This window comes from Pinus tabuliformis, chromosome 6 (genome assembly GCF_031772625.1).
Source record: "Pinus tabuliformis cultivar Carrire ecotype Pingquan chromosome 6, CPIR1, whole genome shotgun sequence".
NCBI classification, from domain to species: domain Eukaryota; kingdom Viridiplantae; phylum Streptophyta; class Pinopsida; order Pinales; family Pinaceae; genus Pinus; species Pinus tabuliformis.
The window spans coordinates 1,405,778,785-1,405,850,873 of NC_142292.1; positions in this window are offsets into that span (position 1 = coordinate 1,405,778,785).

Below are 72,089 nucleotides of genomic sequence, written 5' to 3' on the forward strand. Positions count from 1 at the left end.
AGGAGATAACCTTTCATTGGGATCAGGTTGCGCAAGCTTCCTTTGATACTCTTAAAGATACCCTGGTTAGAGCTTCATTAATGTATTCTCCAAATTACCAAAACGACTATTACCTGTATCTCGCCGCTGCAGGTACAACCATTGGCATGGTTTTAGTCCAGGAAGAAAATTGGATTGAACATCCTATTTATTACTTGAGCCGTAATCTCAACGATACAAAAAGTAAGTACACTTATGTCGAAAAATTAGCTTTGGTAGTTGTGCAATTTGTTCAAAGATTTTGCCATTATATCCTGTTATGGAAAACAACTGTCATTTCCAATTGCAACCCTATGACATACATTTTCTCATGCTAATTGTTGGGGGGAAAATACTCAAAATGGATAGTTATTTTACAGGAATTTGATTTAGAATTCATCACGTCTAAGTCAAAGAAATCTCTAGTTTTCACTTAGTTACTATGTGACCTTCCCTCGAACACCATTGATTCAACATCCAAACCATCAATTTTGGATGAGTCTATGTTTCTAATTTCATCATCTGATGCCTGGTATCGATATATACTGATTTATCTCCAAACCCAAACTTTCCGACAAGATACCTCTCACTCATAACAGTGTTGTATTTGTTACCAAGCCAAATATTATCTGATCATTGGCGACACACTTTATCGTCGTGGTATCGATACGGTTTTACGGAGGTGCCTCATGCATGAGGAGGCAGAGAAAGCAGAATGACTACCATTCAGGTGCCTGTGGTGGACACTTATCTGGATATGCAACCGCACAAAGGATTCTTCGTGCTGGTTACTTCTGACCAACTATACTTAAAGATTGTATTATTGTTGTCAAAAGTTGTCATGCATGCCAAATATATGACCAAAAAACTAGATTACCACCTACATCATTGCATCCAGTCATTGTTTTTGGCCCATTCACCAAATGGGGCATTGACATTATGACATGTAACCCCACCTCAACCAGGGGACATGGGTATATTATAATCGCCGTTGACTATTTACCCAGGATATGATGGAATTACGATATCAAGAGTACTAAATCATATGTACAATGGTTTTACATTGATAGTCATTCCGATCATGGGTCTATATCTGTAGACGACTGTTTATGTACATGTAATGAAAGTTTATAAGCTGAGCATGGGTATGCTTTCCCTCAGCAATTCATGTAAAATCAAATATCATGATATATGTATTGAAATTGATGCAGGTCACCTTCCACTTCGATACCTCCTCATCACATTGTAAAGCATTTCATTCGACATTCGCATTTTTCTGACTTCATGCTTTAGGGGGCAACTGTTATAGATGCATTTGGGCACATCAAATACCAACATTCAGATTAGCAATTTAGGACTCATCAAACCCTAAAATCAGTTGTTTCGTGCCCTAAAAAAGTCAACCCTTTGAATGCCTCCTTCCCAGACATTTTCATGACTTCAAGACATCCAAAAATTGCCTCTAGAGGGTCCAGCGCAGGTAAGCCCTTGTGAAGGTGTGTTGCAGAGTAGTTGAGTCCACTGCCAGGGTGCTTTGCAGAGCACTTAGGCTTCCTTTCACCTGTGTTGGGTGAGAATGAGTGAAATTCACATAGGGTTTGGGGAATATTCTTATCTTTTGGATTCATCTAGAATTTTCCCTGTCTTATCAACTCCTATGAGCTCAAAAATGGATGAGGAATGAGTTAAGGATCATCCTATCCTCTTATTCCTTCCTCCATGGAACTAATTCTAAGTATGGAAGGCCATTCAATTTCACCATTAACGACAAAACCTCCTTCATCTTCCTATAAATTGACCACTCATCTAAGTGATCAGGAGCTGGATTATGTTGAATTGTAAGGAGATAATGCTGCTATGAGACTTGACATTGGAGCAAATGATGTGATGCCGCAAGCTTGTCTTGTTTTTGATGTGATGTGGATGGGATCCAAGCTGGAGGAATGACTTCAAATCAGACACTAATGGTTGTAGTTCCTTCTTCTATCTAATAAATTTTTTGAACCTTTTTCCATATGATTTGTTCTTTCATAATGCTTATATGTATGAATTGCTTCTGATTCCTTTCATTTATATTCAATGGATCGTATGCGTTGATCATTTTTCATCTTCTGTTGTTTTCAAGTGGATTAAGTATAGGAAGGAGCGACAGGATCGATACAAAGGAGACGAGAGGAAATTGAAACTACAGGTAGGCCTTCTATCCTATATTCTTATCTATTGCTTATAGGGAAAGTCTAAAACATTTTAAACTGTTGTTCTAGGCACAGCTACTTGTCTAGTGAATTAGTATTTATCCGTAGATGATAAATTCTCCAAAACACTTTCTATGAAACAGGAGCCCATATGGATATTCACTTTTCTGTTGTTCTTTAGATGGAACCGTGGCTACTTTCCATTTTGAGAACAAAGAATTGGGGAAAATACTTTAGATGTTGAGTTAGATGAATTTAAAAGGAGTTGATATGGGGATGTGAGAGGTCATCAAACAAACTTGGTTGAAAGTCCTGCCCAGATTCTTGAAGCAATAACATCAAAGCAATTTGGTAGCAGAAAGGCCATTATAAGTTCCCAATGTGATAATTTATTTGGGAAGCCATATACACATTCTCGGAACTCAATTGGGGGACAAATACTAACAAAGAGTTTTGATATTCAGATATTATAAGTTAGCAAAATGACCAGTGGTTCATTTTTGGGTGGTTTAAATAAAACTTCTTCATTAATGGAAACAAGTCTTATGAAACGAAGAAAGTATAGGAGACTAGATGGTCATAACAGGATTATTCCAGAAGTAGGTGGAGTTCTTGTGCAACAAGACATCCCTAATGGAGCACATGGGGCCATGTTGGATTTAAAATCTCCAAATCTTGGTTAAAGAAAGAATGATCAAGTAGTAGCATCAAGGGATGGTACAACTATGGAAGTGGGTTAGAAATGATCTCTCCTTGATGGAGCCAAGGAATACACCAATAAGCATTGCCATTGTGGACCAAAAGATCCTGTTGGGATTTCTGCAAGGGCTAATTCCTAAAGGTTGAAGGTTGAATACTAAGTTCCTAAAGGATAACCTCTGAGAACTGATTTGAATGGAATATACCCATGGTATTGTAGGTGACATCCATCCATGGTATTCATCCACCCAAGGTATTTATCGACCCATGGAATATACTCATTGTATTATAAGTGGTATCCACCCATGGTGTTCATTCACCCATGGTATTCATTCACCCATGGTAGTGTAAGTGAGATCCACCCATGGTATTCAATTGCCCATGGTATCTATCCACCCATCGAATTTACCTGTGGTATTATAACTAAAAAAAGACTATAAGTAACAAGTCGCATTTTGTAAAAGGACATATTGTCCACCACAATGTAGCTTTTACAATTATTCTTTGTTAATAAAAAAATGGTATTTTTGTTTAATGTGTGTTCTCCTATTTTCTTCTAGAATTTCAATTTTTCAGATCTTCGGGGCCTCCCCCCCCAAGATCCATTTCAATTTTTTAGATCGTGGGGGTCTCCCCCCCTAAGATCCATTTCAATTTTTTAGATCTTGGGGGCCTCCCCCCGAGATCTAGATCAGTTCTATATTTTAATAAAAAATTTCCTGATAGTTTTGTTTAATGTGTCTTCTCGTATTTTCTTCTATCATTTCAATTTTTCAAATCTTGGGGGCTTCCCCCCCAAGATCCATTTCAATTTTTTAGATCTTCGGGGCCTCCCCCCAAGATATGGATCAGTGCTATCAGATTCAGGTTACGACTTCATGGGAATGAGGTTTTGACTCATATTTCAGTTTCAAATTTTTTCAGAAATATTCAACAAACTTCATGCATGTGCCATGACCTCCACAGAGCACTTTCTTGGGAAAAATCGAAAGAATTTCTTTTTTCATTTCATTTTTTTTTTTTCAGAATTTTTTTTTGGGTGGCAAGTTTGCATAGAGTTTCTGAAACTTCTAGTGAAAATTTTATAAAAAAATAATATATCATGATTCTTTTCTAAAAAATATCCAAATTCAAAAAAAAAATCGACTGAATTGGAATTTAGATGAGGGAGATATCGTGGATTTAAAATCAGCTACATTGCAAAAACATTTCTGATGACAATTCGTGGACAATGGATTTCCTATCATTTTATGCCTTTTTTGTGAATAATTTTAGAAAAAATATTGGATATCTAAGATTCTCTTGAAAAAAAACCTAATTTAAAAAAAACCTGTTTGAATGGGAGTTTGGATGAGGGAGATATCCCTGATTTAAAATCACCTATCTTTTCAGAAATTTTGTGATGCCGAGACAGTTGCAGTGCCAATCTAAGTTTCCAAAGTGTCAAAATAGAGATTTCAATCACATGGGAAGAAGAATAATGGTCATTGTATTTCCAAAAACAAGTTATAATAAATATTCTGAGTTATATTGACATATTTATGCCAATTTTAAATTAGTTTTTATATCTTGGGTAGCATTGAGGTAGGTTCCCTTTGGGGGCGTGCCCTCCCACTTTGCTTTAGTAGGAACCTACTTCACATTCATCAGTTTCAGCATAGAAGCATCTGTCTTGGGTTCTTTGGATACATTCCCTCCCACCCCAAGCTATGTAGGCACATCCTACTTCATCAACAATCAGCATCACTGTTATAGGTCAACCACACAAAATTCTTGTCATCGAAGTACATTTTCTAGGTCACACATTGTTAGTATCACAGTTGGTCAGAATAATTACAGGGTATCTCTATCTTTCAATACTTTTCTTTCATAGTTATGGGTCATCCACAAGCCCACACTTCATCGAAGTCCATTTGTTAGGTCACACACTGTTAGTGTCACAGTTGGTCACAAGCATTACAGGGTATCTCTATCCACGGATCTTTGCTCATCATAGTAATGGGTTAACCACAAAAAACCCTTCTCTTTAGTGGCTCTTCATATTCAACAAATGCTTCTTAGGATATGTTATCACCGAGAATTGCAGTCACATGTATATAAGTTTTGTCCAAAGTTTCATTGTCAAAAATGAGTGTCAAATGGTTGTTATCATATGTTTACCACTTAGGGGTTATGTTTTTCAATGATATTAATGAGAATCATTTTCAAAACCGTTAGTCTTCCTTCATCTTGATTGAATAAGACATCTCTTATCTCGTATATGTCATGTGTCCTTTTCGCATTTTCGCAGCGCAGTTTGATTGGTTGATTTTGCAGCGCAATGATGTTTTAGCCTTTTCGTAGCGTCAGCCATTTCGCAGCGCATGTCGCTAAATTATAACTGTCTGCGCTACGAAATCGTTGATTCGGGGATTTTCGCAGCAGATTCGTAAAATGTCATGTCCAGGGATGAGTCATTGTGTCCATTCGGTTGTTGTCAGTTGGTGTACCCTCCAAGCACTTACGAGCCATCATTCCACCAATAGGTTCATAGTCATGCACATTAAGTTCATTTAAACGGTTTTGTCATATATGGTTGTGTCATGATGTTTGTTAATATTGCATGGAGTGGCCAGCTTATATGATAAGACATCTGAATTGAAAATGAACCCGAGTTTCTTCTTCAAGAGAGCCTGGTTGCAAGCGAGCTTGCGTTCTAAAATTTTAATTTGCTTTTCGAGTTGAGGCTGGTGGTGTCTTGCTGTGCGAAAGATTTCAAAGCATAATGGAAAAGAAGGAGCATCGGTCTGGAAGGTGTCAAAGGGCAGAACCTGAAGGATTGGACCTTGCATTGAAGGATGAAGGTGTTAAAAGGGCCTTCAAGGACGCTGGTTGCTGGAGTTTCTGTGAAAAGCTGAAGGGAGGACACACTCAGGTAACAAAAGAGTTTGACTTGAATTTTACAGGCTTAAATTCCAAGGTATCTATGTTAGAATTCCCAGTATCTCCAGAGGCTATTGCTAGTGTGACTGAGATTCCCAGAGGGGGGCAGGAGTGGTTTAAAAATTTCAAATTTGATATGAGCCCCTGTAAAGAATTCTTGAAGGAAGCCTATGTGAATGAAGATTTAACCAAGGCTGTGCCTAGAAGTTATGTTAAAGAACACTATGCTATGCTTCTTACCTGTATTCAAAAGTATTTAACTTGTGAGGGCAGATATAACAAAGTTTATTCCTATCATTTTAAGTTGTTGCTGCATTTTACGGGTAAAACATCTGTAGACATCCCATTTTACCTGTTTCGAAGCCTCAGCAAGATGTGTGACAAGGTTCAATTGAGAAAGGATGATTGTGAGACCTCACTATTTCATCATAGTCTAGTAAAACTGTTAGTGCTGGATGCTCTGCAAAAAATTGGTAGGGATTGGAATTCTTTCATCTATATGGCCGGTTTCCAGAATAAGACAGGCCTCACCCCACAGCCTGTTAGGGAAAGAGAAGAATCAATGGAAGAACCTACAATAGCTGATCTTAGGAAGGAGGCTAGGGAGAAAAAGAAAGTTAAATCTTAGTTAAACAAACCAGTCAAGCCCTTGGTTATTAAAGAGCCACCTCAGTCATCATCAAAGGAAAAGGTCAAGCACAAGAAAGATGTACATGGATCAGCTGTGTCCGAAAGAGCATCAAGAGTTAAAACAAGGGGTCAATTAAGCAAGGAGAAAGGTAAATGAGTAGCTGTTGAGGAAAGTCCAATTTTGAAAGCCAGCTTAAGTGATTTACTTGAGGAAATTGAATTTGAGCAGGAAGAACCAGTTCATCTTGAACCCATGCATATTGACTTAACCCAATCTTCTCCTGAGAGCACTAAGAAATCAAAAGCTTCAAAGAGATTAAGGTTTGATGAGCCTAGTGAGGAGTTTATGTTCAAGCCAAGAAGACCAGTTACAAGGAAACAAATTAGAGAAGCTGAGAAAGTGCATAAAGAGGGAGAAGTTGTAAAGGAGAAAGTGCATAAAGGAGAGAAAGCTGTAAAGTCACCCAGAACAGAGGTAATTGAAGTATTGACCAAAACAGTGGAGGCAGTCAAACATAAAGACAAGAACAGAAAGGTTATCATCACCCAAGGAGGAAATGTGATTGCCATAAAGAATCAAGTAGGAGCAGCCAAAGAGGAAATTGTCAAAACAAAGAATGTGATTAAGGAGCGTGCAGTTAGGTATGCCAACTATAGAAAAGTTGTGTTAAAGGGTAGCAGAAGCCTAGTGAGTCATGTAGATTCAGTGGCTAATGTATATACCTGGACAGTTCCAGCCCTCAAACAAGCTAAACATATCAGGAAAATGAACATGACCCTGAGAGCTAAAAACAAAGCTTTGAAGAAGGAGATTGCAAATTTGAAGACACAGCTAGGTCAACTAGCTAACTGATTTGAGGAAAAGGTGATATTCTTAGTTTTGGTCAATTTTGTTTAAGTTCCACTATTTTGAGATTACCTAAGTCTTTGACACCTGTAGAAGAAGTTTGAAAAGGCATAAGTTCAAACAAAAGACGCTTTAGTGCAAATGTACTCTGTTTTAGCAAAAACAACAGTTTCGTAGCGCGCTACGAAACTGCTGTAGGTGTTGTTTTATAGGAAAAACAAAGAGTTTAATGATGAGGTCAGCAAATTTTTGAAGGAAATGCCTCAAGAACATAATGGAGACCATAAAAGACTCTCCTAGCTATTCAGAGAATGACAGATGTACATTTTGGGAAAGGTGAAATATTTTGTTTTTAGCTAAAGCTTCGTTAAAGGTACTTTATGACCGAATTGTTAGGGTTCTGGTTAAGATTACCGGAGATTTTGGTTTGTACACCTGTTCAGTCCACAAGGCTTCCAGCTCATTGGGGAGTATGGTGATATGCGTTGTTTTTGAAGAATTAAAGAGAGGGGAACATGTTCTTTAAGTAGTGAAGAATGATGGGAGACAAGGACCGTGAAAACAGGGCACTTATCTTGATTGATTAATGAGCCATCTACGCAGCCAGTATCCAAAGCCAGCTCATTCAGTGTATTCTCCCCCAACATATCTCGGCCAAAACAGAAAATATACAGGTGTCAATGATCAGAAAGTCATCATACTATGAGGAGGACAGATTTGAGTTTTGAATTAAGTAGGATCTTTTGTAATTACAGTTCAGCACTTATGTAATTAATAAATTAGTTAAACAGCAGATAGGGATAGTTAATAGCAGCCTTCGATGCTCCCCTCATGCTGGAGGAGGAAGCTTGAGGTGGTTAAGCATGTATTCCTATATATGGATCAGACTTGGATGTAATTAGGGTTGGATGTTTTTGAAGAAACAGAGTTTATATTGGCTTATGTAAAGACTTGTTACAGTGATATAAAAGACTACTTTTTCTTCTCAGGATTCATACTTTGTTCAGATGCTCAAGATGTATGTGGCTTTGTTTTATCCTTTATGTTTTACAGCTTTATAGATACACAATCACTCTGAATTCACCTAGCTGCTCAGATTTCCTGTGTGTATTTATGAGTTGAGGTTCATTTGAGAAATGTTTTGAGTGTTTAAACATTACATGCCCTGACTTCCATGAATGAGTAGTTTTATGGTTTACTGAAATGGTGTTTGACTCCATGAGCCCAATGGAAGAAATCTTATGTTGTCTGTCCAACCAGCATGTTTATTAAGTCTTCATTTCAAGAGTTAGCCCTCTTAGTGTTAATCATAATCAATAGTTTGTTTTGAGAGAGCCCTCTCAGACTAGGGAGGCTAATCCTTAGTCAAGAGTCTGGTCTGAAATAGTTACATAGAGTCTAACTGATAGCAGCCATCAGTACATGATTTTGTGATAACATTTTGGTGCGTCTGCCGGGAGCCTGAAGATTACTCATTCCCGTAGTTATAAGATTGAATTTCTGAAGGTAGCAGGAGTTCAAAAAGGTTTTCGAGGCTGCGTTCTACCTTGGTGACTCCATGAATTTTAAAGTTTTAAAGATGGCTTCGAAGGGAAGATATACAAGGAGTAATCCTGACCCCAAACCCACCTAGTCCTGTGGAAAATCCTAATATCATCTCAAGGAGTAAACAAAGATTCTCTGATATACCAGGTACTTCAAATATTTCTAAATCCTTGTTTCCTGAGTTTGCTAGAAGTCCTGAGGATAAAATTGTTGATGATAAAATCCAAGAAGTGTTGTTGAGGTCTGAAAATGAAGAAGAGATTATTGGTATCATATTAGATTTACAAAAGAAAGGCATTGATACTTCATCTTTAGTGTCACAAAAAGATAAAGAAGAGTTTTGGGAAATTGTTACTTCTGAATTGTTATTAGAGGAAGAGGATTTGAAACAGCTCAAGGAGCTTGACCCTTTTGAAGTTTTGCTTAAATAAAACACTGGTCTACCTCTCCCAAATTGGAGTTCTTTTGTCAGTGGCTTACAAAGTCCCAATAGTCCTTTCCGTACTCATACTTTATCTTCTGCCTCTGCTAGTCCAAATACTCCTCAGTCAACATCTCATACTAGTTCTGGTCCTCCTAGTCACACAGTACCTGTTATCCCTGCTCCTCCTTTCATTATGGCTGTACCTGCTAGGTATGCTCCCCTAGCTCTTCCTGCCGTTTTACATGATCTTCCTAATAAATATGCTGCTAGGATTCCAACATGGGGAGGGGATGAAGATATTACAGCAGAGGAACATGTGGATAGATTCAATGATTTTATTGATAGGTATGAGGTGGATGATGAAGATGTAAAACTGAGGTTGTTTGCTCAGACTTTCATTGGGGAAGTCAGAAAATGGTTTAAAGCCCTAACAGCTGGTAGCATTCATAGTTGGGCTGAGTTTGAAGATAGTTTTCTGAGGAAATGGGGAAATAGAACCAATCTTGTTCAAGCCCTCACTGAATACAATAGCCTAAGAAGAGCCCCAGATGAAACTGTCCAAAACTTTTCTAAGAGGTTTAATAAGGTATATAATTCTATTCCAGCACACTTGAAACCTCCTGGAGCTTTGGCACAGTTAAGGTATGCTGAGTCATTTGATTCAGATTTCTCTCTTTTACTCAGAGAAAGAGAGTCTGCTACTCTTGCTGATATGCAGAATGATGCAGTTAAGGTTGAGGTAAATATGCTAGCTGCTAAGAATTCAAAGATGGCAAAGGCTAAGATAAAGGAAGAGGAGAAACCTTCTACCTTTGCTCAAGAAGAAAAGTTTGAAACCATGATGAAAACCATGGAGAAATTGATGGATCAATTAGCACTTGGGAATACTGCTGCTCCCCAAGCACAACAAGAGCCTAGGTTCAGGAATCCTCAATTTAGAAGACCTCAAAATCAGCAAAGACCAAGAGACAATAGAAACCAGCAAGCAGATCCTCCAGTGAGACCCCCTTTCCAGCAAAACATGGTAGATGAAGAGGAAGAACCTGAGGTACCTGAGGAGTCTATTCATTGCTTGGGTGAAGAAGACTCAGAAATTTTCTTAACAAAAGAAGAGCATGATGAGTCTAGTTTGGTAAAGGCAGGAGAGGAGCCTTCAGACTTCTTGAAGGGTTATCAGCATGCCATATTTGAAATTCAGAAACAGTACAACCTCAGAAATCGAGATGTCCCTATCACAGCAAATAAAGCACAGCCCAAGAAGAATGTTTCAAAGGCAGTTGAAGATAAGAAGGAAAAGACAAAGCAGACTGAGGGTAAAGGTGATTCCTCTGGTGAGAAGAAGGATATTCAAAACCCTGCACCTCCTAAGGAACTTGAAAAGTCTACTTCTGTTTTTAACATAGAAAATGAGATTGCCAAGATTAAAATATCAGTCCCATTTAATGAAATTCTGAAGGTTGACAAATATAGAAGCAAGATTGTGGAAATGCTTAATTCTCCACCAGGAGGGGCTGACATTTTAAGTGTGCAAGAGGATAATCCAATCATCTGTTTAGGACCAAGACTTGAAGATGAGCAAAGTGATGAGTTTCCTCCTTTTTATATAAGCATCAATATCCATGATATGACTCTGCATAATGCTATGCTGGATTCAGGGGCGTCACATAATCTCATGCCCAAGGTAATTATGGAAAGGATGGGATTAGAAGTAACTAGACCATACAAGGATTTATTTTCTTTTGATTCAAAAAGAGTTCATTGCATTGGGTTGATTAAGGATGTTGTTGTGGCTCTAACACAAATCCCAGCAAAAACAACTGTCATGGACATTGTTGTTGCAGACATTCCACCTAAGTTTGGGATGCTCCTTTCAAGGTCATGGGCTGCAAAGATCAAGGGTACCATGCAGATGGATTTGACATATGCTACTATCCCAGTGTTTGGCGAACAGAGAAGGTTATATCGTGAAACAAGGATGGCATACATGGTAAGCAGCAAGGACAAGCCTCAAAATTTTCCTATTTACTCATGTGATACAGTTCTGGGGTCAGCTATCTTGTTTCATGAGTTAGCTGGTAAAGAATCACAAAATGAGCAGGCAGAAAATTAGTGTCAGGAGGAGCAGCAAGGAAATGAATGAAATATTAATGGTTGTTGGACCTTATATTTTGATGGAGCAGCAGGAAAAGATGGCGCAGGAGCTGGAATTTGGATTATTAGCCCAACAGAAGAAAGTAAGTTTCTATCATATAAACTTAACTTTGATTGTACCAATAACATGGCTGAGTACGAGTCTCTGGTGTTAGGCTTAGAAACCTTGATAGAGTTGAAGGCAAAGAACATTCTTGTTTGTGGAGACTCTGAATTAATTGTTAAGCAAGTACAGGGTACATATCAAACAAAAGATGTCAGGATGAGAGCCTATAGAAACTTAGTGTTGGAGCTGTTGGAAAAGTTTCAATCCTATTCCTTCACCATAAAAAGTAGAGAGCAGAATTCTATTGCAGATTCTCTTGCTGTAGCAGCCAGTCTTTTTGTTATTCCCAAACATTCTTCTGATAGCTATGAAGTGAAAGTTCGCCATAGACCAGTCATCCCAGATAATATCATTAATTGGCAAGTATTTGAAGATGATCAGCAGGTAAGAAATTTTCTTGAGTTGAAAGAGGAGTTTGAGCATAATCAAATAGATCATCTGAACATGTTAGCTAAGACAAAGGAAAAGTCTGAAGTGTTGCAGTTGCAGAATAACTTAATCCCTAAAGGCCTCATTCCTCTTGAAAAGTTATTTGATCAGAATGATGTGTTTAAAGCACCAAGGTTGCAAGCCAATGAAGAAGAAATAGAAAGCTGTAATTTAGGTGACTCAGTTGTGCCTAAATTAGTCAAGATTTCAAAGTTCTTATCAGCTGATATGAAGGTCAAATATGTCGAAATGATGAAGAAGTTTATTGATGTTTTTGCATGGAGCTATGCTGATTTGAAGCAGTATGATTCTTCAATCATACAACACACCATCCCAATTAAGCCAAATGAGAGGCCCTTTAAGCAGAAATTAAGGAGAATTAATCCCCTTCTGATGCCACTGATTGAAAAGGAGGTGAAAAAGCTTTTTGATGCAAAAATTATTGTTCCAATCAGATTCTCAAATTGGCTTGCTAACTTGGTACCTGTCAGAAAAAAGAATGGGGAGATTAGAATTTGCATAGATTTCAGGAACTTAAACAAGGCTTCACTGAAAGATAATTACCCTCTTCCTAAAATGGATCTTATTTTGCAAAATATTGTTGGTTCCCAAAGAATGTCTATGCTGGATGGTTTCTCAGGGTATAATCAGATCCTTGTTCATCCAGAGGATCAGGAGAAGACAACTTTCACTACACCATGGGGAACATTTATGTATGCAAAGATGCCCTTTGGTCTCATGAATGCAGGGGCGACTTTCCAGAGGGCTATGGACATTGCTTTTGCTGAAGAAAAGGATAAAACAGTGGTGGTATATCTTGATGATATCATAGTCTTTTCAAAAAGGGAAGAAGACCACTTAAAGCACCTTGAAAGGATCTTGTTAAAGTGTAGGAGGTTTGGTATTTCCTTAAACCCAACCAAAAGTATCTTTGCTTTAACCTCTGGTAAGTTACTTGGGCATATTATTTCTGAAGAGGGTATTAGGATTGATTCTAATAGAGTTAGTGCCATTCAAAGGCTAGATTTGCCAAGGAGCAAGAAAGAAGTTCAATCTTTTCTTGGAAAGGTTAATTTTGTTAGAAGATTCATTCCTAACTTTGCTGAAGTGGTCAAACATATAACCAAGATGTTAAGGAAAGGATCAGATTTCAAGTGGACAGCTGAAGCAAAGAAGTCATTTGAATAAATTAAAAAGGCCCTCACTCAAGCGCCAGTCCTCATCAGCCCAGATTTTACCAAGGAGTTCCTGATATTCACATTTGCTTCTGAAGATACAATCGCTGGAGTTTTGCTGCAAAAAGGAAGTCAAGGTACTGAACAGCCCATTTCTTTCTTTAGTAAGACATTGGCTAATGCTGAGTTGAAATATAACATTTTAGAAAAGCAAGCATATGCATTGGTGAAGGCCATTAAGGATTTCAGAATTTATGTGTTGCACTCTCATATTGTTGCATACGTGCCAAGTGCTGTTATAAAAGATATTCTTACACAAGCAGACCCGGATGGAAAAAGAGGAAAGTGGATAGCCAAGCTGTTAGAATATGATATTGAGATCAGGCCTACCAAGTTGGTGAAGGGTCAAGGCTTGGCAAAGTTGCTAACTCAGTCAAATCTGGACTGCCTTGGTATCAATTTTAGCACAGAAATTTCACAAATTTCTGAGAATGAGGAAGAGTTGGTCCAAATCAATGAAAATTTTTTGACATCAGAATGGTATAGGGATGTGGCATTTGTGTTGCAGCACAATAGAGCCCCTGATAACCTTTCCAAATCCAAAGCTCGGTTCACCAAGCTAAAATCCCTTAGATATTTTGTGTATGAGCAGAATTTGTTTTGGAAGGATGCAGGAGGGATTTTATTAAATTGTCTCATTGAAGAAGAGGCTGATAAGGTCATTGATGAATTTCATAAGGGAGATTGTGGAGGCCATCACTATTGGAAGGCCACTACAAATAAGGTTTTGAGGGCTGGATATTTTTGGCCGACTATGTTCAGAGACATTTATAAAAAGATAACAGCATGCCATGAATGTCAAGTATTTGAAGGAAGGAGAAAACTCATGCCTTTGCCATTGGTTCCTATTTATGTTGAAGCGCCCTTCCAGCAGTGGGGATTAGATTTTATAGGGAAAATCCATCCTCCTTCATCAGGACAGCATCGCTAGATCCTCACAGCCACTAATTATTTTACAAAGTGGATAGAGGCGATACCTACCAGGCAGGCCAATGACTCAGTGATAATATCCTTTCTGGAAAATAACATTTTATCAAGGTTTGGTTGTCCAATCAAGATTATCACAGACAATGCCCAGGCTTTTAAGTCTAAAAGAATGATAAATTTTTGTCATCAATACCACATTTCCCTGGGTCATTCCACTTCTTATTACCCACAGGGAAATGGCTTGGCTGAAAGTTCAAACAAGAGTCTTGTGAGGATTATTAAGAAGCTGCTGCAGGATAATAAGAAGGCTTGGCATTTGAAACTGAAGTATGCCTTGTGGGCTGACCGAATTTGCACAAAGAGGTCCATTGGAACATCACCATATGAACTTTTGTATGGAGCAGAATCAATTTTCCCAACATCTCTTGGGGTACCGGTTATGAAGCTAATTCAGGGATTAGAAGAGGAGCCAAATGCCATACAGCGAAGAATTAATCAATTGATAGCTTTGCAGGAGAAAAGGAATGAGGTGTTCGAAGATCATCAACAAAGTCAGAATAGAGTCAAGAGAGCATTTGACAAGAAGGTCAAAGAGGTCACATTTCAAATTAATGATAAAGTCCTAAAATGGGAAGCCAGAATTGAAGAGAAAGGTAAACATGGCAAATTTGAGAATTTATGGAAAGGGCCATTTCAGATTTCTGCTTTCCATGGGAACAACACTTACATTCTGCAGGAAGTTGATGGAACACCATATGCTGGAGGACCTGTTAATGGCAGGTTCTTAAAGCATTACAATCAGTAAAAGTCTGCCAAGTATCTCATAAGCATTGTATATATCCGTTTTCTGGTTTTTCTTGTTGAAAATAAATGACAAGCTGAACAGAAAAAGTTTTAGCCCGAGGAGAAGGCCCACAAAGCTTGAAAGGGATGCTTGCCAGTTGTGTGTATGTTTTTAAATGGACAAGGCACTGGTTCTACGAGTTCTTAGTGTACTACAGGAGCACACTATCCCAAGTGGAGCCACTGTTATCACCGAGAATTGCAGTCACATGTATATAAGTTTTGTCCAAAGTTTCATTGTCAAAAATGAGTGTCAAATGGTTGTTATCCTATGTTTACCACTTAGGGGTTATGTTTTTCAATGATATTAATGAGAATCATTTTCAAAACCGTTAGTCTTCCTTCATCGTGATTGAATAAGACATCTCTTATCTCGTATATGTCATGTGTCCTTTTCGCATTTTCGCAGCGCAGTTTGATTGGTTGATTTTGCAGCGCAATGATGTTTTAGCCTTTTCGTAGCGTCAGCCATTTCGCAGCGCATGTCGCTAAATTATAACTGTCTGCGCTACGAAATCCCAGATTCGGGGATTTTCGCAGCGCAGATTCGTAAAATGTCATGTCCAGGGATGAGTCATTGTGTCCGTTCGGTTGTTGTCAGTTGGTGTACCCTCCAAGCACTTACGAGCCATCATTCCACCAATAGGTTCATAGTCATGCACATTAAGTTCATTTAAACGGTTTTGTCATATATGGTTGTGTCATGATGTTTGTTAATATTGCATGGAGTGGCCAGCTTATATGATAAGACATCTGAATTGAAAATGAACCCGAGTTTCTTCTTCAAGAGAGCCTGGTTGCAAGCGAGCTTGCGTTCGAAAATTTGAATTTGCTTTTCGAGTTGAGGCTGGTGGTGTCTTGCTGTGCGAAAGATTTCAAAGCATAATGGAAAAGAAGGAGCATCGGTCTGGAAGGTGTCAAAGGGCAGATGCTGAAGGATTGGACCTTGCATTGAAGGATGAAGGTGTTAAAAGGGCCTTCAAGGACGCTGGTTGCTGGAGTTTCTGTGAAAAGCTGAAGGGAGGACACACTCAGGTAACAAAAGAGTTTGCCTTGAATTTTACAGGCTTAAATTCCAAGGTATCTATGTTAGAATTCCCAGTATCTCCAGAGGCTATTGCTAGTGTGACTGAGATTCCCAGAGGGGGGCAGGAGTGGTTTAAAAATTTCAAATTTGATATGAGCCCCTGTAAAGAATTCTTGAAGGAAGCCTATGCGAATGAAGATTTAACCAAGGCTGTGCCTAGAAGTTATGTTAAAGAACACTATGTTATGCTTCTTACCTGTATTCAAAAGTATTTAACTTGTGAGGGCAGATATAACAAAGTTTATTCCTATCTTTTTAAGTTGTTGCTGCATTTTACGGGTAAAACATCTGTAGACATCCCATTTTACCTGTTTCGAAGCCTCAGCAAGATGTGTGACAAGGTTCAATTGAGAAAGGATGATTGTGAGACCTCACTATTTCATCATGGTCTAGTCAAACTGTTAGTGCTGGATGCTCTGCAAAAAATTGGTAGGGATTGGAATTCTTTCATCTATATGGCCGGTTTCCAGAATAAGACAGGCCTCACCCCACAGCCTGTTAGGGAAAGAGAAGAATCAATGGAAGAACCTACAATAGCTGATCTTAGGAAGGAGGCTAGGGAGAAAAAGAAAGTTAAATCTCAGTTAAACAAACCAGTCAAGCCCTTGGTTATTAAAGAGCCACCTCAGCCACCTCAGTCATCATCAAAGGAAAAGGTCAAGCACAAGAAAGATGTACATGGATCAGCTGTGTCCGAAAGAGCATCAAGAGTTAAAACAAGGGGTCAATTAAGCAAGGAGAAAGGTAAATCAGTAGCTGTTGAGGAAAGTCCAATTTCGAAAGCCAGCTTAAGTGATTTACTTGAGGCAATTGAATTTGAGCAGGAAGAACCAGTTCATCTTGAACCCATGCATATTGACTTGACCCAATCTTCTCCTGGGAGCACTAAGAAATCAAAAGCTTCAAAGAGATTAAGGTTTGATGAGCCTAGTGAGGAGTTTATGTTCAAGCCAAGAAGACCAGTTACAAGGAAACAAATTAGAGAAGCTGAGAAAGTGCATAAAGAGGGAGAAGTTGTAAAGGAGAAAGTGCATAAAGGAGAGAAAGTTGTAAAGTCACCCAGAACAAAGGTAATTGAAGTATTGACCAAAACAGTGGAGGCAGTCAAACATAAAGACAAGAACAGAAAGGTTATCATCACCCAAGGAGGAAATGTGATTGCCATAAAGAATCAAGTAGGAGAAGCCAAAGAGGAAATTGTCAAAACAAAGAATGTGATTAAGGAGCGTGCAGTTAGGTATGCCAACTATAGAAAAGCTGTGTTAAAGGGTAGCAGAAGCCTAGTGAGTCATGTAGATTCAGTGGCTAATGTATATACCTGGACGGTTCCAGCCCTCAAACAAGCTAAACATATCAGGAAAATGAACATGACCCTGAGAGCTAAAAACAAAGCTTTGAAGAAGGAGATTGCAAATTTGAAGACACAGCTAGGTCAACTAGCTCACTGATTTGAGGAAAAGGTGATATTCTTAGTTTTGGTCAATTTTGTTTAAGTTCCACTATTTTGAGATTACCTAAGTCTTTGACACCTGTAGAAGAATTTTGAAAAGTCATAAGTTCAAACAAAAGACGCTTTAGTGCAAATGTACTCTGTTTTAGCAAAAACAGCAGTTTCGTAGCGCGCTACGAAACTGCTGTAGGTGTTGTTTTATAAGAAAAACAAAGAGTTTAATGATGAGGTCAGCAAATTTTTGAAGGAAATGCCTCAAGAACATAATGGAGACCATAAAAGACTCTCCTAGCTATTCAGAGAATGACAGATGTACATTTTGGGAAAGGTGAAATATTTTGTTTTTAGCTAAAGCTTCGTTAAAGGTACTTTATGACCGAATTGTTAGGGTTCTGGTTAAGATTACCGGAGATTTTGGTTTGTACACCTGTTCAGTCCACAAGGCTTCCAGCTCATTGGGGAGTATGGTGATATGCGTTGTTTTTGAAGAATTAAAGAGAGGGGAACATGTTCTTTAAGTAGTGAAGAATGATGGGAGACAAGGACCGTGAAAACAGGGCACTTATCTTGATTGATTAATGAGCCATCTACGCAGCCAGTATCCAAAGCCAGCTCGTTCAGTGTATTCTCCCCCAACATATCTCGGCCAAAACAGAAAATATACAGGTGTCAAGGATCAGAAAGTCATCATACTACGAGGAGGACAGATTTGAGTTTTGAATTAAGTAGGATCTTTTGTAATTACAGTTCAGCACTTATGTAATTAATAAATTAGTTAAACAGCAGATAGGGATAGTTAATAGCAGCCTTCGATGCTCCCCTCATGCTGGAGGAGGAAGCTCGAGGTGGTTAAGCATGTATTCCTATATATGGATCAGACTTGGATGTAATTAGGGTTGGATGTTTTTGAAGAAACAGAGTTTATATTGGCTTATGTAAAGACTTGTTACAGTGATATAAAAGACTACTTTTTCTTCTCAGGATTCATACTTTGTTCAGATGCTCAAGATGTATGTGGCTTTGTTTTATCCTTTATGTTTTACAGCTTTATAGATACACAATCACTCTGAATTCACCTAGCTGCTCAGATTTCCTATGTGTATTTATGAGTTGAGGTTCATTTGAGAAATGTTTTGAGTGTTTAAACATTACATGCCCTGACTTCCATGAATGAGTAGTTTTATGGTTTACTGAAATGGTGTTTGACTCCATGAGCCCAATGGAAGAAATCTTATGTTGTCTGTCCAACCAGCATGTTTATTAAGTCTTCATTTCAAGAGTTAGCCCTCTTAGTGTTAATCATAATCAATAGTTTGTTTTGAGAGAGCCCTCTCAGACTAGGGAGGCTAATCCTTAGTCAAGAGTCTGGTCTGAAATAGTTACATAGAGTCTAACTGATAGCAGCCATCAGTACATGATTTTGTGATAACAGGATAAAACTTCACGCAATGGGAACCATTTCTTTTTAAGGAGGGAGGAATTATATGAATGGAAATTGACATCCACTCATGGTATTCATCGACACATGCTATTTATCCACTCATGGAATATAGCTATGGTATTGTAAGTGGCATCCACCCATGGTATTCATCCACCCAAGGTATTTATCCACCTATAGATTTTACCCATTGTATTGTAAGTGACATCCACCCATGGTATTCATTCACCCTGGGTATTTATCCATGGTATTGTAAGTGAGATCCACCCATAGTATTCAATCACCCATGGTATCTACCCACCCATAGAATTTACCTGTGGTATTATAAATAAAAAAATACTATAAGTAACAAGTCGCATTTTGTAAAAGGACATATTTTCCACCACAATGTAGATTTTACAATTATTCTCTATTTTAATAAAAAAAATCTTGGTAGTACGTGTTGCCATTGTGGAACAAAAGATCCTCTTGGGATTTCTGCAAGGGCTAGTTCCTAAAGGTTAAAGGTTGAATACTAAGTTCCTAAAGGATAACATATCATAAATCACTCACGGGCCACTATGATTTTCTCACATTCTTGTGGGGTCTATTTTGTAATTTCCTCCCATTGCAGTGAAAAATCCTCTCCTTTTTGTCATTAGGCTGCAAAATTTGAGGGCCCTTATTATCCTCATCATGTTAATGTTTTTTTCTTAATATAATCCTCATTATCTATATGTTGGTCGTGAATATAGGAGTGGCTTTTGAGGCCACTATCCATAACACTGGTAAAGAACAATGCTTGCTAACATGAAGGACTGATTAGCTTAGTTACTTGGATTAATTTATGTATGCCCTTCAAATTGGGGCTTTTTTAAGAGATTTTTAAAGACCTATCAGAAATCATGACTATATGTTTTTATTTCATTCAATGAATGGAATGTAAAGACTAGTATTATCGCTAGTGATGACATCCCCTAAGTGGATAAGCTCCCATCCGCATGTACATATGTTGATAATTGTGGACTTTGTAAGACATGCTAGCCAAGCCAACAAGGTTTCCTTTGTTGTGATAATACTAGTAAGAGTAACTTGCTAACAATAAGGATTAATTAGCTTAGCTAGTTGGAATATTTTATGTATGTTTTTATTTAATGGTATTTTTTCCGTAGATTTTTAAAGATCTATGAGGAATCTTGAATTTGGTCTTTTTCCACTGATTTTTAAAGATCTATTAGGAATCATTAATTTATGATTTTGTCTTCATTCAATGAATGAAATGTAGAGACAAGTACTATTGTTGTGGATGATAAGCTTCCATCCTCATGCCAATATGGCTGGAATGTAGAGAAAAATATGGCAAATACTACCAGACATGACAATGTGCATGTAGGGTATAAGCTCCCATCCCAATTCCAATATGTTGATGATTATGGACTCTATTTGGCATGTTCTCCTAGCAAACAAGGTTTCCTTTGTTGTGATTAAATGCAATTGCAAGCATTTTAAAGCGGGTACTAGGATGTAATTTTGAATTTGGATTGTTCTATGATTGTACAATGATTTTTTTTGTAAAATAATTTTAAGATACACAGTTGTGACGATTTTTTTTAATGGTTGAGTGCAAGTTATTGATGTTTTTTCATGACACTTTAATAACATGTTAATTGGAAAAGATATTTGGAAAAATCACTAGAGGTGTCTTTATAATGGATGAATTTGAGAATATATATATATATATATATATATATATATATACTTTAAAGGATTTTGTATGACTAAAATTTAAGCTTTTCAATCTTGATATTTTTTTACATGCAAAATGTAATGTAGGTTGAATACTAAGTTCCTAAGGTGTTTTTTTCTATAGTGACGTTTTATTTTCTTTGTTTATACAAGTCTTCTGGCCACATAGTGGTCACTATCGCCCCACTGAAGAAAACTTGTTCGAGTTTCTTGCTTTTATGTGGAAAAAATGACATTGACATTGTTGATGTTGAGGTATATGTCATATAAATATTTTATAGTCTACTTTAGTTTATATTCCAATTTTAATCGTCTTTCATGTCTTATACTCTGTATTATATCTTCTTTTGTTTTTAAAGGAACTAAGTATTGATGACAATATCTCATATTGGAGGCTTTCATGATTCATTTTTTAAGCAAAGATCTTCCAGAGAAATCACATAGATATTTTAGGGTTGACGCATTTTGAACCCCTATTGAGGTTCATCGTCAAGACAAAGTTGATGGTAAGAAGTAGGTATTGAAGAGAACAATAACATTGGAGCAACAAATGCAAAAAGAGAGAGAGAATAGAACTGGTCTAGTGATACCCTTAGATGCAATACCCCGCATAAGACACACACATAGAGACCGATGGTCAAGTATTTAGAGTTTTGAATTCACTTTCAATGCCTTGGAAACACAATGATAATGTTTGAAGTGATGAAACAATATTTTATGTAAATTGTAGTGCAACCAATATTAAGTTGGAAACCCATATTATAAGACATGACATTTTATATAATATAATTTATGTGGTTGAAATTATCTATAATTGCACTTGATATTATTTAGTATTTTAATTAACACATGTAACTTTGTATTTTCATATTAGATTAGCATGCACATTGTATGCCATTTTTTTAATTTAATATCAAAATCATACTAATTAATTTATGTTGATTATAATGAACACATAAGATCAATCTAAAACTACTAAATTAGGCATTTATATTGATTAATATGAATACAAATAAAATGAATATACAACTAAATTAGTTGTTTATAATGATTATTAATGAAAATAAATGAAATGAATATAAACTACTAAATCAGTCATTTATATAAAGAATATGAAACTACCAAAAAAGATAAATAACTACTGCAAATGATAAATTTGTGATTACAAATGATGACTAAATTTTGCATATATACAACTATTAGTAGCTAATTTACAGTATCTTATAACACGACCGAAATTTAGTCATATTTCTTTGGTCATTAATTGGCTTCAAACGATGACTAAAATTTGCATATATATGACTATTAGTAGCTGATTTACAATCTTTTATAACACGAGCAACATTTTGGTCATATTTCTTTGGTAATTAATTGGTTTTCTCGAGTGAAAAAATAGTAAAATAATTTTTTGTATATTTGTCATTAATTGTGGCAATTAACGACTAAATCAATGAATAAATGAATGACCAAATTTATGACTAAATATACTACTAGATGATTAAATTGAGACAATTAATTATTGACTAAGCCTAAAAACGAATAAAAGTTGGTCGCGTTATAAGATACTATAAATTAGTTACTATTGGTCGCCGACTGAAAAATGGCCGTTTATATGAATATTTTAGTCGTTTTTTAGTAACTAATTAGCCATTTTGTACTAGTGACATGAAGAAACATGATTGCAATCACTTTTTTTTGTTTATTAGTGCTTGTGTGCAGGGATTTGGATCAAGGTGGCTAAGAGAAGGATTTTCATGTAGAAGCAAGGACTCTAGCAACATATTCAAGTTCCACAATCTTTAATAACCTATGAGGGATCAATTATGCATTTGATTACTCATTAGTTGAATGCTTATGTATATGTTTTCATTATATCTAGGAAATTCATACACTTTAAGAGCATGGTCTTCTTCATTGTTGTTCTTCTCTGATGAACCAATAGTCTTCTCCCCCTTTGACATCAATGGCAAAGGATTCTCTTGAAAAATCCCCTAAACCAATGCAGCCTACTCTTCAATTTATCCCACATGTTGAGTAGATGCCAACACACATTATATAAATTGAGTCATTTGGGAGGAAGAGTCACAACCCCTATCTGCTGCTTAAGACACTCAAAGGGTTCTCTTGCTAGTGGCTTAGTAAATATGTCTGCAAGTTGGTCTTTAGTGGCCACATATTCAGGTCAAATAACACTAGCTGCAACCTTCTCTCTTAAGAAATGGAACTTGATAGGGATGTGCTTGGTCTTTGAGTGCATCACAGGATTCTTAGAGATACTGATTGCACCAGTATTTTCACACATGATTGGAATGGGATCAGTCAACTCTACGTTAATGTCCTTCAAGATTTGCTTCATCCATAGAATTTGCAAGCAACAAGTGGCAGCTGCAATATACTCTGCTTCAGCAGTTGATAAAGAAATGGAGTCTTGTTTCTTGTTGACCCAGGACACTAAGAAGTTTCCCAAAAATAATGTTACACCAGAGGTTCTCTTCCTATCATAAATATTTCCTTCCTAATCAACATCAATATAGGCCTTCAACTTAAACTCTCTACGTTTAGCATACCACAATCCATAATCAATTGTTCCTTGAAGATATTTGAAACTCCTTTTGACAATGATGACATGACTTTCATGAGGAAAAGCTTAAAATTTTGCCACAACACCCACTCCTTGCATGATGTCTGGTATCAAAGATGTGAGATACAACCAGATTCCTATCATTGATATGTACTCAGTCTTATTTACTAGCAGTGTCTCATCTTCTTTGCACAATTTGAATCTTGTAACCATAGGTGGGCTAAGTGGCTTGTAATCTTCTAGCCCAAACTTATTCAGAGTTTCTCGTAGGTACCTGGAATGGGAGATAAATACCCCATTTTTCAACTGAGAAAATTGTAATCCTAAGAAGAAGGAAAATTCTTAGGTCATGGGCATCTCGAAATTTGTCAACATACAGTTTGTGAATTGATGTCCCAATTGTTCCAGGTCGCTGCCAAAGATTATGTCATCCACATACACTACTACAACTAGTAGATGATTATCTTCAGACTTTATTTATAGATTGTTGTCTATAGTACCTTTCCTAAAGCCTCGCTGCTAAAGGTATTGAACTAGTCTTGCATTCTAGGATTTATGAGTTTGTTTGAGTCCATATAAGGTCTTTGTCAGTTTGCCCACAAACACTTCATTTTAGGTGAGCATGAATCCTTTTGGATGCTCAATATAAACGTGTTCTTCCAAATCTCCATTGTTAAATGGATACTTCACATCCATCTAATACACCGTGATGTTTTTATGACTAGAAAAGGCAAGAAACATTCCAATAGCTTCCAGTCTAGCTACTAATGCAAAGGTTTCCTCAAAATCTACCCCCTTTATCTGGGCATACCGTTAGACCAAACAAGCTTTGTTCCTAATTACTTGACCCTGCTCATTTAGATTTTTTTAAAGACCAATTTTGTTCCTATGACATTTTTCTCTTTGGGTCTTAGAAGAAGCTCCCAAGTGTCATTATTCTCTATTTTGTCAAGTTATTCATTCATAGCTTTCACCTAGGACTTGTACTCACTTTCCAGATTTGCACAGCTTCAACTTGCCAAATTTGCACAACTTCAATTGTCAACAAATTTCCTCCTGGTCTGAATACCAAGTCTTTGATCTCCAAGAATTTGACTCTCAGGATGTTTTTTATGTACATACCTTGAAGGTATTTTGGGCCTTGGAGTTGTGCTCATTTTTACATCTTCATTATCTGGCTATGTTTCTTCATGATCTAAGGACCTGATGGTTAAACTGTCTTCTCCATATGAGTTCATGTTTCCTTTGGAGTCTCAGGTTTTGGAGTTATTTCATTTACTACTACATCAATTCAATCCTCAACCATCTTTGTCCTTTCGTGTAACACTTGTATCCTTTACTTTGAGTAGAATAACCAAGTAACATACCCTCATCAGCGTGTAAATCAAACTTTACGATATTTTTATCATTACTTTTGATAAATAATTTTCTCCCAAACACCTTGTAATGTTTCATTGATGCGGATATTCCCTTCCATAACTCATAGGGAGTTTCATCACTATTAGGCCTGAGTTGTGTTTTTTTTATAGGTACACTATTACTTATGATGCTTCTCCCCAAAAGATGTGAGGTACATCTACTTCATTCACCATAGCTCTGTCCATTTTCTAGATTTTTCTATTCTTTCTCTCAAATCTCCATTTTTTTGTGGAGTTCTAGCCACAGAATATTGCCTCATGGTGCCATGCTCTTCACAGAATTCTTCAAACTCCCTTGAAGTGTATTCTTCTCATTTGTCTAATATTAAGCATTTGATATTTAGATCTTTCTCATTGAGCTTTGAATTTTTTTAAATGTTTAAATGTTTCTTTCTTTTAGGAGCACGATCCAAGTGGCCCTAGTAAAATCATTAATGAGAAGCATAAAATACCTTTCTCCTCTTGGGCTTCTTACTCTAGTTGGGCCACAGATATCTGTGTGAATAAGCTCCAATGGTCTAGATGAAGAGAACTTTTTTGTCCTTAAATGATTCCTAGTATGCTTACCAAATTGACATGACTTGCAAATTGAGTTACTAGGCCTTAACAGTCTTGGAAAACCTCTCACAACTCCCAACTTATTGACTCTTATCAAACTGTCAAAATTCATATGACTATCAAAATTCATATGACCAAGTCTCCAAGAGTATGAGAGAGAGATAATAGAGAGAACTCCAAAACTGAACTAAGAAAAATCTATGTACTGATCCTCAGAAGCCTTTTTATTAACGAGGCCTTTATTTTCTTTATTTTCCATTATTTTCCTCCTCACATGCAACCTGTGACCTTTCACCTCCCTTTTCTCCTAATTTCCATTATTTTCATAAATAAATGTGCCAAAATGCCATTTTTTCTTTCCAAAGCCTTTGTCATTTCCTTTGCCAATTTCCTTAGCCATTAATCAATCACTAGTGATCTCCATCACTATGCTTTTTCCCAACATTCATCTTGGAATGTGTGTCCCATCAATCGTGGTTATTTTTTTCCTTTCTTAACTTTTATTACATGGAATTTTCACCAGGGTGGTTACAGACTCCGAAAATAAATAGATTGTACATGGAAGTGCAATCCGTAGTAGTGTTGTCTAAAGCATAATTTTTCAATGATATCATTATCATATACTTTACATGCATGGAGCGTCTCCAATATACCAAAAGGTATGTGGAGAGCGATCCTATACACTCATGTATTTGGAACGCAGTTTCCCCCTTGAATACAACACTAGAAAACAACGACAGTTCCTACGTTTAATGACGTAAGAACACGTCTCCACCTAGACCTATAAATGGTTGAGTTAATGTTCCAAATGCTCCTTAGGTTGATTCAATAAATTTTATTGTTTATCTTCAATTAATTCAGTTTTGGGGCTCACCTTGAATGTCACCTGAATATCCAAAAATGTAAACTAGCATGAGGAAATGGAATCTTTCTCATTCAATGAAAATCTATCGAAGGGAAGAGACAAAGAGTATGCAACAAACAATGTGCAAAATGAAATTCCATTTTCAATGCACACAAAAAACCTTAAATTCCAATGTAAAGATTTTTCTTTTCAAGTCACTTAATTTTTGAAAATGAAGAAAACTAAGATGCAAAGTCTAATAATTGATTCGAACAAGCTTTCAAAATGATGACTAGAACTCCAATTCATCTAAGCACTCAATTATCAAACAAAATCAGCTTGCAAAAAAACTAATGATAAGAACAAAGGAAAATCTTTCAATAAATCCTTACCAAAGGTATTAAAACAAAAGTAAACCAAATGGAGGCTTCAGAGGGACTACAAGACACTTAAAGTCTCAAGGAAGAGAAATTGGAATCAAGGTTGGTTCAAAGAGAAAATCAAGGAAAATATAAACTTGTGCATGAACAGGGGCCAACGTAGATGCAAAGGAGGTACCAGTGTTATGCAACATAGGCACAGAGAAGTCTCAGCTTAGGTGTAATGCTCTGTCAGAAGACCAGAGGATGCATTGGTCTAGGGATGCAAAGTCCAGACACAAGGATTGCAATTGACACTCAATGAAAGGTCTTCCTAGGTATATTCTTCACTGGATAAGATAGTAAAGGTTTCAAGAAGAGGTAAGATAAACACAATGGAAAAATAAACCATCGGGGGAATGCATCGTTCCTCAGTATGGTCGCCAATTTGTTATGCGGAATCTATGACTATGGACAAAAGTATCTTCCCTGGGCCTGGTGGATTAACCTATAACAACAAAAAGACAAAGGGACTAATGTTTTCCTTAAAGTAAATAGATAATGGGATGAAGCCTACCTGTAATATGTTATATGCTTTGCTCCTTCCTTGGATTGAATGCTCCAATCCTAGCTTTAATCACTATTATTAGAACCTACACAGTCAGATAACACAAGCCAACAATCCACAAAATCTATGTAGCATCATCTAATCACTTTATTTAATAGATCAACATGGTATTGAAATATATGAAACCATAACATCATATATAGGAAAACAAATAACTCTTTGAATTAATAGAAATGGAGTGAGTTACAACCAAAAATAGGTGTTGATCATGTAAAAGAGCTCCTCCAAGTTGACTTGTACTTTCTTTGTCACAAAGTGCACCTCCAATCACATTAATGCATGGAAATATATCTCTCTCATCAGTAGCATAAGGGTATAATCACTCTTCAAAATCCAACCCCTTACCTATGGATGGTAGTAAATATATAGGTGAAGTAGTTAGTTCATGAATTTTTATCCTTTTACCAATTAGGACTTGATATCCACTCTTGATGGAAGGATGAGATCAAGGGATAAGGGATGAAAACTCCAAAATAGGATAGGATAGGATTTGAGACTTTTATTTGAGGTAAATGGTTACAATAGAACCTGGAAGCTTCTGGAAGAGAGGCTTCGATATTCTCTCTCTTTTTCCTGAATTTCTAGAACCAATGTAGGTGCATAATGGAGCAACCTCTAGGTGATCAACATATTCCATAGTGTAGCAACTTCTAGTTGATCAACATATGCCATAGTGGAGCAACCTGGTAGTCAATGTTGTCCAATAGGAGGCTAGGGAGCATTGGTCCTTAGAATGAATTAAAAAATGTGTTTCCAAGTAGAAACTCAGGGATTAAAATGAGTCATGATTAGGGATTTGTTCAAGGATGATGAGAAGGAGGTCAAAGGATGTTGATTGATCTAGTTAAAGGCATATCGACCAGATGTGACAAAATTTCCTAGATTGTTTTGTTCTTTCTCTTAACTACTCCATTTTTTTGTGGAGTTCTATCCACATGATACTGCCTCCAGATGCCATGCTCTTCACATAATTCTTCAAAATATCTTGAAGTTTATTCTCCTCCTTTGTCTAATCTTAATCATTTGATATTTATATCTTTCTCATTTTCTACTTGAGTTTTAAATTTTTTTAAATGTTTAAATGCTTCTAATTTTTCTTTTAAGAGCACGATCTAAGCGACCCTGGTAAAATCATCAACGAGCGGCATAAAATACCTTTATCCTCTTGGGATTCTCTCTCTAGTTGAGATGCAAATATCTGTGTGAATAAGCTCTAGTGGCTTAGATGAAGAGAAAATGTTTGTCTTGAAATGAGTCCTAGTCCTCTTACCAAATTGACATGACTTGCAGATTGAATTATTAGGCCTTGAAAATCTTTCCAAACCTCTCACAACTCCCAGCTTGCTGACTCTTATTAGACTATCAAAATTCATATGACCAAGTCTCCTATGCCATAACCATGCTTCATTCGTCTTACTCAAATAGAAATTTACTCTGGAGTAATCAAACACATATACAATATTGTGAGTTCTAACTACGTTTCCCACCAACTTTCCACTTTTCTCATTTCGGATCTCACAGTCTTTGGAACAACATGTCACATTATAGCCATTATCAGCATCTGTCTTACACTAAGAATGTTTTTCTTGAGACCTTCCACATACAACACATTTTTGGCTTTCGTCTTTTGATCAAAGTTGACTATGTCCTTACACTTAATTATTGTTGGGGCATTTCTTTTGAAAGCGACATTGTTTCCTCTGTATTTTTCTTTTAGCAACATAAATTTTCTCTTATCCCCATTCATATTCTTGGAACAACCATTATCCACATACCATTTGTTCTCTTGATTATGTTTTGATAGAGAAATTCCACATTTCATGCTATTTTCATTTTTTCATTTCCAATTCTCCTTATCCTTTTGAAAAGTTCGCTGCCAAGTGTTGTGGGACTTAGATGTGTACTCAAAACTACTTCTGCACTCACTTGAATTGTGGCCACAATTATTACATTTGAAACATTCAACATCACTTATTAAGGGAGAGAAAGATTTTCAATCTCAGAGAGGAGTGTTTTTAGATCTAAAATTCTAATACTTATTGTATATGAGATTTTCATCTCTTTCAACTTTGATCCTTCTACAATCAACAACCTTATGTCCAAAGATGTGACATTTATAGAAATAACCATAAAATAATTAAGTATACCTATTGTTGGAAGGTTCAAGACTTTATGCATGAAGGTATGTAATGATCCTCAATAGGAATACAAGTGATATAAAGCAAACAATCTGTGTAGCAGAATATAAAAACGAAATATACATTAAACACCCATAGAAATGCTGCAAATAAGGAACTATTGAGCAATTTTATTACTTTTCTAAAGGAAAAATACAATGGATTATAAGATGGTGCACCTGGGCTTGTCTCAATGGACAAGCATGACCAAACCCATGTGAGAAAATGATTGAACTAAAGGTTGTCCAACTACTGCACCAATTTGCATTGCACTACCCAGAAAACTTCCTTTCTACTGAAGTTCGAATGGTTGAAAGGTCCAATTCCTATGCCCAGAACATTATATGCTTTTAACCTCGAACTCCTTGGCCTAAACCTAGAAAAACACACGAAGGATTTTGGTTGGTTTAGACTTCTAAAATTCGACCTCCTTGGAGCCCAACTTTAGTTGTAACTGTAAAACTTGGCCTGCTGGAAACTGCATGTAAATCCTCTTGGAAATGGTCCCAAAGTACTGGGCTGACCCCTACTATCAAATCCCTAGCTTCCCGAATGGGATTTTAGCCTATGGCACTGATGAGCCTCATTATTGGGTAACTATATGGGCCTTAATTCACCTCCTAGCTTAGTCAAACCAACTATTCTCACAACTTATTACATATTTTTGATTATATTTTGTTTATGAGATGAGTTATAGTTGGATATTTTTCCTTGTGATCTAATGTGAATTTAATGCAAGATTAAAGGATAAAAGCAAGGAATTTTGGCAAAGACCTTGGTCAAAACTCAAATGGGACAAGGGAGAGGAATTATAGGAGGTAAATTCTCCTCATTTACTACCCCTCCATTCGAATATTCCTCCATCAGCTCAGAGTCAAAACAGCCAAATCATGAGGACTAGAAGGTAGCCGAGCAAGTGAAAGTCAAAGCACCAGTTTATCTTGAGTTTGGGAGCCGAGCCTTCCTAATTTTAAGGAAGTCGTTGGAGACTTTAGTCGTATAAGTAGAGAAGCCTAGGACCTCAATAGGATCCAGACTTTTTTTTTATTGTAAAACTCTACTTTATTTTAGAGTTGCAAGACTTGTGACAGTTTTTGATGTAATCCATTGTTTTGATAATAAGAATGAGTTTTGTTTTGAGCCAACACTGAGTTAACTCAAGCGCTGAATCTCTTGGGTTAGTGCCCAACCCTAACAGCTAAGGCTCCTCTTTATTTTACATGTATGTTAGCATAGATTCATGGTTTAATCATTCATTTGCTTAAGTAGTTGCATTTCCATTACATCAGTGTAGCTTATAGATTCATGGTTTAATCATTCATTTGCTTAAGTAGCTGCATTTCCATTACAGTTGTGTAGTGTAGATTGGTTGTGTTTTAGTTTGATTCCATTTGTGCCTTCTTTCAATTAACAGCTTAGCAAGGAGAAAAAGATCACCATAAGGTTGTCAACAGGTGTCTCAGCCTCACCTTCTCCCTTTGGGACCATGACTTAAGGAAGAGACCCTTCAGCAACCCCATAAACACAGAATTCTAGTTCTTGCATGAGCTTTGGAGTTTGTCGTCTTGATTCAGTACTTGGTTCATTTCATTGTTATTGTTTTCAGTCACTCTCTTTATGTAATAGATCTCACTCATATTCTCATTTCCTTTAGCATGAAATTCTTAGCAAAAGCCAACAAATCATGTCTTAATCAGATTATACTTGTAGATCTCCTTACCGTCTGATCCATAACAAACCTGGCCAATCACCGTCAATCGCATGCATATTAATTTCAACGTTTGACTTTAGGCACTCTGAATCTCCACCATTGATCTTCCTCACCTAATCCAATGGCTATTGTGTCACCTGATCACCAACTAGCTTGGACGATCTCCACTATTGATCAATCCCACATGATCCAATGGCTATCACGCAATCTTGTGCAAATTATTGCACGGCCAATATCCACACGAGAGCATGTGAGAAAAGTGGTTTTCTTGTGCTACGTGTCACTCACTTAGGTTAATCGCGTAAAATTTAGGAATTCCGCTTACAGCTTTGAGGGCACGCGAGAAACTACTTACCACCTACGAAATCCCACTCCATCATTATGCACGTTTTCCACCCTTTTGTCGACACATGACGTGATGTGATACATCTATCTATTGACTTCATCTCCCACGATAAGATCTTTGCCATTCATATCCCATTAATCATGTTCATCCATCTATTGACTTAACCTCCCGCTGTCGGGTGGATAAATTGTTCTTATGGACAAGACCGATCTCCCTAGTATCTACAGATATCTAGCGACAAGCAAGACAAGAAAATTCTATCGTTCTATAAATATTGCGATTTATAAATAAAATCCAAGAGATGTTTTAGACCCTACCTCAAGTCCAACGCTAGTTTGTGGCAGCCACGCTCTGACCGTCCAGATGAGTTTCCTTTTAAAGAACCTGCAAACACAAACAAGCACACATCGAATAACACCTGCATAGCTAATATAATAAACCATATTTATCATGATGATCAAGGAATTCATGTAAATAAACCATAGAAGACAGCTTATTGAGAAAAATGAACTTGATTGTATTAACTTTAAACAAAGAAGAACATTACAACCTTGGTGCCTTGATGTTGTACAAGCTCCTCCCAGGGTCCAGCAAGAATCTCCTCTACTTTGACAAGCTTCACACTCTTCCCAATGAGATCAAAAGGTATGTAATCTCTCCTCTCAAGCTCAATTAGGAAGTCTAAATTCCAACAGCATTTACCCTAAAAAATATTCAGCTTTTTTAACCTCTCTAGCAACCAGCCCAATGCCTCATTTTATAGTGCAGAGGAAGGAAGTTACCAAGTCCACCTTCAAAGGGATAGAGTCCTCCTTCAAAGGGATAAGCTCCTCTCATCAAGGGGTTAGCTCCTTTAGTTATGGGATGCATGAACCACCTAGGAGCGAACTTAACACCTCAAGATTCCTTCTAGAAGCATCCATAATTAACCCAAAGTGAGTTTTAATAATAAAATTGCGCCTTTTTGACTTTTACAGGGGTCCGCACCCTTTCCTTTAGAGACAGAGCAGGCAGGTCCGCAGGGGACATGACTAGGGGTGCGGGACCGCAGGTAATGCTAGGAGAAAGTGCGGAACCAAAGCTTTAGATATTTTCAAGGACTTCCTCTCATTTTTAAGGCTTGACATGAAGAGATGAGGTTTAAGACTTGCATAGGAGGAAAGTATGAGTGGTGATAGACTCACACTAATTGCAAAAAGTCATGGTGACAATATTTTGTGCAACAGATTGCCCCCTAAATTGCAAAGTCTGTAATAGATAGTATTTGTCATCTAAGAAGAGTGAAGTACTTTATCATTTCTAGGATCATCTTGTGGAGAGCCTGATTGGAACCTGTAAAAACATTTAATACAAAATATATATATGAGATCATATCATCGCTGAGGTAGGAATTCCCATACTCAAATCAAAACTGACTAGAAAACTAACTAAATTGCTATGATATAGGAATGATCTTGCAATACATCACAAGTATAGACATATGTAGACACAGTATGGGTGCAGCCATCTGTTAATGAATAGTCTATTGTATAATGAATAACAAAATTCCTCGTAGCCTGGATGGTGGAAACTAGATCCAGGGTCTTGATTTCTACTTCCCAAAATAGTACGATTCTATCCATGTGAATGAATGTGTCGAAGTCGAACATGGTAGAAACCACTTGATTACCAGTCAATGATGTAAACTAATAACAAGTGTGAGAGAAACCACCAGTAATGTCAATGGCTCTCAAAGTACTCAGTACAATCCATGAAATGTGAATAGATGAGTTGATGTCGAACATGTCACAGAATCCTTTGATCGAAGGTCAATGATGCAACCTATCGTCGAAGGCGAGAAACCTGCCATTAAGGCATGCAGATCCCAAGGTACTGATGATTTCTAGATCATATTTCCAGATAATGAGTTGAAGTCGATAGAAAGCGATCCGTCGTAGGCAAGCCCACAACACGAAGTCATAGATCAAGTTTGAAGAAATATAGTTGCAAGGACTGACTCAGGGATGGTCAAAATGGATGACAGATATTTTGCAGATGAATGGTTTATTTCCACTGACCTCTTGAACACATAACGACACTGCATATGGTTTGGTGACAATTGACCCAAAGCTAATACCCAGAAACCGGCTGAAGACTTTCAATATGGTTTGATTAACTGTTAGGCAAAGGATTTTCCAACCTAGGTGAACAAAAAGTGTCGTGTTCAAGAGTGGTTGAATGCCTTTCTGAGACACAAAGTATGACAAACAGGTTCATTTTTCTCTCTTTCCCCCACCATTTCTGGCAAGTACCTCTTTATTTTTGACAAGCTTGAGGAGGATAACATTTGCTTGATTATAAGCTCATCCTTTAGATGAGTCCAACTTAGTTTAAAATTCGAACCCTAAGAAGGAGTGGTCCGTTCCTGTTTGTAATTGAACAGGTCCTTTACTGTTAAATTTTAACGAGTCCAGTATAGGAGAAATGCGGAGTTTTTCAATTTTAGGGAGTCAGAAGAAAAACTTAAGAAAACTCCATGGTTGTCATTTTTCGTAAATTTGTGTCTCCCAAGCCCGAAAAAACATAAAATAATACTTGAGAGAACCGCTTGACCATTACGATCAAGGAGTACTTTTCATAATTAGTGTCTCTGATCTGAAAAAGTAAAAAAGCGATCAACGACATGTCATTTTATAACCAATATCGAAATTGAAACGACAAAAATCCGGCAATCTTTTCATGTTTATACGGTCAGAAAAGAGCTATAAGTGGACCGTCTTTTTAATTCCGTTTTAACGAGCTCAAAAAGAAAAACTCGGCAATCTTTTCATATTTTAGGAGTCAGAAAAGAGCTTAAAGATGACTCTAATATTTTTTGTTGAAAATGATCAATTTTGCCTGAAAAATTCGATATTCTGCACAAAAACTCAAACATTACTCATACCTGTTTAAAAATGAATAAAAATGCATCACAAAGTTACCTCTTTAAAGTGAAAAATAAACAAATTAAAAATTCATTTATTCAAAAAAGCTTATAAAAAGGGCTTTTGTAAATTCATTTTTACCGTTTGACTTCAGAGTGAGAAAAGAGAGCTTTTGGGTAAGAAACTTCCTGTGAAGATTGCAAAAAATCCGTCCATTGGAAACGAACACCGTCACCTCCAGGTAATCCACATCACTTTACTCTTGCATTTTAACCGTTCAAATTTTGTTTTTAGGTTTCTATTTTGATTTTTAGGAAGAATTTTGTTTAAAAGTCCACTCGCAGGGGTCCGCAGGTGCAGCATGCGAAACCTGTGGACCCCGACTTTTTCCTACACAGGAAAGAGCCAGGGGCCCACATCTACTATTCGGGCAGAGTGTGGACCTATGCACTATCTCTAACTGGAGAGTGCGGTCCCCGTGGCATAGGTTTTATAATTCCAAATTCTTCAATTTCCGCCCAAAAACTTTGATTTAAAACATTCTAATCCGCCTTTTCTTTCAATTTAGAGTATACACTATGCTTAGTTGGCAGGAACGGCAGCACAAAGATGAAGACCTTTCCGCAATTAATCATTAACCTTCGATAGATGCATTGAAGGCATGCAGGTTATTTAAATTCTGGGCCATACCTAGCATGAGGGCCCAAGTAGACTTTCTGCAGTGGCTAGTGGACAGGTGGAATATAGAAGACCAGTGTTTCATTATTGGTGGCCACCAGCTCGAAATGGAGCCATAGGACATTTACTTTTTGACTGGTTTTCCCAAGAGAGGTGAACAATTGACTTTATTCCGGACTAGGCCAGATGGCCATTCTGTTGATAGCCTTTGGCTAGAGTTTTGTAATGACCAAACCAAAGACAAAGGGATTGATATCAAAACCATCTCTTGTCCTGAACTCAAAGTGATTGCATTTACTGTCACCAGACTCTGCGGAAGCGCAGCATTGCATATGGCCACTGGATCCCAAATGCGGATGGCAGTAGACTGTTATCGAGACACCGTCTTCAACTAGTGTGAAGCTGTGTTGGCTAATGTAAAAGGCCAACTGACTAGAGCAAAGAACGGACAACTGAAAAACTTTGGATATGGTTTCTTAGTTGTGAGCTTTGGTCTAGAGAGGGTCCCAATGTTGGTCCCACAACATCTTTCCATTGAAGCTGGACTTCCCCGAGAGCCTAAGCTGATGCGTTGGGTTGCATTTATGGCCCATCATCCTGAGGAGTGTTCAGAGGTTATTTGATTTCCTCCTGAGTATTTTTGTTGGTTGGAGAACCAAGTTTTTGCAATTTAGGATTTTCCCTATGCTGGGATGGATTATCGTGGAGACCCAGACATGGCTCTTCCACCAAGAGAGCAATGGGATGACTCAGGTAAAATCATTTTCAACATTTTCTAATTTATTTTTATTTTTTTCAAATCGTCCCAAAACTGATAGTAAAAAGTTTCAAATGCAAATGTCAGTCCAGGGCGACCAGCCACTCTCTGGCCCTATGAGAGGAAACATCCAACTACAACAATACTAGCCCCACGGGACGAATCCAAAGAGACCTTGGCCAAATTGGAAAACCATCTAGAGCATTTGACAGCAGACATTCTAGAGACTAGCATAGATGACATTCCGCTTAGGCTACAACGTTATGTGATTGGGGTCCCAGGACCTTTCAGGAGGTTCCTTTGTAGGGTGGCCCATACAGTGGTTTCTTATCGTGATCATCACCAGTGATAGGATGATCACCTTTTGTAGACTCATATGACATTTTTGCTTTTTGTACTATCATTTTTGCCGATCATAAGGTGTTTTTCAACCTATGATCGAAGACGATGTATATATTGACACACTTCTATGCTATGCTATATCACTATTACTGGCTATCTTGTAAAACATGTTATGGAATGTTTTTAAATTTACTGTCTGATTATTGCAAATGTCTACTTAACATTTGAGAAGCAATTGTACCTGCTAATGTATTTAAATATCTTGGAATATGCTGATATTCAATATAGTCAAATTCACGTTCCCAGAGACGAACTTTCAAAAATAATCTCAATAACACCGAATTTCTAATGGCATAAACTCTATTAAGTTACAATACAACGAGTTCAGAATCTAACCTCACAATCAAACTCCAAATCCCGAATGAAATGTATTTAGATAATAACTCAATCATTGCACTATACTCTGCAATGTTTTCTGTTGTTTGATCGAGGCTTACCCCATGCATAGATACCAACTCATCAGAGGGTGAATAGATAACCCAATCTGCGGAAGAAATGTTCCGTGTATTATGACAAGCACCATCAGCGAAACCAATGTATGTTCGAAGAGACGTCGACATCTGCAATATCAAGAGTAAAATCAAGATAAGCAGGAATAATGACAAAAACACTCTTTAAACTAAGCACACTTTTCTAATCTAAATCACACCAGCTAGAAAGAAAACTAATCTAACTAAAATCTCCACACCCAGATTTAAGCATAATATCTCTTCAGATAAATACCATTTCTGGGCTTACCTAAAGAGACATCGTCAAAGTCTACCAATTCATAAGCCCCTTTTGCCAGCTTTCACTTAACAACATAGGGACCATGCCACATGGGTACGAATTTTCCACTGCCTAACTTATCATTTTCTTGATCGTATAGTAAGACTAGGTCTCCTTCTGAAAAATTACGAGGTGTAACATTTCGATCGTACTGAGCTTTAATACATTTGGCATGAGTTTCGATTGCTAATGTAGCATCACGTCGATTCTCATCTAGCTGAGCCAAGTACAACAAACGTTTCTCCTCTTCGGAAGTGGCTGGAAGTAATTCTATGGCTATTTTCAATGATGGGATTTCGCATTCAATGGGTAACACAGCTTCCAAACTGTAAACTAGTTGAAAAGGAGTGAAACGAGTTGATGTTTTTACTAAGGTTCGATACGCCCAAAGCGCTGAAAATAACATGTTATGCCAATTCGACCTATGAACCCCAATGATTCGTCGGATCATAATGACTAGAAATTTGTTGATGGCTTCAACCAGACCATTAGCCTGTGGGTAATATGGAGTAGAACTATCATGACGCAGGCCAAGTTGATCTGTTAGTTCAGTCATCATGATGTTTTGAAAATGACGCCCATGATCAGTGATAATCGCTTGTGGAACACCGAATCTAGTAATTATATGATTGAAAATGAAAATCACAGCAGTTTTGCCGTCTGCCGAAAATGTAGGCATTGTCTTAGCCCACTTGGTAAAATTATCTACCGCAAGGATGATATACGCATGCCCCCCAGCCGAGTGAGGGTTACATGTAATAAAATCGATACCCCATTTCGCGAAAGGACTGACGGCAATTATAGGGTGGAGAGGAGTAGGTGGAGCACGTATCTTTCGATTAAAAATTTGGCAATTGTGGCATTTTCGGACCGCATTAATACAATCTTTAAACAAAGACAGACAGAAATAGCCAGTGCGCAATATCTTTTGGGCTGTGGCAAACGCAAACATATGACCGCCACACGCTCTAGAGTGACAGTCATTTAGAACCCTTTAAGCTTCCTCATGAGTTAAACAACGTCAAAAAATAGAGTCCGCCCCACGACGATAAAGTGTATCTCCAATAATTTTGTATTGTTGGGATTGGAATCGTATTTTCTGATGCTGAGATCTTGAAATTTCAGGACAAAAGGATTGGGTTTGGAGATAAACTATGATATCTCCATACCATGGATCAAGAGTGTTGATAAGAAACAAGGATTCATCCACAATGGACTCTTCCGCCACAGTTTCAGTATCAGCACGTGGGAAGTCACACATCAACTTCGTAAAAACTAAAGATTTCTTTCACTTAGATTTTTCAAACTCCAAGTCAAATTCCTACAGGATAACAATCCATTTGGAATACTTGCCCCATAGAAATTGTTTTGTCAAAATATAGATCATAGGGTTACAGTCGGAAATTACGGTAGTTTTGCGTAGTAAAATGTAATGACGAAATCAACAGCTCCTATAGCTGACAATAGCAATTTACGTTGTGTTGGACATGATTGCAACACCTCAAACGCCGACATTGCTGAAGGTGAAATAGCTAAATCTTCAACAATGTTATAGTTCTAACCAGCTCTCACATGTGGATTGAAATCTGACTTTCGAAGTATAACTTTAGCAGGCGGTTTGATTACTAAGTCTGGGTTAGGTTTCTCGATCTGTAGCGGATCAGAACCAGGAGTTGAAGTTGATGGGTTCGAATTAGAAGATTCTACTTCCTTACCACCAACAGGACTTTTACTTCCATAATCTTGTGATCGTGTCGCAATCCTAACATGGGACATCATCATTATGGGTTCTTTTGAGGAATTTGAGGAAGAACCTATCATCTTACTGTCTTGACTAGGAAAAGGATCCTTCAAGACAGCAGGCATTTGAGAACCTTTGACGATTTCTGCAACCTCAGCGTGATGAGGGCAGTCTCTTGTAAAATGCTCTTCATCTCAAACGAGACATGGATAACGAGGTTTACGTTTCTCATCAGTAGATTTCATTTTATCTGATTTCTCTTTCGAATTTTTCTTATTTTTATTCTTCCCCTTATTTTTACTGTCAGTTTTAGATTTGGCCGTAGATGATTCTACGACATGAATATCGGCAGGAACTCCCACAGAAGAGTCTCCTGTCGGGGAATCTGGTAAAGTTATGATAGGAGAAGAATTCTTTGAAGATTTCTTCTTACTTTTGGTGTTAATTGAACCAATCATACCGTCAGTGGCATGAGACCTTGAAGGAGCTGCAGTTATTTGATTTTGTTTTGGAAGGTCGGGGATTTTCTCGTGTAAAGTACCCGACTGCGTATAAACAAGGTCAAGGTACTAAGCTTGAGCAATCACTTCTCTTCAGTAACAACTCTTGCCTTAGCTACATCCTCAGTGATTTTAGGTAATAATGATTTAACAAAACATTCTGCTATGATTTTATTCGGAATAAAAACTTTCACTAAATGTCGTCAATGTCTCCATTCATGAATGTGATCTGAAATATAAGTGGACGTTGACTGTTTTAATGATGTTAATAATTCCGTGCCATTGTCATATCTGACAGGCAACCGAAAATGAGTTAAGAATGAAGTAGCTAGCTGACTAAAATTATAAAAAGTGGCTCGCGGTAACTCAATGTACCACTTGGCCGCAAGACCAATCAGAGTGCATTGAAAAAGATGTAAACGAATTGGTTCATCTGAAATGGAGTTAGATGCACACCAGAGGTGATAAGTCATCACATGGTTTGACGAATCCTCTCCTGATTTACATTCAAACTTTGGGATATCACTGGGCAACTTATTCGGCATTGACGGTCAAAACGGAAGATAATTAATCGGATCGTTCGTAAGGCATGAAAAATCAGGCAAGTCCAAAGTTGCAATGAACGGTAACTGATGATTAGGGTCTCGAAAACCCTGAGTCATGAGACCAACCCCAGGAGGAGGATATCCAGGATAACTTGGAATTGGAATTGAATTTGGGATATTATATCCTCCCAGAAAACCAGGATTAACCGGACCGTACTGGGGTTGTTGAGGTTGTTGATAAGTATATCCAGGGTACGGTTGATACTGATAGACTGGGTTCTGCACAGCAGGACCGAATTGGTACTATCCCTAGTACGGTTGATAAGTAAACTGAGGTTGACTTGTGACAACTGTACTTGGACCAGGTTGTCCTACAGGAATCTAAACCAAATTCTGAATTGTAGGTCCAGACTGAGGTAAAGATGCTTGAGGAGTTGATGCAGGAACAGTAGAAACTAGAGTCGCCGATACTCCAGAAGTAGGTGGGGTAGATTGAACAGATGTTGCAGTAGTTGTAGCAGTCGTTTGAGGTAGAGTTCGAGGTGAAATAGGCCCAGGCTGAGAAACTACACCAGGTGCAGAAGTTTGAATAGAAGGCTGGATAGATTGCTAGGTTAAACCAGAAACTAAGGGTTGTCCAGATTGAGATGACAACTGCACATTCGGTCGCAAGATCTGTTGAGATTGAGATGGATCCTACACTACATTCATTCTGAGGTATGGACCATAGAAGGTTGAGCATATTGAGGACCATAACCGGGTTGAGGGTAGGGTTGATAATTCAAAGGTACATTTCCAGCTCCTTGGACAAATGATTGACTTGAAGGTGGTTGGAAACCTTGGGTTGGGTGTTGACCTTGAGGTTGATAACCTTGAGGCACGTACTAAAACTGGGGTTGACCTTGAGGTACATATTGATACTAGGGTTGACCTTGAGGTACGTACTGAGTCTGGGGTTGACCTTCAGGAATGTACTATCCCAAAGGTATGTACTGTCCTTGAGGTTGCCCCCCAGGCAGTAACTGGGTACCTTGAGGTTTCCCCCCAGGCAATAATTGAGGACCTTGAGGTTTCCCCCCAAGCGGTAACTGACTACCTTGAGGTTGCAGATTTGGAATGGTACCTGACATCATAAGAATATCTTCTACACTCGATGGTTTAGTTTCGTTATTACCAATTAATAACCCTTGTTCAACAGGTTGAGGAGATGCTCTCAAAAAGGTACCAGTAAGTGACTGATACCCAGAAGGAATAGAAGGACCGCCATATAAAAATGTTTCTGGAGATTGAGAAAACATGGATGACTGTCTCGACATATTCAAAGGAGGATAATAACCTCTAGGTGTTGGATGAAAAGGAATGCGAGGTGGTGAAAAACTTAGTCTTGGGTTTTCTAGAAAATTGGTCAATGAAAGATACCAAGCATCCCTCCTAGGTGGACTGTAAAAGATCGATTCACGCTCCCTAAGTTCTATAGTTGGTTGATTTTAAGGGATAGATATACCTTCTTCTGGAGTGACAAGTTCTTCAATAGCAATAAGTCCAGAAGGAAGATTTTGGGTAATGATTCTTCCTACCCTAGGTGAACCAGGACCACTGGAAGTAGGAGAAGCAAATCTTGATGATGGAGTAGCAGCAGGTTCAGTTTCAAGTTCAGAAATTTCAGGTTCCTCGGCTAACTCACTAGTAGAAGAAAAACTACTAGTAACTTCGGAAAATGAAATTGGTTCAGTAATATACTCTGGTGCTTGAACTTGATAATCAGGATGCACAACTAAAGAAGATTCTCCTTCTTTAGGTGACCCAACTCTACTGTCACTAGGAGTTACAAGAGCTCGTAGCCCTTCAAGCTAGCTTGGTGAATACTCGGGAGGTTGCCCTCGAAGTCTACGGGAATGTCTCGGTAATTCAGCCACGATTAAATATTTTAATTATGTCACACGCAAACAAAGAAAAATCTCAATGAAAACCACCTAAAGTCTCTAAGGAACCAAACAATTTGAATCACACACCTAAAGAATCTAGGAGTTCAAACCACACACAAATAGTAACTTTCCGTACCGAAAACACTAGTTGGTGATGAAATCCAACATCGCAGAATTCAATATAGAAATGGCGATTGGAACAGTTACCCTGACAACTTTCTTAATGAAACAGACTGGCACAAGTTTCTCCACTAAACCGTCTCGAGTGAAGAGAACCCCCCAGAGAGTCCAAGTGTGTCTAGTCGACGTCTGCTCGAGGCACAGTGGGATCTTCCCTCCACCGTCACCTTAGGAAAGAATTCTATAGAATATGGTCACTATGGTTACCAACAGAAACAAATATACCTGGGGGAACAGTCTATGATCCGATACACACGCAAGGGCAGAGTAGAAAAGCTCAATCCCCTTGAAGGCTCCTTGACATAATCCAAGGTTTACCAACAAGTGACCCCAGGCTCCTCAACAATGGTTAATCTGAGGTTTACCGCTTTTAATATGTGTATATCTTCTATCGTTCCCAATGAGGAAGGATTGATTACCCCACTAGTTTGGATATGATCTCATGCTTGACTCCTATAATAGGAGCTTCCCAGAGCATAAATGTAACAATTGGAATTTATCTCCTACCGGAAGATATAGCTACTTGTTTGTTTTTACTATCTTGGAGAGTTAATTACTCCCTACTCCAAGATTCTAGCCTAAGCTATGTTGGTGATAAAGAGCCCTAGAAATAAAGAGATTGCTAGATAAATTTTACTTGAAGCGTTGCTTTTATGGTTGTCTCTTAAGTCAAAAGGTGTGGAGATGAAACTTTATGGTGCGAAGACTCGACTCCAAAACACTAAAAATGCACCTAAGATGATAAGCAATCTTTTTTCTTCAATGAATTTCTAGCTAAAGAAAGAGTTGAGAATGCAAATGCTTGAAAAACAAATCTTTCCTTAACAAAGAAATGAAAAGAAAAAACTTTTTTGTCTTTTTCAATAAACTCAAAAACGAGACTACTAATTATGCTCACGAAAAAATATCCCTTTCTTTTCTCCACTCAAAAACTACAAAAACAAACTTTTTCAAAAGAGATTTTAAAATTCCTAGAAAACACTCAAAACTATTAAAAATCTAATCTTGAGATCTATAACTTCTAAAAATATAATTGAAGTAAAAGCTTACAAAATTTCTTTTCGAGGATGTTTTACTTAGTTATCATCAAAATAAGGACTAATTCGTTCAGATTAACAAATTAATCAAAAAACAACCAGCTTATGTTTTCTTTTTAAAAATGAAATCCAAAACTTTCAAAACAAGTTCTTTCAAAGTTTTGCAAAGAGAAAAACGAGATGTATTCCTCACCAAAAGCAGATCTTATAGATCGGTTAGACTCATAAAGAAGACCAACAAAAGCCAGGGTGATCTGAGGTTTCTTAGGCTTCTAAACTCTGAGTTACTACAAAGACCAAACGAAAATCAAGCCAGGTACACAAAACTTCTAGAAATTCACCTAAAACCAAAATGCCAATGGAATTCACCTACAAAAAGTTTTTGACAAGAGACATGCAGATCTGGGCAGAGGCTAAAACACATAAACAAATCCTAAGCTTAACTGAATGAAAAGATTTTAAGTTTTTCAAAAATTTGGCAGGGTCCGCAGGCTCCCCGTATAACTAGGTCCGGTACCGCTCTGTGTAGTAAAGCAACAGTGTGGGGATGTCCGCACTGTGTTACAAATAGAAAGTGCGGTCCTCTTTCAAAAGCATGAAAAACAAAAACAATTCAAAATCTAAAGAAACTACCCAATCCCACACACATCCAGCAAAAACCAGAAACAGAGAAAAAGTTTCTCAAGTCAAATTAAAAGGAAAGGAAAAAACCAAATTCAAGCCCCCAGCGGAGTCGCCATTTTGTCAAGCGGATAAATCATTCTTGTGGACAAGACCGATCTCCCTAGTATCTACAGATATCTAGCGACAAGAAAGACAAGCAAATTCTATCTTTCTCTAAATATTGTGATTTATAAATAAAAGCCAAGAGATGTTTTAGACCCTACCTCAAGTCCAATGCTAGTTTGTGGCAGCCATGCTCCGACCGTCCAAATGAGTTTCCTTTTAAAGAACTTGCAAACACAAACAAGCAAAAATCAAATAAAACCTGCATAGCCAATATAATAAACCATATTTATCATAATGATCAAGGAATTCATGAAATAAACCATAGAAGACAGCTTATTGAGAAAAATGAACTTGATTGTATTAACTTTAAACAAAGAAGAACTTTACAACCTTGGTGCCTTGATGCTGTACAAGCTCCGCCCAGGGTCCAGCAAGAATCTTCTATACCTTGACAAGATTCACACTCTTCCCAATGAGATCAAAAGGTATGTAATCTCTCCTCTCAAGCTCAATTAGGAAGTCTAAATTCCAACAGCATTTACCCTCAAAAATATTCATCTTTTTAACCTCTCTAGCAACTAGCCCAATGCCTCATTTTATAGTGCAAAGGAAGGAAGTTACCAGGTCCACCTTCAAAGGGCTAAGCTCCTCTCATCAAGGGGTTAGCTCCTTTAGTTATGGGATGCGTGAACCACCTAGGAGAAAACTTGCCACCTCAAGATTCCTTCTAGAAGCATCCAGAATTAACCCAAAGTGAGTTTTTAATAATAAACTTGCGCCTTTTTTACTTTTACAGGGGTCTGCACCCTTTCCTTTAGAGATAAAGAAGGTAGGGCCGCAGGGGACATGACCAGGGGTGCGGAACCGTAGGTAATGCTAAGAGAAAGTGTGGAACCAGAGCTTTAGAGATTTTCAAGGACTTTCTCTCATTTTTAAGGCTTGACATGAAGAGCTGAGGTTTAAGACTTCCATAGGAGGAAAGTATGAGTGGTGATAGACTCACACTGATTGCAGAAAGTCATGGTGACAATATTTTGTGCAACACTCGCGATAAGATCTCCCCCATCCATCTCCTGTTAACCCCGTTCATCCATCTATTCACTTAATCTCCATGATAGGATCTCCATTGCTCATCTTTCGTTAATCCTGTTCATTGATCAATCCATCCATCTATTTACTTAATTTCCTGCAATAAGATCTTCACCATTAATCTCCCGTTAATCTTGTTCATCCATCTATTCATGTAATCTCTTGCGATAAGATCTTTTCCGCTCATCTCACGTTACTATTGTTCCTGACTGATCCAATGGTTCTTATGCATTGCTGCTTCATTACATCTTCCTTTCGCTGATTTTTATCTTCGATTGCTCTTCCACATGACTCATCCCTGAACTTTGTTCTGCGTATTCATTAAACGCTACCACCCCTGCACTTTGATTTGGTTATTCAATCAGAATCCAACACTGTCCGATCACCACAAACACCAAAAATACAAAAAAAAAGTGAAAACAGATTTAGTTTAGTTTCCTTGCATTAGTTTCGTTTGATGCTCTTTACTTCTGTAACTTAGATAGTAGCATTAGGTTAGTGTTGATTTAGAAAATTTTCTTAGCATAGCTATTTAAATGGTTAATTAGGATATGGTGTGATTTAGCATTACATGTTGTTTTCTTCATTACTGTAGTAGAGTAGCTCTCTTAGAATAGATTTGCTCTTCTTCCATCAAAGAATCAAGCTTCTTCTAACTCTATAGAAGTCTAGCTTGGAACCCCTAGGGTCTCTCGCCAGATGAACAAGTGACAACAGGCAGGACCTTCATTTCTACTTGTGCATATAGCACTATCACCTCCAAGTTTGTATGAACCTCGGGTTGATAAGTAAAGCTGGTAGCCCAAGAGTTGCAGCATCCTTGTTACAATACTGGCACTCATCAGGCACCTTCTCCTAAGCTCCACGAAATCTACTGGAATGGCCTCTACATTGTCCCCAAGCCCAGCTATTCAAACTTCTCAAATTTGGCTCTGTTGACTCCCAAACTCACAAAGAATGTTGGCCTATTTTTTCTCTCTCAGTCCACTAACTCTCTCGGTAGAGACTTGATCTCTTATGGTTCCAAACTCCCCTGTGTAATCTCTAATTACCCCTAAATACACACTCCATGTTCTGTGCTGAATGGAAGTGTTGTAACACACCCCCAAAAATCCTGAAACACTTGTGGAACTACCTCTCTAGGGTGGGCATGGAAGGTCCCCCAAAGTAGAGGTTGAATCTGTCGCTTGAGATATTCATGGCTAAAAATCTAGTTGACTTAGCTAAACAAAAAAGTGAACAGTTAAGTAATTTTATTTGCAAGATGTAAGAATGAATCCTAAAGTGAGAGCTGCTTCCTCCTTATAACTCCTTGGGCCTCCCTTGGATCATGTGGGTTACTCCATACACCTATTCGACTTCCCTCCAAGCCATGTGAATGGCCCAATTCAAATTCTCATGTGGGTGGCCCCCACATTCCACTAGCAACCAAATAAAGTCGAATTACCTCCTAAGTCCCTAAGTCAAAAATGAGGGGTTCTCTTCCTTTGCCAGAATTGTGCAAAATTGTGTAGCAGCACACTGTTACAAATTTATTTGAGAAGGGACATGACATTCCTCCCCTCCCAAATGTTTCTTTCCCTCAAGCAACCTCAAAGTTGGGTGCTCTAAGATGTGCTCACCCTCCCAAGTGGCATCCTCATCTAGCAATTTCTTCCAACACACCAAGAACTACCTGATGGTCTTGCTCCTCATTTTCCTTTCCCTCCTCTCCAAAATGGCCTTAGGTTCCAAAACCAAGTGGCCCTCATCATCTAGTGTGGGTAGATCATCTGTTATTGTCACCTGTTGTCCCAACACCCTTTTAAGGCATGAGACATGAAAGACATTGTGGATCCTTCTCCCCTGAGGTAACTCTAGCTCATAGGCCAGCTCTTTAACTCGTTTAATCACATGGTAAGGTCCATAGAAGAGTGGTTGAAGCTTCTTAGCCCCCTTCTTCTTCAGCATGGATTGCATGTAAGGCTATATCCATAGGTATACCAAGTCCCTCTCTTTGAAATGCCTCTTTGTCCTGCGCTGGTTTGTGTATACCTTCTGCTGATTTTGGGCTATCACCAAGTTATCCTTGAGAGCCTTGAGGATGTCTTGGCTCTCTTGGACCTAGTATTTGGCCTTTGGGGCCCGATTGTCTCCAAAAACAATGTCAGCAAAATATAATGCATCATATCCATATAAATCACAGAAATGAGCCATACCAATGGACATGTGGCGGGTGGTTTTGTATAAATACTTTCCCAGATGTAACCACCGAATCCAAGGCCTTTGCTGATTGATCACATAGTTCCTCAGGTACCCCTCCAGCCACTGATTAACCCTCTCGGTCTGGCCATATTTCTAAGGATGGTAGTTGGTGCTAGGAGTGAGCTCAGTGTCGACCAATATGAAAAGTTCCTTCCAGAAGCCTCCCGTGAACCTATTGTCCCCATCACTCACATTGTTCTTGGGGAGCCCATACAATCTGAAAATATCTTGAAAAAATAGTTTTGCAACCTGTGCAGCCATGTATCTGGTGGGGATGGAAAAAAAGTGGGCATCTTTGGTCAATCTGTCGACCACTACGTAGATGCAGTCCTTCCCCTACACTGTGGGGAGCCCTGTGATGAAATAAATAGAGATACTTTCCCATTTCCCCTCAGGGATAGGAAGTGGTTGTAGCAATACTACAGGGTGGATCAGTTCCTCCTTGTTCCTCTGACATGCCTCACATTCCCATACATGCTTCAGCACGTCCCCCTTGAGGCCCTTCTGCATGAATCTCTCCTTGACTGCCATATATGTTTTCTAGAACCCTTGTGCCTAGATAATGGTGAATCATGTGCTGCCTAGAGTGCCCTCTCTCTCAACTACAAGTTGGGTACTAAGAAAATGTGCCCCTTGTAATAGATGAACTCATCCACCAATAGGTAATGCTCATCTACCTGGGTACCCTCCAATACCTCGCATACCCTCCTCTCCTTGGAGTAATCCACCAATAATTGAGCCTTCCAATCATGACAGATGAGGGATAACCTAGCTAGTCTTCGAGATAGAGCATCGACCACCACATTGTGCTTTCCCCATGCATACTCTATGTAGAAGTCATAGACCTACACCTTGTTGAGAAATCTTTGTTTCCTATCATTGACGCACTGTTGCCCCATGAAGTGATGAAGACTGTTGTGATCAGTCTTCCCTCGAAACTTGTTTCCCATAAAGTATTGTCGGAATTTGGCCAATGCATGCATGAAGTGCCAAGACTGGGCAACTTCTCATCACCTCCTTGAGGCAGTCAAAGGAAACCTGTGCTCCATCAGTCCATGTGAAATCCCCTCTCTTGGTCAAATCGGTTAAGGGTGCTACCAGCTATGAGAACCCCTTGACAAAATTCTTGTAGTAGGTGCAAATGCCCAAGAAGCCCCTTAGCGTAGTCACATCTTGATGTACTGGCCAATCCCAGATGGCCCAAATATTCTCCTCATGGACCTTCACCCCATCAGCACCAATGATATTCCCTAGGTAGTGCATCTCTGTCAAACCAAAGTCGCACTTGGATAGCTTGGCATAAAACTATTCCTCCTCTAGAATGTGTAGTACCTCCTCCAAGTGTTCAAGGTGCTCCTCCCATGTTTAGTTGTAAATCAAAATGTCATTGCAGAAAACTAGCACAAACCTCCTCAACTGTCCTCGAAAGAGTGGGTTCATGCATGACTGGAAGGTGGCTGGAGCATTGGTTAGACCAAATGGCATGGCCAGGAACTCAAAGTGCCCATAGTGGCACTGGAAAGCTGTCTTAGGGATATCCTGATCCCTCACCTCGATCTCGTGGTACCCCAAACGTAGATCGATCTTAGAGAAGTACTTGGCTCCTCTAAACTCATCCATCAGCTCATCTATGCAAGGAATGGGGTACCGGTTCTTCAGTTTCACCCGGTTGAGGGTCCAGTAGTCAATACGCATATGAAGGGTTCCATCCTTCTTCTTCACTAGTACCATTGAAGAAGTGAAGGGATTGGAACTTGGCCTGATATGGCCCAATGCTAGCAGCTCTTGAAGGGCCTTTTATATCTCATCCTTATAGGCCTTGGGATGCTTATAAGGGGTGGTGATCACTTCCTTCACACCCGACTCCAACTCAATAGTATGCTCAAATCCCCTTTCTGGTGGCTACCCTGGTGGAATGTCCCAAAAAACCATTATGTATTCATCTAGCAAAGCTTGTATGTCTAGTGGTGGTGGCTGAGATTTTCCCCCAGCCTCTGAAATCCTCATCTCAACTTCCCATGTAATGTCCCCATGTCGCATATCTAACTCCATCATGTGGGCCGAAACTGTCTGAGGTGGATAAAGTTGTATGCCTCTCAAGACTACCAATTTGCCATCTGACCCAATGAACTCCATCTCCAGCTTCCTCCAATCTGTCGTGACTCGCCCAAGGGAATATAGTCGCTGGACACCCATCACCATGTTGGCATATGGCACATCGACCACAAAGAAATGGTATGTCATCAAGTAGTTACCCATAACTACTGTCAAGGAAGGCACATATTGAGTGCACTATATGGTACGGTCACCTAGTACTAGGATTGAAAATCCCTTGAACTCAATCGTGGTAAGGCCCATCCTCTGAATGAACTGGTCATCTATGAAATAATGGGTAGCCCCACTATCAACTAGGATTGACACCCTCTGCCCCTGTATAGTGCCTCTGATCCTCAACGTTAAAAATTTGGTAATCCCACATAAGGAAGCAAGGACTCCATGGGATGGGGCAAGGGATGCCCCACCTTATGGAGGTGGTGGTGGTGGCTCTCTATATGTCAAACTCTCACCATATGCCACACCAAAATCATCCTCCACCTCGCCCTCCTCATCATTGTCAGAAAAAACCTCAATATAGTGTGCTCTACCAATAGTGCACCGATGGCCTAGTGCCCAGGGCTCCCTACATGTGAAGCACAACTTCCTCCTCTTGAGGTCCTTTTGTGTCTCATCATCTAGCTACCCTCTCCCCTGTGTGGTCCTCTGAGGTGGAGGTTTAGTCTCATGCCTCCTTTTGTGGAAAAGGGGTCCATGTAGGAAAAGGTGATCTAGTCTTGGGGATGGCCCCCTATAGATCTCTGGTGCACAAGATAGCATGGAGGGTCTGCGTGACTTCACCAGTCCACACGGGGGCTCAAGTAAGCCCTCAATGAATGTGTACACCCTCCTAGCCTCTGATAGATCCAGAATCATCACTTATACTCGCAGAAACTATAATATGTACTGCTCTATGTTGCATGTTTGGTGCAGTTGGGCCAGCTCTCTGAAATGGGCCTTTGGATCTCTTTGGTCAAAACGCTCCACCACCCACCTGGTGAAGTCCTCACAAGAAGTCACGTTAGTATGCCCTACAGTGGCCAAGTCATGAAACCACCAGTCATGGGCTCCCCCCTCCATGTGCAACGTGGCCATCTTAATGGCTTCATGTTATGTCATCCAGTTGAGTTGGAAGTAGGTGTCCATATTCTCAACCCAAGCCCTAGTTGTGCACTTGGCAGTGCCATCAAAATTAGGGAAGTACATCCTCCCTATGGTCCTCTACATCTCGTAGTTCTAGGTTCCCTGTCCTCCATAGCCCTTGTTCTTCTCACTCTGCTTGAGCTTGAAGAAATCTCTGAAAGAGAGGGCTTCCTTAAATTCTGCATCCATAGACTTCCACTCTCTAAAATAGTCTCCCATATGAATGGGGTCTTCACCCCTTGGAGGTTTAATTTTTTCCACTGGTACAAAAGAAGGCAATGTAGAATGAGTTGGCCCACTAGTTGATGGGTGTTACGCTATTGGTGAGGGGTGTTCCAATGGCTGAGAGGCCCCAGAAATTTCCCCAAACACACCCCTTTAGGAGTGGTCCTCTCTCTGTTCCGTGACTTGATCTCTTCCAGTATATCTTTCTGACCCTTAGCTAAGTCATTCAAGACCCTCAAGAGGCTATCAAAATCCATATCTTCCCTTGTCTTGGGTTCCACCATGTCCTCTCATTCTACTACTGCTTTCCCTGTGTCCTATGTGTCTAGAGTAATCTTCAACTCTCTTTCTCTGTTTCGGTACCTCTGCCTTCGGTAGGTGAAGTTCTGCTGTTCTCCAAAACACACAAAGAATATTGGCCTATTGCTGCTCTCTCAGTCCAGAAACTCTCCAAAATCCCCCTGCATAATCTCCAGCTACATAGAAATACACACTCCATGTTCTGTGTTGAATGGAAGTGTTGTAACACACTCCTGGAACTACTGAAACACTTGTGGAACTGACTCTCTAGGGTGAGCATAAAAGGTCCCCCAAAGTATAGGTTGAATCTCCCACTTGAGAGATTCGTGGCTAAACAGGCGATTGACTCAGCTAAACAGCAGAGTGAACATGTTGGAAATAATACTGAGAGGGGGGGGGGGGGGGGTGAATCAATATTATCAAATCAATAAAACTTTTTCATTTCCATACTTAGATACATATACGCTACTTCAGTTAATGGAACCCGCGTGTATACGCAACTATGTCTAATGCAACTAATGTATAACTAGAATACTTATGATTCAGTTAATCCATTAAATGTTGACCTTTAGTTAATGCAACAGAACTTCATTAACCATATGAACAGTAAGTACGTGCAGTAAAATAGAACAGATCATCACACACAAGAAGCACACATGAACACCATGATATAAGGTGGAAACCCAATGTGGGTGAAAACCACCTGCTGCAAGTCATCTCTATCTTCCTTTGATAAGAAACTTCATTTTACAATATTTCTGTACTGGTGCAATCTTATACCAGTACACAGGCTTCTACCTGCAGAAGGCTACAACCTTCTCTCGTTCTCCAGACTCTCCTGGATGGGAGCTACAACCCTCTTAGCTCTTGCACTAGCTAATCCATTTACTAGTACGTAGGTGCTTGCCTACAATCTCCTTTCATCCTCCAGGGACCACATTTCATACATTTTCAGACTGGATACTCCTGAAGCACAACACTATAATCTGAAGGCCATGTTTCATCCAATTTTCATACTGGACCCATCAATATCATTGAAGCACAAAACAATCAATACTAGCATCATCAATTTCTAAATCACTGAAACACTAAAACCCTGTCAACAACACAGTCACCATAACACAGATCAGAACACTGAACTCTGCAACAATATTCAGAACCAACTATAACATCAAAATCATGCAACAAAGTGCATACACTACTCGGAAGTGTTGAACCAGCTTGTATACGCAACTTCACCAAGGTGAACCAGCGTATATGTCATCAATTGCTTACTTATAAGTTGATGCACTTCTTGTCTTCAGACATATCCAGATTATTACATATACAAGGATAATATGTGTGTTAGCACCTAGATCTAGTCCATAAAATCACATAAATATGATTCATTATGATCCTGATCCAATATTAGTTCTCATCCATCAATACTAAAGCTAAACACAATCAACCAAATAGGATATGCAGAATACTGACACCTTTAAACTGTCCTATAAACTCATCAACAACCAAAAGCACCTGTAACTTCCAACATCATAGCTCAAATGGTATACGCTACTACAATGAACCAAACCCGCATACATACGTGCTTACACCAAAACCATCCCGCGTACAGATCTATAAATATTCAATCATGACTTTCAGCGATTTCAGACTTAAGTTATACCCAGTTCAGATCATTACATGTGTCAGTATACAGATCTAGAATAAACATAATCAATCATATAGAGATAGTTCATTTCAAACCATTTGATCCCGATCTATCCTTAGATCTTGTTCTCCATCAACTGGTGAGATCCCTCCTTAGCTCAGATCAAGCAATGCATCATAAACCCATAACGTGCATACTAGATCTCATCCTTCATCAGATATACAAGACTTTTTCGATGCCCTTGCCTAATGATCTTCTTCTCCTTTTATAGTCTTAGGTCTTGCTCAATACCATGGTCCAAAACCATAACAAACCAATACCATGGACCCAATACTTGGGATCAACACATCTGACGAGATACTATGGTCCAAAACCATAGGTTCAAATACCAAGGACTAACTACCACGGACCAAAAGTAAGTTCTCCAACATATACACGCTTTTCCTTGCATGAAAGTGCGTGTATATGCATAAACGCCTTTGTAACGTCTAAACCGTGTGTATACGCGGCTCGATCACGATGAACCTGCGTATATATATTTTCTCTTCATTCTTGTAGTCTGATCATCAAATCCTTGCTGCAGACCTGCTGCACTATGATCTGTCAAAGGGCAGAACAAGATATTCTCTTTCCTTGATAAACATTTTGTTGTCCATACTCCCCCTGAGTATCTGCTGAAATCTCTGAATGAGCTCCCCCTTTGTATATGCCAAGGTGTACTAATCTATCCATGCTCCCTTTGAGTACATGCTGAAGTCTTTGCTCTGCTAAAATGTGATGTTCATGCTCCCTTTGAGTACATGCTAAAGTCTCTAGTCTGCTGAAATGTGATGTTCATGCTCCCCCTGACTGTAAGCAAAGTCTGTAAAAAGATGTTCTACAGGAAAGAACATGACTCTATCATAAATGACCTTCCTATCACCAAATACTCATACATACATCCATCTCCCATCCTAGTGGGGATATACCAATATTAATTCATCCACCTAACCAAGTGGGGATACATCAAAAGTTTACACATGATAAAACAAGAAAATTACATCATCCATCCCAAGCATAGTGGGGAAACCAACATAGGCCGTTACATGACCTTGATAATAAAAGAAATACATGACTGAAATATTTCATCATTACATCATGTGACCAGAAGAGATTTCATCAAGTGACTACAATAGATAGAGACACATTATTACATCATGAGTCTTGATATGACCTTTATATGAGACCAAACATCTAGATAAGACTATGATAGTCATTAGCAACTATCATACACAATGTATGATCTGCTCCATAAGCATCTGTCAACAACATCTAGACCAACAATCATGTTCTCCCTCTGTACCTGTGCCAGATGGTTTCTATCAGGCCCATATCAGACTCTTCTCATTCTGAGTTTGGCCCACTGATTTCCTTCAAATTAAAATATACGCGACTGTATCCACAGAAACAAGCGTATATACGCGGATACTCCTTATGAAACTCGCGTACAACCATTTCCAAATCAGCAACCTGTAAATGTCCTATGACAAGGTATGTCTACACATATTATATCATATGCGTAAAACACCATAGCCATCTTATCAACAAGATCATCCATGTATCATCACTTGAGAATATCTGCATCAATCAACATATGTAAGTATCAACCTATCAACATGTAGGTAATAACTCATCATCATAATGCCTCCAACAATGAAACTTAGAGTAATCATTCATGTATCCAGCACTATGTATCTTGAGCTCAAGATCTTTTGTCAATATCATCAACATCAACAATCCTCATCCACATGAGCACCAAGAACTATAGGAATCCTGCATCATAACTGTATTAGATGATCTTTATGCACATGACGACAACATCATATGAGAGACTCATCATCAAGTAATGAAGTTGTGTATTCAAGCTTTGTACTTTTCCTTATCCTTATGAAGATCACCATGTAAGCATCATATATGCACCATCTGAGAATCAATCCACAAATATGATCTGAAAATCAACTATGTAACCCCAAGAATCATATGAGATTTTATCATGGACAACTCATAACCACATCATACCAAGATATATCATTTATCCATATAAGCATCATCACTAAGGACTATTAACCATAATGCCAACAATGCATTATTAAAGGCATATGCTCCCCCTCAACCTGTGCCATCTCCTTACTGTTAGATCTGATCATGCATATCTCAGCAATAAGTATCAAGACATCATCATCATCAAGTTAGGATCAAACACTTCTAGACATCTTACAAGTATCAAGACATTTCCACTCATCCTCAGCAGACTATAACTATTTAACCAATAGATCATATAATGGACTGAGTCATATCAGACCCTTTTTCTGAGCCTGTCCCCACTGCTTGTCCTCATACTGACACATACGCAACTTTTCAGTGTCTAACTCGCATATATACGCGACTTCACTTTATGAAACTTGCGTATGAGATTTAGGACGCTGAAGTTTTACACTTTCAGCTCCCCCTGAGTCTGTTATGTCTGTGTTGTGCTGTGTCTGAGTATATTGTGTTGTGCCACATCTTTCTGACTGTACTTCCTTATTCTTCCATATCTTCAAGTGTGATGATGTTTTCTCCTTTTGGTGTGGTGCCCGAACCTTCTTCCTACATTCCTTTGCTATATGTCCAAGCTTGTTACATGCATAACATCTCATATGTTTCATATTCGTCCTGTAGCAATCAACAGCTTTGTGACCAAACATATTGCAAGAAAAACAATATCCCTGAAAGTACCTGGAATGTGATGATATTGAACCATTCTTCTTCTACATCTAGCTGCAACATGTCCAAGATTAGGACATACATAACATTCAACATTATGCATTGGAGGAGTAAAAGATTTCCTTTGAAGAATTTCTTTCCTTGGCTGTTGATGGTGTTTTCTTCTCATCTCTTCGTTGTGCATTTCAGATTTCTCATTAGAGTTTCTTGCCTCTCCTTGTGAGCTAGATTCACTTTCAGTGGATTCATAAAAACCAAGAACAATTTTGATAGTAGGAGACCTTTGACTACTAAGAATATCATCCAAGATCTTAGTACTATCTTGAAATCGCAAGAGCTTATCCTTTTCTTCTAATTTATCATTTAGAATATTTACCTCAACCTGAAGATGCTCTTCCTTTTCACGATAGTGCTTCTTCATGTCTTCTTCAGCTTTCCTTCCTTCTTCCAACTGATGCCTTAATTCAAGAACTTCGTTTTCTTTTTTTTCAAGAGCTTGGAGTAGATCTTTATTCTGCTTCTTTGATTCTTCAAGATCTTCCTTTAGCGAGCGGATCGTAGCTTCAATTCTTTCATAATAACTGGATCTATCTCTGAGTTTCTTGATGATTGTGCTCCTTTCATTGACTTCATTTCTTAGTGATGTCACTTCATCCTGCAACTTTTGACATTGATCTTCCTTGTTCTTGAATAACTTCCTTACCTTGTTTCCTTCCTCTAGTTGAGATTTTAGTTTGGTAGCTTCTTCTTTGAAAGCACATTCCTTTGTGTTCAATAGATCTTGTTGATCTTTGATTTTGTTTGTAAGCCTTTTAAATTCTGCCTCCATTTTATATCTTTCTTGCTCACCCATAAGTGCAAATTTAGTTGTTTCGCTATCACATTCATCATCTTTAAGAGGATAAATAGATGTATCACCAGAGGATAACAAATTCATACCCAATAGATCTTGTTCATCTTCATTCTGAAGTGATTCTGAATCTAATGTGCTCCTTCCACATATTCCCCAATCAATACACCCATTGTCATAGATCTTCTGAGATGTCTTCTTCTTCTTAGGTGCTTTCTTCTTAAGCTTCTTTCCCATAGTTCCACGGATCTCCTTCAAGTGATCAAGCTTCTACCAAAGGACCTGCTCTAATACCAATTGTTGGAAATAATACTGAGAGGAGGGGGGTGAATCAGTATTATCAAATCAATAAAACTTTTTCATTTCCATACTTAGATACATATACGCTACTTCAGTTAATGGAACCCGCGTGTATATGCAACTGTGTCTAATGCAACTAGCGTATATCCAGAATACTTATGATTCAGTTAACCCATTAAATGTTGACCTTTAGTTAGTGCATCAGAACTTCATTAACCATATGAACAGTAAGAAGGTGCAGTAAAACAGAACAGATCATCACACACAAGAAGCACACATGAACACCATGATATAAGGTGGAAACCTAATGTGGGTGAAAACCAACTACTGCAAGTCATCTCTATCTTCCTTTGATAAGAAACTTCATTTTACAATATTTCTGTACTGGTGAAATCTTATACCAGTACACAGGTTTCTACCTGCAGAAGGCTACAACCTTCTCTCGTTCTCCAAACTCTCCTGGATGGGAGTTACAACCCCCTTAGCTCTTGCACTAGCTGATCCATTCACTAGTACGTAGGTGCCTGCCTACAATCTCCTTTCATCCTCCAGGGACCACATTTCATACATTTTCAGACTGGATACTCCTGAAGCACAACACTATAATCTGAAGGCCATGTTTCATCCAATTTTCATACTGGACCCATCAATATCATTGAAGCACAAAACAATCAATACTAGCATCATCAATTTCTGAATCACTGAAACACTGAAACCCTGTCAACAACATAGTCACCAGAACACAGAGAAGAACACTGAACTCTGCAACAATATTCAAAACCAACTGTAACATCAAAATCATGCATCAGAGTGCATATGCTACTTGGAAGTGCTGAACCAGCGTGTATACGCAACTTCACCAAGGTGAACCAGCGTATATGTCATCAATTGCTTACTTATAACTTGATGCACTTCCTGTCTTCAGACATATCCAGATTATTACATATACAAGGATAATATGTGTGTTAGCACCCAGATCTAGTCCATCAAATCACATGAATATGAGTCATTATGATCCTGATCCAATATTAGTTCTCATCCATCAATACTGAATCTAAACACAATCAACCAAATAGGATATGCAGAATACTGACACCTTTTAACTGTCATCTGAACTCATTAACAACTAGAACCACCTGTAACTTCCAACATCATAGCTCAAATGGTATACGCTACTACAATGAACCAAACCCGCGTACATACGCGCTTACACCGAAACCAACCCACATACAGAACTATAAATATTCAATCATGACTTGCAACGATTTCAGACTTAAGTTATACCCAGTTCAGATCATTACATGTGTCAGTATACAGATCTAGAATAAACATAATCAATCATATAGAGATAGTTCATTTCAAACCATTTGATCCCAATCTATCCTTAGATCTTGTTCTCCATCAACTGGTGAGATCCCTCCTTAGCTCAGATCAAGCAATGCATCATAAGCCCATAACCTGCATACTAGATCTCATCCTTCATCAGATATACAAGACTTTTTCAATGCCCTTGCCTAATGATCTTCTTCTCCTTTTATAGTCTTAGGCCTTGCTCAATACCATGGTCCAAAACCATAACAAACCAATACTTGGGATCAACACATCTGACGAGATACTATGGTCCAAAACCATAGGTTCAAATACCAAGGACTAACTACCACGGACCAAAAGTAAGTTCTCCAACATATACGCGCTTTTCCTTGCATGAAAGTGCGTGTATACACATACGCGCCTTTGTAACGTCTAAACCGCGTGTATATGCGGCTCGGTCATGATGAACCTGCGTATATATATTTTCTCTTCATTCTTGTAGTCTGATCGTCAAATCTTTGTTGTAGACCTGCTGCACTATGATCTGTCATCTGTATGATTTGCCATCAAGGACAACACTTGTCTCATAATGCCAATAGAATAGTCAAGTAATTGTGTTTGCAAGATGTAAGAATGAATCCCAAAATGAGAGTTGCTTCCTCCTTATAACTCCTTGAGCCTCTTGATCCCAGCGAATCTTTTCCTTGTGATTCATTAAATAATTACATATTAAGCTTGCATTTAAACATGAAATTACAAGTGCATAAAAGAAGAGGAAGAGTAGAATAGCATTTCATGCATAGAAGACACAGGATTGATATCGGAATTTGTCCAGGAAGGACTATGTCTTCGAGCCTTGCTCGAATTAGTGGGGAGGCCCTGTTTTGATCAAATGGCAAGATAATGAAAGTACATTAAAAGTCAAAATGGTGACATTATACCTCCACAATTTAAGAAGCCCGAAAATTGTAGATCTCTGATGGAGAAACGGACAACGGTGTTGAGTTTGTGGCGTCGAGAAATGTTGAAACCATATAAAATTTGTCGAAAACTGACAAAGTGAAAATCTAGGCCCCTAGATAAATTGCTCAAATCATGGTTCTAGCCCCCTCTCTGCACTGCTCATGGTTCCACCTACATAGAAATGTGTGCCGCTCCTCCTCTCCCCCCTGCGCTCAAATGGGTTAAGGTTTAAATAAAATGTATTGGGCAGATTATTCAATAAAGTGGTTGTAGATGAGTTGGTTTGGAATCTCGAATTGGGTGGAGGAGGTTGGGTGGTCAAACCCCAACTCCTCCCCTTTTTTTAAACATGAAATGGTTTAATATATCTGCATTTAAAATTTTAGATAGCCACATTTAATTGTTGATGGGGTCGGGTCCGCCTTGGGCGGCCCGCCCCTTAACCTCCGTCGGTCACATGTGTAGGAGCCATCAAGTATGGTACGAGGGGGCATTTGTTTGCTTGACTCATGGGGTTGCCCGGTGGGGGCTGGCCCACATGGGGCGGGTGGGTTCAATCCCCACCAGCCCCGCTCTAATTGTTATGCATATACGGTATGGTTGGATAGGGGTGTGGGCCAGGTCCACCGGAGGTGCCCCGCCCACCCAAACTTTACATTGTTTTATGGTATGGTTGGGCTAGTGGGGTTCATGGCCCATCAGATTTTAATTCAATTTTTTTTTTTTATGTAGATATGATGGTCGTTGGGGTGGTGAGGCTGGTAGCCCGCCACCCCAAAAATATGTTTTTTTTTTGTTCTATAAAAACAATTAGCTCTTTTTGAAAATTCTGAAAATTGACCAAAGGAGTCAATTTAAGTAGCGCACAAATCCGCCCGGAATATAGCCCAGGTTGGTTGAAATCCAGTGGCCGGATTTTGTCCAAATTTCTGCCTCCTTAAGCCTACCCAATCTCCCAAGTCAACCCTGAACTTTGACTGCTCCTAACTTTCGCATACGGACTCGGTTTGACAAACCGTCCACACCACCATGATCATGACGATGAGATATTCAACATGAAACTAGTTTGATTACAATCCAAACACTTTGATTTTTGACCCTTCCTTAGTCCTCTTAGACTTCTGTATGTCCCTGGAGCCACCTAGTTCAATCCTCCCCACTGCAGAGCTTTTGGACCCTAAAAGCATTTACACTTAGCACACTGTTTGTCCTTTTCAATCCACACTTTCAATCACCTACATGTGAAAATGGTACATTCTTTGCAATCATGCACACCACACATGACTTAACAACCCTTCCTTGCCAAGAGTTTATAGCACACACTCCTTAGCCAAGGATTACATAAAAAGTAATCAAGACTGCAATGGCTAATAAAGAAAGGCCAAAATATCATCATTGCATTTTGAAGTGATAGGAAACACACCATCACTTTTACATTTACTTGCAACGTATGATTTACAATGGTTGCCATAACCAGCTACTACCTTAAAAAAAACCGACTTAATAAAGTAGACCACCATGAATGGGGTGGATTCATTTATTGAACATGTTCACCTTTTGGCTCCTCTAGCAATGTTTCCGGAGCATGGAGCATCGGACACGTGGTTTGTTGGTGTCCCTCTTTGTTGCAATGACTACAACGATTCTTTTCCCTCCAAAATTTCAAGGTTTCCTTGGGGTGCTTTCCCCTGGTGTTCCTTCAATAAGTGTTCATGGGGCCCTCACTATCGCTAGACTATGAGGAGGAAATTTCATCATCTATCATTTGCTAGTTTCTAGCTGTCAGGGAAAATTTTAAGGATGGAAAATTATCTTAAAGTTTAGAAACCTTGGTGAATCCCACTAGTCCATAATATGAAGTCTATAAAATGTTTGGAGACATTTTTGTAAAAATATTCAGATTTATAATATTTTTATATAGTATATATATAATGTTTTGGCGATTTTTAGGGTAAAATAATTTCTTTCTATAAAAATTGGGCAAATCATTTTTACAAAAAAATGGAAATTAACGAATTTTTTTTTTTGGAAAAAGTATAGAAAATTAGCCCATGGATGAATATTAGCCCCTAAAATTTTCCCTGCTAGCTGTATTGGAGCTTTCTCCCATTTCCTTTCTGGCGTATCCGAGTCCTATACAACGTGGCAATTCCTTGACTTCGATGGGATTTACAATGCCTTGGCCTTTGATGTCAAGGCCCTTTCCTTGATACCCCATCCTCTTCAATAGTTTGGATCCAATCCCTGTAGTATGTTTTTCAAAAGAAGAATCGGGGAATCACTTTTTACCTCCAGATACCAATGTTGCAGCTTTTCCAAGGCCTCATCCTTGGCTTGCAACTGGTGTAGTAACCTTTTTTTTCTTCCCTTGCATCCTGTAGAAGCTTCCTTAGTTCAACATTCTCTGCTTGGATGCGGTGGTTGATCTCCTCAAGTTCTTGGAGTCCTGTTGTGGGGAGTGCCCTTTTTGCTATGTCTGTTGAAATCCTTGATTCATTGCCGGAATCAGACCCCAAATCTATGGGTCCTCCTGCCACGATACAACAGGTACAAACATCATTTCATCACCGGAGTCGGGCCCCAAGCCAATGGGCTTACCTTGTGCAAATCCTGCAGCTATGACCTTCTCATCTTCCTCTCACTCGGAATCTTGGTTTTGCTTCACAGTGGTGTCGACCTTTGGCTTCCCCTTTCTATCATTCCTTTCAGGTCTCAGCTCAGGGTGCAACTTCCAACAATTTTCTTCATCATGCCCCTCTTTCTCATAATGTGTACAAGAGAGCTTTGCTCCCCTTCTCTTAGCTATTGCGGTTCTCTTTGGGTGGTCATCTCGGTCATGTGTTCCCCTATTTTCCAGATGAATGACCTTTACACTGGCCGAGTCAATGGTAATAGGTTCAAACAATAATAATGAATGTCTAATGTAACTATGTAATGATCCAATATACTTAGTTACTACTTCAGGTGAGTCAAGTGCATTGCCCAAAGTAAGTTCTTGTTTTCTAAAATCCTTGGTAAAGCTTTGAACATCCTGACCTCGGCCTTGCCTTAAGTATTGCCAATCCATTAAGGCTTTTTGTTTATAACCCAAGGGATAAAATTGTTCTTTTAATGCAGAAATGAAACTAGGCCATAAGGAAAGAAGATTACCCACACTCTAACTACTTCACAATTTTCTATCCCACCAGATGAGAGTGGTGCCACTCAGCCGAAGAGAGGTCAACTGAATCTTTTCCTCATCCTCTGTGATCCGTTGAATCCTACAGTAGATATCAATCTGCCTAATCCAATTATTAAGCTTTTCTGCATTACTTTCACCATTATACATGGGAAGATCAAATTTGACATCTAATTTAAAGAAAGGTTTCTTAGATGCACCCCTTGAATTTCTATGATGATGGTGATGAGAGGAAGAATAACTTTCACTCGTGGAAGGAGAAGGAGGTGGATCTCCTCCATCCTCTCCGTGCACTGAACCTTGTTCTTCTGGAACTTTTTCCCGTGCACTCTCAAGCTTTTCAAGTCTTGAGAACATCTTCTCAACATGGTCTTCCATCTTAGAAAGTCTTGTGGAAGTTTACCTCCTCTTCATATCGAACATCATTCTCCTCACCCATGTTTCTCCTTTGACGTGCACGTCCCACTTCGGGATCAAAATATTTTAATTCGCCTTCACCTCTTTGTAACCTATTTCTGGTTAGCAGGGAAACATGCAATTCGCATCCATAAATTCCTACTCCGATACCACTTAATCCCAAAAAATATTTTCCTTATGATGCATTAAAGAATTACATATTAAGCTTGCATTTAACCATGAAATTACAAGTGCATAAAAGAAGAGGGAGAGAAGAATAGAAAGTCACACATAGAAGGCATAGGATTGATATCGGACTTCGTCTAGGAGGGACTACGTCTCCGGGCCCTGCTCGAATTAGTGGGGAGGCCCTGTTTTCATTAGATGGCAAGATAATGAAAGTACATCAAAAGTCAAAATGACGACCTTATACCTCCACAATTGAAGAAGCTTGACAATTGCAGATCTCTGATGGAGAAACGGACAATACTGTTGAGTTCGTGGCATCGAGAAATGTTGAAACAATATGAAATTTGTTGAAAACCAACAAAGTGAAAATCTAGGCCCCTGGAGAAATTGCTCAAATCATGGTTTCGGCCCCCTCTTTGCACTACTCATGGTTCCACCTACATAAAAATGTGTGCCGCTCCTCCTCTCCCCCCTGTGCTCAAATGAGTGAAGGTTTAAATAAAATATATTGGGCGGATTATTCAATAAAGTGGTTGTAGATGAGTTGGTTTGGAATCCCGAATTGGGTGGAGGAGGTTGGGTGGTCAAACCCCAACTCCTCCCCTTTTTTTAAACACAAAATGGTTAGTATACCCACATGTAAAATTTTAGATAGCCACATTTAATTGTTGATGGGGTCAGGTCTGCCTTGGGCGGCCTGCCCCTTAACCTCTACCGATCACATGTGTAGGAACCATCAAGTATGGTACAAGGGGGCATTTTTTTGGTTGACTCATGGGGCTGCCTGGTGGGGGCCAACCCACGCGGGCAAGGAAGGTTCAATCCCCGCCAGGCCTACTCTAACTATTATGCATATACGGTATAGTTGGATAATGGTGTGGGCTGGGTCCACCGAAGGTGGCCCGCCCACCAAAAATTTACATTGTTTTATGGTATGGTTGGACCAGCGGGGTTCATGGCCCATTAGCCTCTTAATTCAAAAAAAAAAAATTATGTGGCCCACCACCCCAAAAATATGTTTTTTTTTGTTATATAAAAACAATTAGCTCCTTTTGAAAATTCCAAAAATTGACTGAAGGAGTCATTTTAAGTAGGCCACAAATTCACACGGAATCTAGCCTAGGTTGGTCAGAATCTGGTGGCCAGATTTTGTCCACATTTCTACCTCCTTAAGCCTGTCGAGTCACCCAAGTCGATCCTGAACTTTGACTATCCTAACTTTTGCATATGGACTCAGTTTGACGAACCGTTTGCACCACCATGATCATGACGACGATATCTTCAACATTAGCTTAGTTTGAGTGCAATCCAAACACTTTGATTTTTGACCTTTCTTGAGTCCTCTTGGACTTCTGTATGTGCCTGGAGCCACCTGGATCACCTCTGTTGCCTCATGTGGGCCCCTCCATCCACCTATTTGACTTCCCTCCAAGCCATATGAATGGTCCAATTCGAACTCTCATGTGGGTGACCCCCACATTCCACTAGCAACCAATTAAAGTCGAATTGCCTCCAAAGTCCTTAAGTCGAAAATGTTGGGTTCTCTTCCTTATCCAAAATTGTGCAAAATTGTGTAGCAACACCATGTTACAAATGTATTTGAGAAGGAACATGACAAGATACCTCTGTTTTCTGGCTAATTGATTCATTATCCATTGGTGTGGCTCCTTGGGGTGGATGGAGTTATTATTCTAGTGATGATCTTCTCATTTCTTTGCTACCATTTTTTATTCATTAATTTTTTCTTGATACATATTTTCATAGCTCCGCAGTTCCTCAAATTTTGCGGACCTAAATTTTATATTTCCAATAGAAGATTCCTCTGGTCTAGAGTATCCCAAACCTGTTTTGTTTCCTAAAGACCTTTGACTATTTAGAATCTGATCTAGCTTTCTTTTTCGTTCTGCAAATTTTTCATTTATATCTTTCTCGGTCTCCACTCTCTCAAGATCTATTCTCAGGGAGATGACCTCTACTTAGAGACTCTGATAGTTTTATTCCCAATCATGGATCAAATCATAAAGAAATTATTCCTTTCACTTAGCTTCTTCTAATTTTACTTTCAAGGATAGAATTTCATCTTTGCATGTTTTTGAGATTGTTTCCTTCTTTACCTTTAACAACTCTTGTTTTAAATGCTTTTTCTCCTCTTCTATTTTCTCACATGTTCCCTATTTTTATTCTAGTAGAAGGGCCAAACTATCTTTGCTTTTAATGACTTCTTCAAGTTTTTCTTTTTGATAAACAAACTTCTCATTGTCTGAGTTTTACATACCTTCTTCATCACATTGGAGTTGTTCTTTCAGATGCTTGTTCTTTTTCATGGCCTTCTTTAACTCATCAAGGGAACTGATGAGTTCCCCTTCAAAGTCCACTACTCCTACTTCTTCTTCCTCTTCAGAGTCAGTAATATTTTATTTCATGGAGTCTGCTCCAAAGGAAATGAGTAAATAATCATTTGAATTATTTTCTAAATATTTCTCATTGTTTGATTCTAGTGCTGAGTTATCCTCTTTGGAGTAGAGCCACTTTTTCTTAAATAAATTCTTCTTCTGATGTTTTTGAGATTTGTTTCTAAAATTTTTATCATCTTCCTTTTTTATCCTTTCCTTGTAAGGGAATTTGAACAAAAAATGTCCAAGCCTTCCATAGTCAAATCATTTAAAGGGAAGTGACACTTTAGTTTCCTAGAAAATTAATCCAACTCTTGATCAAATTCACAGTTGGATCAATCTTGATGGTTGTTTTGCTCCTTGGCCTTAATAGACACTTTTAACGTTGCCTCCCTAGGTTTAGACTTCTCTTTTCCTACTCTCATCTCATAGGCTGTGAGAGTACCAAGAAATTGATCCATCTTGAGATTCTTTAAGTCAACCATATATTCAATTGCAAATACTTTGGCTTTAAATCTCATGGGTAGATATCTTAAGAACTTTTGAAAAATTATATATTCTTTGACCTCTTCACTGAGTCCTCTAATCATATTGGTTAATTCATCAACTTTTAGGAAGTAGCTTCCTATACTTTCTTCTTCACTCATTTTTAAGCTTTCAAACCTCATTCTTATTGTTTGAAGTTTGGCCTACTTGACTTTATCATCTCCTTGATCACTCTGATTGAGCTTCACCCACACTTCATTCTTAGACTTGCAGTGCATAACCTTTAAATGTTCGGATTGAATACAGCCAAAGAGACTGGAATTCTTGGATTTAGCATTGTTTCCATGCAATTTTTTACCATCTACATCAATGGGAGGAACATCAAGGACATCATAATATACTATTACGGAGCTCCAAACATCTACTCCTAGGGACATAAGATAAGCTTCCATCCTTACTTTCCAAAAGGCATATTTTGTCCCATTAATGATTGGTATTCTGCTTGAGTAAGCATCTTGACTCTCTTTCATAGACATAATTCCTTATGGATCTACCTTCCAGTGGTTAGACTTTTCCTGAAGGAACCTGCTCTGATACCAATTGTTGGAATAAGGAATTACTGGGGGGGTGTCAATCAGTAATAGTGAGGTTCTTAAAACTTTTAAGAATAAGTCTTTAATTATTTCCTCTACTGTCAGTTACTTGTGAGAGAATTCATACACAATAAAAATGAACAACAAGACAAGGAATTCACATGTACATACAATACATCAAAAGAGCATCATACACATATTAACACAAGTATTTTTTCCGTAGAAACCCAAAGGGAAAAAACCACAAATCTATTTGTTGTTATGATGTGAATTAAGCACCTACATAATTACATCAATTTGTTTATGAGCACGCACTCATAGGTGGCACCGACCCCCTTAAGATAGCATGCCCCTACTTTCTAAGAGGAACCAACCTCTTATGAATGAAGGCCACCACCTACTCTAGCCACTGTTCTACCTTTCATACAATTCTCAAATTTAAAACAGGGGAAAATACATATACAGATAAATACAAATGTGATTCACTGCAATACCACCCTCTTCCCTTTAACACTACATATCTCCTCTGAACTATGCTCCTTGATACTCCTTAAGCTCTAATCACGACCCTTTGTAACACTATGTCTCATTTTTACACTTGGACCATTTGCACAACTTTTGCATACTCCACTTCACACTCTTCATCTCACACACCAATACTGTATTCCCCTTATTTTCTCTTCTGTAATCACAAGTTTTGTTCCCCTGTCACAAAGTGAATGACACAGTCCCTGACAACCATGAACTTGTTATACATGCAGCCTGAGTGTGTACTCTATGAATGGCTCTCCATACTGTTGTAGCATCTGACTTCTTGCTACTGCGATTATAATAAATGCAAAGCATGGGATTCTGAGCATTTTCTCCTGCTCGATTACTCAACAACTCTATTTACAACATAATCAATTTGAAGAATGGGTCACTATATGATTCTCCATGTTGAGAATTAAATCTCAGTTAGTCTGTACTCCGAGGAGGTTCTTCCATGATTATTAATTGCTCACAAAGCTTGAAATGTACTTTAGCATCACTTCTCTAAATTGTGATCAAACCTCCAGTCCCTGAGGCTCTGTTCTTCATTTAATTCAATGAAGCATGCATGGGAGATCAAAGGTAGATTATTTCAACTCAATATAGGCCCAACACTCTTCTTTGAAGATCGTGGTCCTCATTTCCCTTGACTCAGCGATCTTGACATATGTTATTTATTCTAGTGACCAACTCTTATGTGCGCAATTAATCTTAATTGCCAACTCATTCGTCCTTCATACACCTATGTGTTGTAATCTCGGAGCCCCAAATATCGTAACTTTATTAAGGTGACTTTTCTCCAATATATTACGAGATCACGAGATTACGAGCCTGGTCTTTAGCCCCTTTTGCTTTGCCTCGTATTTTTTTCCACCATAATACCGAGTGTTTTGAAAAGTGGCATAGAACTTAGGTGTTAATCCCTTCAGGATACTAGTGGGGTTCTATCTTATTGTGTTCTTACTCTACGCCCTTGGTTCTTTGGGATCCACAACCAAATGGAAATAAAATTAGAAGCTCCCTGGTTTCAAAACTTTCTCAAATTGAAATTATAGAGGAGTTATGAGATCTTTGACCTTTGAAATATATCCAAGGTGAAATCATGCTCTTTTCATCAACCCCACGTGGCGTCTCCTTAGTGTTGACACGTGTCACCATATTTGCCCTGTTAAGCCATTCAATAATGTTGAGTCTACCTACCAAGTGTCATATGTACAAGCATGTCATGCTAATGTCATTTTCCACTGTCAGCTCTTGAGGGCCAATCAACTGTTTCCATGTGTCATGTTCAAGGAGAGAGAAAGGGTCCCTCAATCCTTGTTTTTGTAAAGGATTTCCTTTGTAATTCATTAATAAGAAGTTAAGAGGTTCTGAGGTTCTGAAATTTATAGGCTCTGATATTCTGACCTTCTAACGTCACATGATTTCGACCCTCCGATATTTCTACCTTCCTTGGTTCCAATGTTTTAGGCTCTAATAGTCTGACATTCTGATGTCTCGAGATTTTGACCCTCCAATATTTCTACCTTCCTTGGTTCCAAGGATATGAGGTTTTGTGGTTATGAGGTTCCAAACCTCTGAGGTTTTGATATTCTGACCTTCTGAGATTCCTCCCTTCCCTGGTTTCGAGGTTCTGAAATTCGGGGTTCTGATATTCTGACCTTCTGAAATTTCTACCTTCCCTGGTTTCAAGGTTTTGAGGTTCCAAAATTCATCGTTCCTATATTCCAATCTTTTGAGATTTCTACCTTCCCTAGTTCTAAGTTTCCAAGGTTCTAAAATTTGGCCTACTCTAAAGAACTTCAAGATCCTTACTTCCACTATCAATAAATTTGGATCCCAAGGTCCATTTATGGAATTCCACATACCATTGGAAATTTTTCAAAGCACTTTCCGGTGGAGAAGTTCTGATGTGGTCCTTGAGCCCATTTTCTACCTGAAACATGGCTGCAAACTCTCTGCCATTATTTTCACCTTACATCTTCTTCTTGTGCCTGGAATCCTCAACTCCTGGATGAGAACAATCATCTTTTTATAGATTTTCCAATAGTCCTGCTACTATGATGATTATCTACCAGAGACTGTAGCAACCTTAGAACTACCCCTGGAACAAACATGCTCACATAAATGCTAAAATTATCTACTTCTGACCTCAATGCTAGTTTGTTTGACATCAATTCCAACATACTAAGTGCCACCAATCAATCAGACAATGTCAAATTTCCAAAAACCTCCTCATAGTCTTTTATGTTTTGTAAGGTTAGTAGACTGCTTCGTTTATTTTGTAGAATATATGCCTCTTAGAAATACTATGTAATTTTACTTGTAGACATTATTAGGCTAGGTTGTGGGTTCATAAATTGTAACAAATATACTATTATTGAATCTCTTTGAAACACTTGGTTGTACTATAGTATATTTGTTACAATTTATCACCCCTATGAAAGACACCATTGATGGAAGTAAGAGAAGATGGAGGAGACACAAAACAATGCTAGGGTTTGAAGGAAACCCTTGGGAATATGGTTATTAGGGTTTTATGGTTATATTAAGGTTAGGGTTTGGAAGAAACCCTGGAGTATGATAAACACTTGAGTTTTTGTTCTAGCACATGTGATAGATTTAGTATAACCCTAGATGGGCTAGTCTCAATCAGGCCTTGGTTGTTGATGAAGATGATTGGATATATTGAAGGCAACATTTTTATATGGACAATGGACAATAATGACTCTTGAAGGATGGTTCAAGAGGGAGATGATCACTTCTCATGGAAGGATAAGTACCATTTAGATTTATGGTATTTCTTGTAATGAGATTTACTATTTTTCTTATACTTATTACATGAATATTTGAGTATGTAAATAATTCTAACCTATAGATTAGATGTGATAAGATATTTTTTGAGGATCATCTAAGGTGCGAGAAAATAGATCTAGTACAAAATAAGGTACCTGATGAGAAGGTTTCAAGTAGCATCCAGAAATCATGAGATACAAGTAAGAGCTACAAGTTGCATAGCTATCTAAGTACTTTGAGGTATATATAGTATATTGTTTTAGTGTTGTGATTAAGATGCAATGTTGGAAGGCTAATTAAGCCCTAATGTATAACAATAACATCTCCTTCATAAATTACTCATGAATGCATATAAGTAAGTTTGATCTATAATACATGTGATATATTAGTGCACTTGATGTTTGGCAAGTATCTTACATTTTAGACATGATGAACTTCCAAGATACATTAATTTTGATATATTGTGGCTTGATATTATTGGTAAATGCTTATGATAAGCATGCGGTAACCTTGATAATAAAAATGTAACAATAAGATGGATACTCAGGATATTTTTGTTGCCCTTGGTTAGTTTCTAATAGGTTTCCTTGATGTGAGGAAGAAGTCATTATGATCTTTGAAGTATGAAGATATACTTGTCAGCTACCCTAATTATATGACACTAATCTTTGATGAATATTTGATGACATGTTCTATGAAGAAATTGATGATGATTTGTTATGATTATGGTGAAGATATGTTTGACTCCATGACCTAACAATGTTGTTGATGCATGGAAGTATTACGGTAGACAAGTTGATTTTTTTAATGATGTTGACTAAAGTGGCTTCCCATTCAAAGGGAGAAACTCTCTATGATATTTCAACACCTATTATTATTTGAAAAGAGGACACTAGACTATTGAAGGAAGAATTATGGTCATGAATAACCATCTAATGTTGTTGAAGAGGTTTTTTCAATTTATGATCTGAACAAAGAAGGTTGCTTCTAGTCCAAGCCCCAACCGCTGGGAGAAATTCTTAAGGGTGCAGTTATAAGCCTCCCAACTTCACGGAAGAAGACCTATGGGTGTGGTTGAGTCTGTGGTATACAAAAACTAAAAGCTTATGCACGAGACCAAGAGTGCACTAGGAGTATGACAATATTACGTACACGGAGTAGATGATGGAAAGTTTGATGAGAAGAGAATTTTTTAAGATCTACATAAAGTTTGGCTTATTATAGAGAATGTGAATATCATGGCTAATCTTATGTTTGCAGGGGACTGAAATATGCATATTAGTATGTTGTTTTCCTTAACTTGATCATTGAAGCTATTATATGACAATATTCAGTAATAGTTGCAAGGGTTTGACAAGACTTGGCTTATTGAATATAGATTAATAGTATTGGAATATGGTCATGATGCTTGACAATTCATAAATATGTTTTAGCTTATGGATTGATTGAATTCACAGCGATAACAAGTTAGGGTTTTGATTTGGCACTTGACAATGGTGATTTGCCTTGATGTGACATGAAAACATGGGCATAGTAACTCTCAATGATTAATATTGGTATTCAGTAATTGATTTTGCATTGGCATCATTGGCATTGGCATATTGGTCGAAGTGTAAACAATTGTGATTCAGTATGCAGTGAATTTTATTACAGAAATCTTACAATGAATGGATGGAACTTATATGACTTCTCCTTGATGTATATAATTCATATCATGATTATGTGGATGGCCTGATGAAGTTTAATATTGCTTGACAACAATTAGATATGGTTGTAACCTATTATTTGGGTGTGAGCTCTTCCCGGTACTTGGTTCGAAGAGTTTGTGATATTGGAAGAAACTTTTATGGCTTTGATATTAGTTTTGGTTTGATAAATAAACTTAATTGCACAATATTAATTTGTTTAAAGTTGAGAATATTGGTTTGGTCAAGTATTATGTTTGCAGAAAACATTGTATGGTTTGAAGCAAGCTCCAAGCCTGGCATGTTCGCACTAATAGTTACTTGGTAAAGCCTAGAAGATGTGTTGATCCAAATCTCTACTTCAAAGTGGTCAACGAGATGCCTTTGATTTTGGTTCTATATGCTGACATCTATTCTTGATAGGTAATGAGCCTTTGATGATCAAAGTAAGAGGGATTTTTCCTCTGAAGTTTGAGATGAAGAATCTTGGAATGGTGAATTACCTTCTAAAGTTTGGAAAATGAAAATATATCATAGGTATTTTGAAAAGTGGAAGTGCAAATCCTTGGACACCCCAATGGAATTGAATTTGAGAAGTTATGTAGAGATATTGCTAGACCTGGCTTGGAAATCGACAGTTGATTGAATCATTGATGTTCCTTGTGAACATCCATGTAGATTTATGCTTTGCAGAGAACAACCAAAGTCAATTCATGATTGAGTTGCTTCATACACATTGGATTACCGACAAGCACATTTTTGAGATATTTGCATGGAACGATCATCTTTGGTCGAGGATATACTATAAGAGATGTATGATTTTATGGATGCACTAATGTTGACAAAAAAACATGTATGAGTGTTGTTTTAGCTTGGGATCTACCATGACATTTTGATGAACAGGGAATAGAAATCCATAGCTTTAAGCATGACAGAGGTTGAGTAAATTGTTGCTAGCATGGCTATTTATGGGGAAATTTGGTTAAGGAAGCTATTTGGAGAGTTGTTTGAGTAGGATTTAGATGTGACAATGATACATTACAACAATAAAGAGTGGGATTTGATTGGCAGAGAATCTTGTATGTAAGTGGTACTTAAATATCTTCATAGATTGAGATAATGCTGCTATATGAGACAAGCTTAGGCTTGTAGTTTCTTCCTTTATGAGAGGGTGGATGAAAAAGGTATCCATTTTATGATATGCTTTTTTCTAACATGATGTTTGATTTGATGTTTCGTATGAACAAGAAAATAGAGGATTGTTGCTTGAAACAATTACATAAAGCAGTATAGTGAGATATTTAAGTTGGTACCAGATACGAGCATGTTGATATATGGAGAGCATCATGGATTAATGGATGTGACCCTACAAGGTAAGGGTTCTAATTGATCAAGAACAATAAGTAGTGCTTTTCCCCCTAGTTGAGCTCCTAGGGTGAGGAATGGAGCTAACAAGCTATCGAGGATGAGAG